The sequence below is a fragment of the Jaculus jaculus genome, chromosome 9 (genome assembly GCF_020740685.1).
Source record: "Jaculus jaculus isolate mJacJac1 chromosome 9, mJacJac1.mat.Y.cur, whole genome shotgun sequence".
Classification (NCBI taxonomy): domain Eukaryota; kingdom Metazoa; phylum Chordata; class Mammalia; order Rodentia; family Dipodidae; genus Jaculus; species Jaculus jaculus.
The window spans coordinates 53,870,871-53,942,959 of record NC_059110.1 but is presented as its reverse complement, the minus strand read 5'-3'; the positions used below and the strand labels follow the sequence as shown (position 1 = coordinate 53,942,959).

The following is a 72,089-nucleotide window of genomic DNA, read 5'->3' as shown; positions in this document are numbered from 1 at the left end:
GGTTATAAAACTGGCCTTAAGACTTTCTCATATAGTAAATTAGGTTCCTCTTTTCATCAAGGTTTTAAGTATTCTAAAGATAAAGGCTCACATAGAAATGGTTAATTTCCAAAAGTGAAATACTCATACCTAAAGACATTGTGACTTTACAGATAGCTTTTGTCTTATTTATGCTAATTTTATTGAATTGCCATAACTAAGTTTAATCACTTAGGTTTATGTGATTTAATTTCAATAATAATAACTTTCATCTTCCTGGGATATGTTGGATTAGCTTACTTAAGTTTTATCAAACTTAAGTCATGGGTAAAACATAAAATTGTTTTATGTTTATAAAAAATTTCTATAGTACATAAAATAAATACCTATCAAGTTTAAGCCAAAATCAATGGTTGTCAAATAATATTTCAAAATCTTTATCAAGGGTTATATTAATATTTACTTAGCTGTTTTGGCTCAAAAAAGACCAAATTCTACTCTATTGTATGTAAAGTAACTGTCTCAATTTTGGCATCATGATAACTTTTTGTTAGATTTGGTTAACTTACATTAAAAAATTCTAACTATACAAAACAGTCATCTTTATTTTGATGCTACTAAGGCTATTAGTGATTTATTTACTACAATTAAGTCTGTGTTGCCTGGTTGGGACTCTCTAAGTTCCTGGATAGGCAGCTTTACAGCTGTGGGAGTTTGCCTTCTGCTTCTCTTATGCCTATTGCCTACTTTCTTCAAGAATTTAATGAATTCTATTGTAAATGTTCACACAGAGGTCCGAGCTATACACTATAGGACATGTCCCTGGCTCTCTCATACTTTATCCTAGTTCTCCCTGAATTTTGTCCACTGATGGCCAGAGACGGATAAGAAAGAAGAAGGAGAATCTGAAACAGAGAAACCTGCTGGGTCAAAAAACACTGAGGATAAGGTAATCTCCATTGTGATGGGCTGAGCCAACAATGGTACTTTAAAACTTTTAAAATGACAGGTTTATCTTAACAGGTGGTCGGAGGACAGAGGCCCCTGCAGTGGTGTTTCTGAATTGCCCTTAAAATGGAGATTGCTCCAGGACCTTAGAAAAATTAATAAGGCCATGGTACCTATGGGAGCCCTGCAACCAGGCCTCCCCACTCCAGTAGCAATTCCTGCAGGATATTGTAAAATCATTATTGACCTAAAAGATTACATTTTCCCTTATACCCTGAGAATTGTCAGCATTTTACATTTAGTTTACCTGTGGTAAATTTTAGAGGCCCTAAAGATAGTGGAGGCTACAATTCTGAGCCAAAGGGTCACTTTTATCTCTTATGAAATGCCTCTTCTCCTGATCATTTGTGCCACTGACTTTACACCCACTGGGATGTTCTGGCAGGAGGAGCCCCTCTTCTGGGTCCATTTACCCTCCAAAAGTTAAAAACAGGGGATTTATATCCCATAAAAGGCTCTCCAAGAAATATTCTTCATCATACACTGTTTGTCCTAAACTTTTTAACCCTTGACACTCAAGGAAAGTCAGCAGCTGATTGCTTTTGGCACACAAATACAAAAAATACCTTTGCTAAAGCCATGTTGAAAGATCCTTTAACTTTAAAATGGAATGGCCCAGACCCAGTATTCATTTGGGGCCAAGGATCAGTATGCATGTCTGAAACCAAAGAAAATGCTACGAGATGGCTACCAAAGAGACTTGTAAAACAAGCTGATGATCCTCCAGTGACATCTCACATATCTAGGGAAGAAACACTTCCCTGAGAGAATCTCCCTTTTTTCCCTAACAGGACAAAGCTAGAAGGACCTCTACTTATCTTAATCCTCTCACTCACAGTCGGACCCATTATTATAATTAAAATCATGTCTTTTATATGTCAACAGATTAAAGCCTTTAAGGTGCAGCTTTTACAGGTCCATTATCACAGACTGGAGCTGGCGGATCCAGGTGTTGCCACTGAAGACCTACCACCTGCAGCTGCCACTCTCACTTTATCTTACATTTTGTACTTATTTACTATACTACTGTCTTCTACACCTCTGCTATCACTGCGGTCTTCCTGTCTTGGCCAAATAGCTAGCCCTCTTTTAGGAGCTGCATAGGATCCAGTCGTATACATATCAGCTCACAATGAAGTGAGTGTGTTATGGGCACCAACCTGGGTGCGAGGCAAAGCACTGCAGGGGAAGGTCCTTATCTGACCACTTCTGGATTCCCTGAGAGGTATATCTGGCTTGCATGGAGGTTGGTACCATAACTGTTATCACTAAGGCCATGCCTCGCTCTCAGGCCACATAAGGCCCTGCCTCCCCTCCCCAAAAGGTACCAAGGGCCAAAGATTGTGGGAAAAAGATATCCCACGGGAGGAGTCAGTCCCTACTCCCCCAGTTGGTTAATGCCCACCACTGCTAAGTGGGCCTTCCCTCTTTTTGAATAAAAGAAGGGAGGAGATGTTGGGAGCCATGAACCAAACCTCGGCCATGTTAACAGAGACTGCCATATAACAAGTTAAAGTTTCTACTTCCTCACCTAATACTCAACTACCAGAAACAAAGACTGCCATATAGCAAGTTCAGTTTCTACTTCCTCACCTAATATTCAACTACCAGAAACAAAGGGATCGTATACCTGGCCAAACATTCCCCCATCCTGCCAGTAGCTAATGAAGAAACAAAGGCATTGTGGTTTAACCAGTAACTCTGTGATCTTTGCCCTAACTATGTCCCCTTCTCCCTACAACTCCTTGCCCTGACCATGTCCCCTTCCCCCTACAACCCTATATAAACCTACATGCAAAAATAAACTCTCGAGGCCGTGACAAATGTCTAGCATGGTCTCCTTCTTGTGTCTGTTTGTCTTTCACCCAGGTTAGCTTCTTGAGTCCTTGTTCAACTCCCCACTGGCTGTGGCAATAGGGATTGTGGAAGTTACAAATGCGGCTGCATCTCTGGGCTTGTGGCTCACAGGAGAGCTATGGTTGGACATCTGCTGTCTCTTTAGCCAACAATCATAGCTGTACCTTGCCTATGGGGCCTTAGCTCTTGTCTATGCTCCCTTACTGTATGCAGCTGAGTAGTTCATGGAGGATTCACTGGTAATCCCTGTCAGGTGGCTGCTAGGTATTCCTGTGCTCCCTGTCTGAGACAGGACAGCTGTAATCAAGGGGGCAATGGTAAGCAGACATCAATAGTGTGGAGGGAATTTAGGGGCAGGGAAAGGTATGGGACACCAGCCTCCTGTGACCCTAGGCATGCCCCACATACTCAGAAATCCTGACCACACAGGCCCTAACACAAGGAGCACCTCCCTGGCTTGAACCACAGAAGCCCCAGACATGAGGAGCCCCTCATTTTCTGGGACCACACAGGTCCCAAACATGCCACACCCTCATTTGAAAGTACCATAAAGGCCATGGGCATGCCAAACCCCTCACTAGCCAGTGCCGCACCAAATGTTGATGTTTTCTGATGATGATAAAATACTTTTAATTTTACCAAATTTATGTCATTTGTCATAAACTTTCTAGAAAGAAAAATAAATCTATCCTTTAAAAATGTAGCCTGCTACTCATAATTTATGGCTAACTCCACAAAGCATGACCCATAGTCCACAACAAGGAGGGTACCAGGGGTGGGAGGGAGCAGACAGGGAGGAGGCTAACAATGGTACCAACTTTACTGTATACACTGAGTACAAACCTAATAATAAATAAACAAATATCTTTAAAAAAATAAAAATGTAGCTGGAAAATAACATGACTCCAAAAGAGTAAGTACTAGAGATATAGAAAGTGAAGGGGAAAAGGATATAGAGATTAGAAAGAGTTATAGAGGGAGGGGTGGATATAATCAAAATACATGATATGCATGTATGAAAGTGTCTTAATAAAATCTCTTGCTCTATAAAATTAATATATACTATTAGAAAAGGTTTTATAAAAGATGTAGTTGATGAATATTAGTTGAGTGCACATGGTCCCAGGGAGCTGATGGGCAGAGTGATGAGGTACAGAATTTGCTCTGTAGGAGTTCAAATTCCTAGAGAGAAGTCAGATAGTTAAACCACTAAGCAAAACTCTGTAAGTGAAATACTTTGATGATACACAGATAAGTGCAGAAATAGACCAAAGAAGGAAGTGATATATTGGGGAAAGAAGGAGAGACCAGGAAGGCTATTTTTAAACTGTTACTCATTTTATAATTGAGCAATGTATATTGAGCAGTTAACGTATAATAAGACTTGTATCAGTGCTAGGATTCTTAGAATGAGAAAAGCATATTAAGATTCTTGTGCTCAAAGACCTTAAACTCCTAAACTCCAGTGGGGAAGATGACAATAAATAAAACATAAATTGATACATAATTGAAAAAACCCACAATATTACTGTAATGAAAAAGTAATGCAACAGAAAAGCAAGGAAGTTCAGGAATATGGGCAGAGCATGGAAGGGAGCTTTGAGTAGCTAAATTGCAATCCAAATAGGGAAAGCAGAGAAAGGACCATGGGGAATGAGAGAAAATAGGAACAAAAATTTGGAGACAGTGAGAAAAATAGCAGTGCAAATGCCTGCAATAAAGTTACTCAAGAAACAAAAAACAAGTCAATCCAAATATCTGCAAATAAGGTCATACCTTCTATATGGAATATAGGGACAGGTTAGCAATCAAAGATAATTGTGGAGTTAAAGAATATTGTTCAAAGTTATTGCATGAGTCAATAGGAAGGTTTCATAAAAGTAAAAAGCTTTGGGCTGGGGAAATGGATTAGAGATTAAAGACAATTGCTTACAGAATTTGCTGGCCTGGGTTCAATTCCCAAGCACCCATGTAAGCCAGATGCACAAAGTGACATGTGTCTGGAGAGTATGTTTGTAGCAGCAGAAGCTCTGGCTCAACCATAATGCAAGCATTTCTTTCTGTGTCACTCTAGACAGAAACTAAGCTGCCCTAGTGTCCATCAGGATTCAGGCATAGTTAGCATCCAAATGGCTTAGTTATAGTAGCAGAATAGTAAGCTTCAGTACAGGGTGTCACCATTTCCAGGGGAGATAAGGCAGCTTAACTGGTCAAGTACATGGACCTGTGGCATCAGGCAAAAAAAAAATGCTTCATTTTTTTTGGCAAAGACATCCTGAATATGGATATTTCAAACTTCTGGCAAAGCAATATAGAGAATCATTGTACATGTTTATGTATAGAATCACTCCATTGCTTTAAACTTGTAATGTATATTATATATCATTTTTAGGAGTTTGAAATTACCAGATAGCCAGGCATGGTGGCACACGCTTTTAATTACAGCACTTGGGAGGCCAAGGTAGGAGGATTGTTGTGAGTTTGAGGCCAGCCTGAGATTACTTTGTGAAATTACCAGATAGTTGCATGATGTTACTTTCCTACATAGGAAGTGAAACATTCAGGAGCATTTAAAATGAAATGTGATTTGAGTGATTTCTAAGATTATACAATACTGCCTGGGAAATCAGAAACAAAGTCCATAGTTATCATTTCTCCTGGGTAGCACAGCATAAATCCTGGTTGAAGTAGACTTTGAAGAAGTGTTGAGCATGTATGGAGAGTCTCGAGAGTGAAATAATCTTTGGAGTTTAGGTTTTATCCTGTGAGAAATAGGGAATGTTGATTCCTTGTGAGCAAAGAACTAACTAGATCAAAGAAGAATATTAGTGCATATTCTTTAAAGAATAGTAGGTAGAAGAAATTATTTTCAAGCATAGATGCTAAATACTCTGCTAGTATGTTTATTTGTAATGCAGTGATCTGTGGGTCCAGGGTCTTCAGGCTGGCTGCAGTCCCCCAAGGAGTCCAGCAAGGTTGTAAAATAGGGCTAGATGGTGCAGCTGATTAGTAGAAACCTTAGCAATATTAGTTACTTGTTGTCTGAGAAATTTGTTGAGGCAGGGGGCTAAAAGTAATAGGATTCCTCTAGCAAGGAGGGGATAAGAAGGGAGAGAAGCCAAGTAACTAAAGGGTTAGAAAACCAGGTGATGGGGTCCTTAGGCTTGTAGCGGTCACAAAGCAACTTGTGGGGTTTTTTGAGAGTTTTAACATCTTGTTCAACAACATTTGATTCATTAACAAAACAACAGCATTCTTCTCCCACAACCACACATGTCCCCCATATTTAGCAGTAATGAGGTCTAATGCTCTATGTTTTTGAAGTCCCACACCCATGAGAGACTTTAATTGTTTCTGAAGAGATTCGAGGCTATCAGTGGTGGATAGCATGGCCTAGTCAAGCTTGTCTCGGAAGTCTCCCGCAAGGTGGTTGGTCTGTGCAAGAGTGGCTCCTGCGCCACTGGAGGCACGAAGGGAAAGTGTCAAGCAGAGGCCTACCAGCAGCCAGATGAAAATTTCTCCTGGTTGGTGCCAATGGAGCTGATAAGCCACATCTTCTTCCTTATAGAGATACACCTGTGGAACAGTCAAGACTGGGGAACAATAAGTGTGAGAGGAAATATTTATGCATGGGGTAGTTAGCCCTTCATACCATAGGAGAGCAGGTGCCTTGACACAAGTGGTCTTGATTATGGAAATATTGAGGAGGCATTCAGCTCTGATAGGCTTAGAGCTGGTCAGGCAGAGAGACAAAACTTGACCAGAATCAAAGAGGGGAATATCAGTAAGGCAGGGTTGGTAATAGCTTATTATAGATGTAGGGTATTCTAGGGGGGCAATAATGAGAACTGTGGTTAGCAGGGGGCAGGTAGGAGATGCACAAAAGAAGAAGTTAGAAGCACTAGGACAGTTAGTAAAGGGAAGAAAGTTGGCCATATATTGGATATATTGTGTCCATGTTATAGTGGCTTGGATTTTCTCTGTGACTTGTTTTTCCTGTGAGAGAATATGATGGCTAGTTTGCACCGGGCAGGAAGCAGGGATATACTGTCTAGAAATATGAAGAGTACCAGAAGGAGATGATGAATAGTAGATACTAGCATGGAGTTATCCTCCAGCTTTCATTCCAGGGATCTTGTATGGAAAGTGTACATTCTCTCCTTTTCCAGGAGGCTTTGAAGATAGCGTCTGGATTCCAAAAGCTGTCAATGACACAGTAATTATATCAGCATCCTCCATAATAGTCCCAGTCTTTAAGTCACTCTTTGTTTGTATGGCCATAGGCCAAGCATGCCATGCTATTTATGCAAACCATAGACTTCAGATAGGTAAAGAAGGTAACACTGTCTTGGCAGCACTTAGGAGGCCAATATCCTATGCTAGTGATTGATAGGTCTCCTGGGCTTTAAAGCACCATCCTCCAAGTGGGAGAGGGGTGATGAGAGAGGTGGCAAGAGAGAAAATAGCATTGGAATGTAAGATTGTTAAAGCTACCAACAAAATGGATGAGAGGGGGGCTGAAGAGATGGCTTAGCGGTTAAGCGCTTGCCTGTGAAGCCTAAGGACCCTGGTTCGAGGCTTGGTTCCCCAGGTCCCACGTTAGCCAGATGCACAAGGGGGCGCACACGTCTGGAGTTCGTTTGCAGAGGCTGGAAGCCCTGGCGCGCCCATTCTCTCTCTCTCCCTCTATCTGTCTTTCTCTCTGTGTCTGTCGCTCTCAAATAAATAAATAAATAATTAAAAAAAAAATGGATGAGAGGAAGGCCTCTGGTGGCCATATGGCTTTGGCTTCATCCACAAGGTCATAGACATCCCCCCGAGGGGACTCCCTTTTTCAACCAGTGGGGGCAGTACTTTCTCCATTTCTCCCATCTCTGATTTGTCAGCATCTGATCAGCCATCTCTTTGGTCAGTGAGGTGGAATTGGACATTTTGAGCCATAACCCAAATGGGCCTGGATTGGTCCTGTGAGAAGACACAAGCAAATCCCCAGGTCCCTACCATATTCCATCTAAGGGATCTCGCCATCACACCATGCAATCAGTGTATGCCAGTGGAGGGTGATAGGAGGGTATTGGGAGTTTTATATATATTGAAAAGGTTTAAAGTAGTCAGAGACATGGCTAACTGAAGGTTGGATGGGTAGGTGTTGGGCTGTTCTTTTAATGTTGGGCTTTTAAGGTTTGGTGTGTTCTTTCTACCTTGGCCTTGTGGGCTATGTGGAATTCCTTGGTGAGGGAGCCAGGTAAGGGGCTGTGAGAACTTGTGGGTTGCACAAAGGTGTGGGGGGGACTTCTTTTGCCAATGAGGTTGGAGACTTTTATCAGCAGAAGTGAAAGACGGTTTTCATCTAACCGGATATGTGAGCAAGCAAGCCAGGGAGTAAGTTAACAGCATAGATGCTATCTGAAAAGAGATTAAGGAGGCCTTCTTCCTCAAGGAGTGCCAAATGGATGGCATATAGTTCCTTATATTGTGGGGAATCTGTCAGGAACTTCTTTAAAAATGATGGTGGGAGGTTGATTCCCTGGGTGGTAAAGAACTACTGCTACTCCTTTGTTTCCCCTGCCTCTAAAAATGGTGGTGGGGGGGCCCTCTGGGGATTTTTTTTTTTTTTTTTTTGGAAAAGAGGTGGGGAGGGAGCCATTTTAGAAGGGGTATTGCAGGAATCCAATTTTCATTAGGGTAGTGGTGGTCAATTTGACCAGCAAAGACTATTAGGCTGATGGCAAATTGGGAGTGGTTCCTAAATAGCCATTGTATATCAGGGAGGGTGAAGGGAGTTATGCTAGTGACAGGTTCTTTGCCCAAGGTTTGGAGAATCAGGTCTTGCCTAGTTTTGATCATGTCCGCAAGGGTGTCAAGCTATGTTAATATACATGGGGGGTCACCAATGGAAGTGTGGAGCTAATCCAGGACTCCTTGGGTTTGGAATAGCACTACTTTCACAGTTTGGGAGTAGTTAAATATCATAAAGCTGAATTGGCTTGTCTGGTGAGTACTGGGCACACGCCATATCAGAAAATATGCTATTGATTTAGGTTAATGCTTGCCCCAGCCAGCGGGGAGTTGAACAAGGACTCAAGGAGAAGCTAACCTGGGTGAAAGACAAACAGACACAAGAAGGAGACCATGCTAGGCATTTGTCATGGCCTCGAGAGTTTATTCTTACATGTATGTTTATATAGGGTTGTAGGGGGAAGAGGACATGGTCAGGGCAAGGAGTTATAGGGGAAAGGGGACACAGTTAAGGCAATGATCACAGAGTTACTGCAATGCCTTTGTTTCTCCATCAGCTACCGGCAGGATGGGGGAGTGTTTGGCCAGGTGTACGATCCCATTGTTTCTGGTAGTTGAACATTAGGTGAGGAAGTAGAAATTTAACTTGTTATATGGCATTCTTTGTTTGTGGTAGTTGAGTATTAGGTGAGGAAGTAAAAACTTAACTTGCTATATGGCAGTCTCTGTTAACATGGCCGAGGTTTGGTTCATAGCTCCCAACATCTCCTCCCTTCTTTTATACAAATAGAGGGGAAGGCCTGCTTTGCAGCGGTGGGCATTAACCAACTGGGACCATACTCCTCCCATGGGATGTCTTTTTCCCACAATCTTTGGCCCTTGGTACCTTTTGGGGAGGGGAGGAAGGGCCTATGTGGCCTGAGAGTGAGGCAAAGCCTTAGTGATAACAGTTATGGTACCAACCTCCATGCAAGCCAGGTATACCTCTCAGGGAATTCAGAAGCGGTCAGATAGGGACCTTCCCTTGAGGTGCTTTGCTTTGCACCCACGTTGGTGTCCATATCACACTCACTTTATTGTGAGTTGATATGCATAGGTCTGAATCCTATGCATCTCCTAAAGGAGGGGTAGCTATTTGGCCAAGACAGGTAGACCACAGCGATAGCAGGGGTGTAGAGGACAGCAGTATAGTAAATATGTACAGAATGTAAGATAAAGGGAGAGTGACAGCTGCAAGGAGCAGGTCTTCAGTGGCAACACCTGGATCCGCCAACTCCAGTCTGTGATAATGGACCTGTAAAGGCTGCATCTTAATGGCTTTAATCTGTTGACATATAAAAGACATGATTTTAATTATAATAACGGGTCCCATTGCAAGTGAGAGGATTAAGATAAGTAGAGGTCCTGGTACTGATGGCAACCAGGAGAGGAAGGGGAGTCACCTGGCTCATCAAGGCCCTGATCAATCAGGTCCAATCAATGATAATGGATTTGGATGGGCTTGGAAATGATACTGTCAATCTGTCGTCAGATGAAGTGAATGAACTTGTTAATAAAAGATGGTCCTAGCGTGAATATGAGAATGAGGCTAATTAGGGGTCCAACTAGGGGCATGAGAAGGGTGAATAGGGAGGACTTCCACCAATCATTGGCAGCTGATGAAAATTTTTGTCTTTGGAGATCTAGGCTGATCTCATGTAATTTTTTTACTTGGGTTTCTATTAGGCCCGTCTCATTAACATAATAGCAACATTCCTCTCCCAGAAAGAGGCAAGTGCCTCCCTATTCTGTGGTGAGCAGATCTAGTGCTCTCTGATTTTGTAAAGCTGACTGACATTATCTGTCTTTGCAAGGAGGAGAGGGACTCAACAGACGCTTCTATGGCTAATTGGAATTGTTGGGACAATTGTGCTGTACAGACAAGGTCTCCTCCAGCAAGGCCGGCAGTCACTACGGAGGTTGCCAGGGAGATGCCCGCCACAAGGGGGAGGAAGACAGCTCTCTTCTGATGATTGGCAGGATGGAAGGCTGGTTCCAGAAGTGTAGCAGGAGTCCGAAGTGTCAATTGTGGCACCAAGGTTACTGGAAGGCAACGCTGGTCAGAGAGGGATCTGGAGATATTTTTGTAGAGGGTTTTGTTACACCAGAAAAAGAAGCCTTGAGGGGCATAGAGTGTGGAGGAATTAAGGGAGAGAGTCTTATTGCAGAGGGGAGAGTTGCCTCCATAGCAAAAGGGGAATTTGTCTCGAAGAAAGTCAGAAAATAATGGAACTTCTGGGATGGAGTTAGTGGGATGCCTTGGAGTAGAGGAAAGATTAAGGGGAGCAAGATAAGGAACAGCCGTAAGAGGGGGGCGCCCGAGGCGGGGCATAGAAAACAAGCAGAGAGGTTACCAATTTTTGTCATTTCAGCAACCATTAGGCCTTCTCTGAGCAGGGCTAGCCAAGAGAAGGGGTTGGAGGCAGAGGATAGGCGTGAGGAAAGTTCCTTTTCAGCTTGTAGTATGTTAGACTATACCGTGGACTGAACTTGTGACATAGCTGCACTAAATATAGATCTTGCTAGAGGGCCACTTTTGAATTTTGTTCATATACATGGCCCCTTGGACCATGGAGGTCCAGTGCGAGTCCCAGGGGTCCCAGATAATGAGGGAATACCCACTGTCATTGCTCCAGAATTTATGGCCAGACCATCTGGAGCCCAGGATTTGACCCTCGGCAGGGACAGAGGCACTCCAAGTGGTACGCCAGTGCCAAGGGCATCCAACGCTCTCCTCAATATAATGAGTTTTGCATTTGTCCTGCTTCTGATCGAAAAGGAAGCACAGAACGGGAGCAACTTTATTTGGGTGATGTTTAAAGTCTGTAAAATTTAATAAAATAGGCTTGGCACAGCCTGTAGGTGAACAGTCAGCAGTAGCCAAAAGTTGTCCACATTGTTGTGTCTGATCATAGGTGGTCCAGTTTTCTGTAAGATAGAATCGCCAGGCAAATGGGGATGTGGAGGGCCAAGCAGCTGGAAGATGTATCAGTAGCAGCAGGCACCAGGTGAAGGTTGTCATTATGTTATATATGTCTAGAAAGAAGCCTTTGCAGAGTTAAAGCAAGAGCAACACACGAGCACAACACAGACACAGAAGGCCCAATAGAGAGCTGTGTGTCCTTGATGGCCAGATGAGCCTGTATCCTCCAGGGACAGTTCAATGATGCCAAACAGAGTGTGAATGAGAGTAGGCCCCTCCAGCAGGCCAGCTGTGTCCTCCAGGGCAGGGTTGTCTTGAGGTCCTTCCAGCGTTGCCCTGTTAGGAAAAAAAGGAAGATTCTCTCAGGGAAGTGTTTCTTCCCTGGATATGTGAGATGTCACTGGAGGATCATCAGCTTGTTTTACAAGTGTCTCTGGCAACCATCTCGCAGCATTTTCTTTGGTGTCAAACAAGCATACTGATCCTTGGCCCCAAATGAGTACTGGGTCTGGGCCATTCCATTTTAAAGTTAAAGGATCTTTGCACATGGCTTTAGCAAAGGTATTTTTTTGTATTTGTGTGCCAAATGTGATCAGCAGCTGAATTTCCCTGAGTATCAAGGGTTAAAAAGTTTAGGACAAACAAGGCATGATGAAGGATATTTCTTGCAGAGCCTTTTATGGGATATAAATTCCCCTTTTTTAACTTTTGGAGGGTATGTTTAATAGCTTGATGGGCTCGCTCAACAGTTCCTTGGCCCTGGGGATTGTATGGTATGCCTGTAATATGTTTAATTTGTAACTGATAACAGAAATTTTGGAATTTTTTCCCAGTATATCCAGGACCATTATCAGTTTTAATAATTTGAGGCTTTCCCATGACACCAAGACAATTGAGTACATGAGCAATGACATTTTTTGAAGCTTCTCCAGCATGGAGGCTGGCAAAAATGAATCCACTAAAGGTATCCACACTAACATGGAGGTACTTAAGATTACCAACTGAGGGAACATGTGTTACATCCATTTGCCAGATCTCTTTGGGAATTAAACCTCTAGGATCCATGCCTAAGTGGGGAATGGGTAGGAGGGTGACACAGTTTGTGCATTGTTTGACTATCTGGCAAGATTGTTCCCTAGTGATTTTAAAAAGAAGATGCAAGGTTTGAGCATTAAGGTGATGTACAGAGTGAGCTGCTTTGGCCTGGGCCACAGGATCGAGCTCAACAAGGAAGGCAAGCTGGGTGGCTTTATCAGTCATAGTATTGCCTGTGGCTAGAGGCCCAGGGAGCCCAGAATAAGCATGAATATGGCCTATATAAAAAGGATGTTGCCTAAAATGTATGCATTGCTGGATGGAGAAAAACAGGGGTAGCATTTGTGGTGGGTTTTATGTATGGCACAGTTTCTAATAGGGGGATAAACTGAGAAATATAAGCACTATCAGTATACAGATTGAAGGAAGTATTTGGAAGTTGTTGAAAAACCTGTAAAACAGCAAAAAGTTCCACCAGTTGAGCAGAGTGGAAAGGGGATTGTAGGGAAGTGGTTTGACTATCTATAGTGAAGGATGCCATTCCATTAGAGGAGCCATCACTGAAAACTAGGGGGACATGAGGAAGAAGTCAGGGAGAAGTTAATGTAGGAAAAACAAATGGCTGAATTCTCAGAAAGTGTAGAAGTTTGTTAGCAGGGTAGTGGTTATCAAGGGAACCCTGAAAAGAGGTGCAAGACATTACCCAGTCATCATCATTCTGTATTAACCACTTTATTTGGGTAGTACGCTTTTATCAGGGTCCTTACCAAATATTTTTCTGCTTTTGTCACATCCAATTTTTATTAACTCTGCCACCCATGAGGTGTAAGGGGTAAGGACTTTGGGAGGTAAAGCGGGTAAATGGACCCAGAAGAGGGGACCCTCCTGCCAGAACACCCTGGTGGGTATAAAGTCAGTGGCACAAATGACCAGGAAAAGAGGCTTTAATAAGAGATAAAAGTGACCCTTTGGCTCAGAATTGCAGCCTCCACTATCTTTATGGATTCTAGGGCGGGGGCTGTTAATGAGTGGCCTGAAGCAGGATCTGGGTCTTCTTTTAGGATGTCAAACAAGGGTTTAAGCTCTCTAGTAGTTAGCTTAAGATAAGGCCTGAGCCAATTGATATCTCCTATGAGTTTTTGAAAATCATTTAAAGTTTTTAGATGGTTAGTCCTAAGTTGAATCTTTTGTGAAAGAATTTTGTTATGAAAAAGTTCAAAGCCTAAGAATAAGCAAGGAGGTTTTAATTGAATTTTATCAGGAACTATCTGAAGACCAGCCCTGGTAAGGGCCTCAGAAAGCTCTTGAGAGCAAATAAGGAGTTCAGTGGGATCAGGACCGGCCAAGAGGATGTCATCAATATAATGAATGATATACAAAGAAGGCCATGTATGTCTAAATGGATCTATATTTTGGGCCATAAATTTTTTGACATAGCGTAGGGCTGTTAGCCATCCCTTGGGGCAACACTTTCCATTGGAATCTCTGCATGGGGCCTCTAAAGTTTACCACAGGTAAACTAAATGCAAAATGCTGTCTATCTTCAGGGTGCAGGGGAATTGTAAAAAAGCAATCCTTTAGGTCAATAATGATTTTACAATATCCTGCAGGAATTGCTACTGGAGTGGGGAGGCCTGGTTGTAGGGCCCCCATAGGTACCATGGCCTTATTAATTTCTCTGAGGTCCTGGAGCAATCTCCATTTTCCAGACGTTTTCTTTATAACGAAGATAGGAGTATTCCAAGGAGAGGTAGTAGGTACAATATGGCCTGCAGCAAGTTGTTCCTGCACTAACATCGTGGCTGCAGTTAATTTTTCAGAGGCCAAAGGCCATTGAGCAACCCAGACAGGTTCTGTTGTTTTCCAAGATATTTTATCTGCATGGGGTACAGGCATGTCAACAGCCATTAGGATAAATTTTTATAGCCTATTCCAGCACAATCAGTCTTTATAGTAACTGGTATTAGCTCTTTTGTTTCCTGTGAATGTTTTCCCAGTCCCTGTCCCAGGCAGAAGCCTTGGTTAAACATTTGGTGAGCTACCAACTCATTAGGGCTGCACATAATAAATTTCATTTGAGAGAGGATGTCTCGGCCCCAGAGATTAATGGGCAGGCCTGTGACCACATAAGGCTGAACAGTGCCTTGGTTTCCTTCCTCATCCTCCCATTGAGTGACTTCAGAGCTTTGTAAGGGTTTAGAGGCCTGTCTGATTCCTTTGAGATGAGTCATGGAAGCAGTGAGAAGCCAAGATGCAGGACAATTTTTACTGGAATTAATTGTGGCATCTGCTCCGGTGTTTATAAGACCTTCAAAGGTTTTTCCTTTTAACTTTAAATTAAGAAGGGGCCTTGCTTGAGTGACCTCTTGTGCCAAGTAAATGTCTGATGACCCAAACCCATAGGTACCTCTCTTTTGTTTCTGGCAGGGTGCTTTATTATTGAGGGGCAATAGTATTAACTGAGCAATTTGTTGTCCAGGAAGAATGGTAATAGGCCCTTGAAGGGCAGTGGCCATGAGTTTAATTTCCCCAGTATAATCATTATCAACGACCCCTGGAGAAATGGCAATGCCCTGAATGGTTGAACTGGCATGTCCCAAGATAAGGCCAAAAGTGTTTTTTGGCAAGGGACCAAAAACTCCTGTGGCCAGGACCTGAGTCCCCCCCCCCCCCGCATTAGTATTGTTCTGGAGGCAGAACAGAGGTCCAGTCCTGCATTTCCAGGGGTTGCCCAGGAGAGGGCAGAGATGTCACACTTTGGGTAGACTGGGGAAAGAACCTGATAACCCCAGTGTTCTGGCCGGGGATCATCCTGGGGCCCTGGGGTAGGTGCCCTGTTAAGTTTCCCTGCTTTTGTGGTAAGGGGTTTCCCTGGATATTTGTTTTAGAATGACACTCAGAGGCCCAGTGTTTGCCACACTTACAATGTGGACAGAGGGAGGAAGGAGGCGGGCATGTAGCCCTAGGGGTGGTACATTCTCTGGAAAAATGACCTGGCATTTTACATTTAAAGCAAGTTTTATTGTTGTTTCCCTGTGTGAAACCTTTCAGGGTGGCTCCTATCACTAACCCAATGCTGCGAGAAGTAGGGTCCACATCTACACATAATTGGATGAAGTCAGAGATACTTTTACCACAGAGGAAGGGGCGCGTGGCTGCCTGGCAGGCTGAATTGGCATTCTCAAAGGCAAGATGTCTTATGAATTCATTATCTGTTTTTCCCCGTTCCCATAAGCCATTCTGCAGCCTCAGTGAGCCTCCCGACAAAGTCGCTATATGGCTCATTAGCTCCTTGTTTTACTCTGGTCAAGGAAGTCATAGTTCCTTTAGATGGGAGATTTTGCCACGCCTTAAGGGCAGCATGTTGGATTTGTGAGAGTAACCCAGGGGAGAATTTTGCCTGGTCCTGATTAGTATCATAAGGAGCATTGCACAAAGGTTTATCTAGCATCCAGGACTTAGAAGAGGATCCAGCAGACGCCTTGTGGCAGGCGGTATCCCGACATCTCTCAGTATAATCAGTCTGCCACAGGAGGAAATCTCCTTGTGTCAGGACGGCCTTGGCAAGCATTTTCCAATCATTTACCAAAAGCCAATCATCACTAAGGGCCTCTAGTAAGGACATGGTAAAGGGAGCAGTAGGTCCATAAGAGGAAACAGCATTTTTTAGTTCCTTGATATGTTTAAAATTTAAAGAGTGATACTGTTGGGGCTTAATAACAATATTTTTGCCAGTAGGCAGCTCACTGTCCTCATCTGAACAAGAAGATTGTTCAGAGGGTTCCTCTTTTTCAGATTCTTTTTCCTCGGATCCAGATTTAGCCCCGCTTGATTCAGGTGGTAGGCTGGCTAAGGAATCAGTTTTAGTTTTAGCTTGAGCATGCGTTATAGGAAATGCATGAAGGGTCTTAGGAGGTTTGATTTTAGTCTTTGTATGTCGGACGGGGACGGGAGCAGGGGAGTGGATTTCTAAGTCTAAGCCATGGAGTTGTTTAAGTAAGGTGGCCTTTTCTTTTTTAACTGCAAGGAGGGTTTTAGTGATTGGGCTTCCCGGGAGAGTTGGTGGAACGCCTGTCGAGTTATTGCTTCTAAATCACAGTCAAGGGTTACAGGGGCACAAGGCTGATGTGGCTCAGGTATGCAAAGATGAGGTGGGGGGTCTGCTATGGGTGCTGTAGGAGGTGACCAGTTAGAGTTTTGCCATGGCATTAGGAGGCTGCAGGGAGGATGGGCTTTTGTTACCTTTTAACATATCAAATAAGGGTTGTAAATCACGGATGGGGATAGGAAGCCAAGGCCACAGCCAATTGAAGTTCCCCAGAATGCTCTGAAGTGAGGGCAATGTAAGCTTCTGGGGAAAGGAGAGTGTGGATTTAAGAGGTTGGGAAGAGGTAAGGGAGAGTTCTACCCCCAGAGAAGTTATGAGTGGACTTTATTTGGGGTGATTTTGAAGCCTACTTCAGCGAGGAAAGGTATTAATTGATCCCTGACCTTGGCTGGTGAGGTGGAGGTGACTTTCCATAGTAGGATGTCATCCATGTAATGATTCATATTAAGGCCTTGATCTAAATGTGGCCTTAATGCCTTAGCAACTGCTTCTTGGCATATAGTAGGACTATTAGCCATACCTTGGGGCAGAACCATCCACTCAAACTTTTGGCAGGTTCTGCATTATTGATAGAGGTGACAAAGAACACAAACCATTGTTGGTCTCAGTTGTGCAGGAGGATAGAAAAGAAACAATCCTTAATATCAATAGCAAGTGTGGGTGTTGGCTGATATGGGCAACACAAGGGGCAGTTCTCCTTGAGGGGCTTCCCAAATGAGCATGGCTTTATTGATGGCCCTAAGATCTTGTAGCAATCTTGATCCTTCTGAGCCCTTTTGGATTACCAACACAGGAGTGTTTCATGGACTCGAGGAGGGGCAGATGTGATTAAGTTACTAACTGTTACTAACTGATTTAAGATATCAAATCCTTGGCAGAAGCCACTATTCAAACCAGATTGGCTCATTCTAGGCAGGTAGTTTTGTTCTTAACAGTGGCCTTTAGGATTGGGGGTGACATCAGAGAAGGTATCTCTCATAGTCTTCTATCTGAATGCATTCTCCCTCTATATTACTGGTGATAACTACATGTAGGGCCTCAATAATGTCTCTCCCTAGCAGGTTAGTTGTTACATCTGTCACTAGGGGTCAGATGAGACCTGTAGTTTCATCTGGGTCCTTCCACTTAAAGGCTTCTTTGGTAACATATGCTTGTGAAGGACCATCTACCCCAATTAATTGGGGCCCGGGAATTAATTCCCAGTGTTGGGGAATTTCAGATTGCTTTAGGACTTTTTTTAATATTCCCCAGTATGAGTTAGACATTTGAAAATGTTTCCTACAATCTCTATGGCCACCTAGGGTGGGCCCCCTCTAGGGTGTTTCTTTCCCATTGTATATTAAAGGTTTTTCCTCTTATTGGCAGGGCTGAGGATTGCCACTTTGGGATTTTAAAGGCTCTAGAGGTTTTCCATCTTTGTCATAAATAGAGTGGCAGTCTTTTTTCCAATAATACCCCTTGCAACATCTAGGACAAACTGTTATTTTTTTGGGGGGGGGCATCTTTAGCGGCCTGATGTTCAGGGCATTCCCTTCTCTAATGATCTTCTTCTCTGCAATTGAAGCATTTGCCTCTGGGTTTTAAGGCCACTGTGAAAGTCTGTGCCAGAGAGGTGGCCTTATATGAGACAGTCCTGATATCCTGAATGGCAACTATCCATTTATCATAATGCTCATCCTTGATGCTTTGTAAAACTAGTCTATATTCTCAAGTCATGCCTTCCCAAATACTGCTTTTCAGAAGGAGTTCCCTGGCCATTGGGTTGGGGATTTTTCTATCTAAATTGGTTCTTGCCCTTAATATAAATTTAGAGAGGGTCTCCTCCAGTTTCTGACAAAGAAACAGTAAGGAAGAGGTATTATCCTGGGTGCTGAGGGCTGGGGGGTTATTCTATCCTATGCTTGGAGGTTGCAGAGGTGAACTTGGTCATAGAACCCTGGGGGCTATTGGGTCTGTTGAAGGCCTGTGGAGAAATTGCCCTGTTTGAATAATTCAGCAAATACCCAGGGGATGGTCTCTTGATTTGGGTTTCTGTTTATTTTTTGGAAGCATTCATCTCTATAGAGGGCTTCCCATTGAAGGAACAGGGGACTAAGCAGTGAGGTCCAGCAGATATCACACCAGTCCTGGGGGTTATTAATGGAGCCCTGCAGGCTCAGGAGGAGGGACTTAGTCTATGGTGTATGGATCCCATCCTCGCTAATGGCCTGTCTGAGTTTGTTAAGATCACCAGTTTGATAGGGATTCCAATCTAGGGGCCAATCCCAAGTCAGTTGAACACTAATGGGAAAGGCTGCTACTTCCTCATTGAATGTCTTTTTATTGTTGTCTCAGGCCTTGCATAGTTGTTGGGTAATTATAAGTGGGGTAGTGATGGAGGAGGGTACTGGTCAGAGGAATTTATCATGTTAGGATTCTTTTTTGCTGCATGAGTCCAGAGGGGGCAGCCTGTATGGGGGCATCTCGGATAGAGAAGCAGCTATGGCACAAGGGTGGATAAAGGGGAGTGGGTGTAGGGGAGTTTGGGATTGATGTTTCTTTAATTTCTTCTGTTGATTTTTCAAGGGAACTGAGCTCCACCACTGGCTTGTCCTCAGGACTCCTCTCATGAGACTCATCATGTGGTTTTTGAGTTGAGGTGGTTTTAGGCAGGCTAATGCATTACATAACAGCTGCTATGATTGGGAGAAACAAGAGAGAGACAGAGTTCCTGTACATCTCATCTCCTGGCTAAATAAGCTATATGGGTCAAAATGTCTGGGTCATATAGATCCCCAGAAATCATCCAGCGGGCAGCCTGGAGGACTTCTTTCCAAAAAGAAGCAGCCTCTCTCTGGAAGAGCTTAATTCCCCTAACGTTCAGGAGAGCCCTTAATCCATGAATCTGTGATTGCTTTTGGCAGGATACAATGTTACCCATGATAGAAAAAGAGTGGACATGCCAAGACCAGTGGGCAACATTACGGAGGGCTGATTAGCAACATGGAGGATTCCCTCCAACAATCTGACATGAGCCTTTCCACAAGTTTAAGAGGCCAGCGACCTGCCCTCCAGGCTTTTAACAGGTCCATGTATTACTGTTTTTGTTTGCTGGTTGGTTGGTTTTTTTTTTGTGTGTGTGTGTGTGTGTGTGTGTGTGTGTGTGTGTGTGTGTGCGTGCGTGTGTGTGCGTGTGTGTGTGTGTGTGTTGGGGAGAAATATATAGAGGGTGGTATATCTACACAATGGAATTCTATATGGCAGTAAGAAAAAAATGACACAATGAAATTTGAGAAAAAATGGTTGAACCTGGACAGATCATTCTCAGTGAACTTACCCAATCACAGAAAAAAAAAATTGCCACCTAGTCTCACTCATCTACAGCACCTAACCTGAATCTATCCAAGATTCCTTAAATGCCCAGCAAGCATCTTGTAGACTAGACAATAGGATGGATGGGGAGGGAGTCAAGGGCTACGTAGGGGGTAGGAAACACAAATCTAGACCCAAACGGCAATGGTACCATAAAATTCTACTTCCAAAAAGGTAGACCAATTGGCTGAACCTTCACCAGGCCCTTAGAGGGAAAACCTGAGCCACAAGACACTGGAGAGGGTATGATGAAGATGGACCTTAATCTTCTACAGCTTCTCTCTCTCTCTCTCTCTCTCTCTCTCTCTCTCTCTCTCTCTCTCTCTCTCGTTTCTAAGTCTTTTATATTAGTTATCTTTTTCTCCCTGTTCTTAGTGGGCACTGACAAGTAACTCCCAGTACCAGCATGTGGCTATCATCCACAATGAACTTTTGAACAGAGAGACCTACAGCGTTTCATAAAAGAAAGACAGATTTCTGTCACAGTACTTGATGACCTACCAAAGGTTAGTGGTAAGACCCTATTGCTGAAGGCACCCTATGTGTTTGATACATAAAATGGAATGGCATGGCTGGAAGCTGGAAGAGAGTCAGTCCCCAGACAATCAGCACGTCTAGTGGCAGAAGGTGCTACATGAGTGACTGGGGGAAAATTACCAATATCTATCCAAGAAACTCATGGTCTAACCTACTTAGCAGCAAATAATCTGCCATGATGCTCACACAAGTGCAATAATGGCACACAGCCATGGTGGGGAACCAACTGCTCTTGATTTGGCTAACTGATCCCCTCAGTGGTATGGTACCCATAGCTGGAGCTGGGAAACAAGCCAGAAACATATCAAAACATAAGCCCACTCTCCATTAACAAGCTACTACCAATCATGAGCTACAAGATGGCCTACACCTATTAAATTCTCCATTAAAAAGTAAGAGGTATCTCATTTGTCTGGTGCTAACATACACTCCATTGGAGAATCTGCTTCTCTTTTTCAGATACATGTAGATCCTAAGGAGAGAGCCACCCCATCATACCTCAAAAGGTCCCTAGCTGAAACTAAGAAAAATTGGCAAAACAAGCAAGGGTGCTGTTTTTGTGGTGAACCAGGTACAAGCACAAGGGTGAAGGAGATCAACACAGAAAAAAATCAACTCCTACCAAATCAGAGATCCAGAGACCCAGAGTCCCCCAACACCTCATCATTAAAGCAGACCAAAAATGAACCCAACATGGCTCAGGGAAATTTTGCAGAAGAGGGGGCGGAAAGAATGTCAGAGCCACATGTTGGGTCATGATATGCAGAGACATTTATCCTACCCATAACTGTGGGCTAACTCCACAATGCATGACCCATATACCTTAACAAAGAGGGGCCAGGGGGAGGGATTAGGGCATGGATGAGCCTAACAATGGTACCAAATTGACTGTATTCGCTGAGTACAAAACTAATTATATATATATCTCAAAGACTGAAAAAAAGAGGTCAATGTGTTTGTTTGTTTGTGTGTGTGTGTGTGTGTGTGTGTGTGTGTGTGTGTGTGTGTGTGTGTTTTGGAGGGAAATATGTAGAGGTTCTTTGCCAATGCCCAATGGGCTGTTGGGGTCCAGGCAGAGGACAGCAGCCCTTCAGTCAATACCAAAGAGTGGACTTGTCAGTTCATACTGTCTAGTCTCTCCTGATGGTGTGAACTGAAAATAAAGGAGGAAAAAGAGAAACCTTCCAGCCCTCAAATCATGGAGGCAAAGGCCTGATGTCCCCCAAATGACAATCGCCCATCTGAGAGAGCTCCCCCTTACCTCAGTGCATCTTACAGTGTCCCTGTTCTGGCACCAGCTGTGGGTCCCTGGGTTCTCGGGCTGGCTGTGATCTCCTAAGCAGTCCTGGCACTATGGAGAGCAAGGTTGTGCATGCAATGAAAGAAAGAATCACTTTCAGGAGACAGTCACAGTGAACAGCTTGGTTTAATGGTTAGGGAAATGGGCTTATAAATAGTGGAGGGTCCTCAGAGGATTGGATATATAAGGTTGCTTGCTGATGCCTAATTAGCATACATTACAGCACATAGGCAATGGCAAAGGGCTGATACCACATAAGGTGTTTCCTAGGCAACTGGCCAAAGGTCACAGGTCTATGGGCAAAGCCTAAGTCTTATCTGAATGTCCAGGTATCTCAGGCTTAAAGAGGGAGTGACCTTACTTACTGCCTATCTCAGGGTCTGAGATTTTGTCTAGGGATTCAGGCTCACTGCAACCCCTGAAAATGGGGGAGGGGCTCCCCTGTCATTCTGGTCCCTGAGATATGACAGGAGGTTCAGTTTGCTATGAACTCTCCATAGCCTGGGTATCAAGCAGCTTAGGTTTGCTTTAACCCAGTGCCCTGCCTATGTCCAACAGTGATCCTTGCTGTGCCCGTGAAAGTGCAAGATAGAATTACAGGGATAGGGTTGTACAGAATTCAAATGAGGAACTTGAGAAACTTTGTACTAGATTTCCTGGCTCTTTTTGTGTGTTCAGGGGTTATGTGTGTATAGCCAAGCGTGTAGGGTATGAATAATTATGTTAATTTTGTATAATGGCTGTGAGTTATACATAAGGCTCAGAAGATAAAAGAAAAAGCACAGATGGGCTGGAGAGATGGCTTAGCGGTTAAGCGCCTGCCTGTGAAGCGTAAGGACCCCGGTTAGAGGCTCGGTTCCCCAGGTCCCACATTAGCCAGATGCACAAGGGGGCGCACGCGTCTGGAGTTCTTTGCAGAGGCTGGAGGCCCTGGCACGCCCATTCTCTCTCTCTCCCTCTATCTGTCTTTCTCTCTGTGTCTGTTGCTCTCAAATAAATAAATTAAAAATTAAAAAAAAAAAAGAAAAAGCACAGAAAAGAGAAAGTAAAGCTGAGAATGATTTTCATGTTGCATAACTGATTAAAGATAGCATTGCCAATAACAGAATTGATGGGGAGCAAAATTATGTCTAATTTTAAGTTCATACACAACATTCACTGAACAAGACACTGTTTTAAATACATCCCTGTTTTGTAGGTTGTACATAAATCTGAAGGTACATATTCTTCCTGTTTTTTTTAAATGAAACTTTAAAATCTGAGTCACAAAGAAGATGTATGCAGTGAAGTAAATGAAAGCATTTGCATAGAATAGCATTTATAGTTCTCCATGGCAAGAGAGATAGAAAAGACATATGTGCTGAAGTAAAAGGAGGTAGGATTTAACTCAGAGGTAGAGAGTTTTCATAGCAAGAACATATCCCTGAATTTAGTCCCCAGCATTTGGTATCAAACTTATTTAAAAAAAAAAAAAGAAAGAAAGAAAGAATGATAGTCTGACTCGATGACTAGAAGCCCACTGAGTAAAAATCAAATGACTGTAACAATCTAGATTTAGACAGTCCTGTCTAGTCCAAGACAATGACATAGTCTTACTATATTTGGCATTCTTTTTTTATGCGTTATGATTTTTTTTAAATTTCTTATGTATATAGCCATGTTGGTACCATCATTAGCCTACTCCCTGTCTTCCCCTATGTGAAGGGACCCTAATCAATGGGGGATGTGGTTCTTGCATTGTGGGGTTAACCATCAGTTATGGGGAAGAGGCAAGGTCTCTGTGCATAATGTCCCAACTTGTGGCTCCAACAATCTTCCTGCACCCCTCCCTCCCCGCCTTCCATGAATTTCCCTGAGCAATGTTGGATTTGTTTTAGGTATACTTCAGTGATGAGGTCTTGAGAGCCTCTGTGTCTCTGTATATCTGATTTGACAGGAGGTGAGTATTCTCTGTGTCTAGTTTCTTCACCCTTGTGCTGGTAACAAGTTCATCAAGAAAGCAACACTCTTGCTCATTTTGCCAATTACTCTATGGTTTCCACTGGGGCCCTGGTGAGGTGTGATGGGCTGATTTTCCCCTCAGCTTCTGTGTCCAACTGAAAAAGAGTAGCAAATTCTCCAACAGAGAGTGATGTCAGTACCAGATAAAAGAGGTAGCCATTATTATTTTAGAGAGAAGTTAGTAGGCATAGGCCCTCTTGTAGCCACAATTAGTGGGGGATTGATATTGGAGAGCAGACTCATTTTTTGGATATAGTTCTGAATTTTTTCAAATGTTCCACCTATGGGTTCCATTCCACTGAGCAGATCCATTAGTAAAATCGAGAACAGCTGATTACCCACCATGGCTGTTTGCCACTATTGCATTTATGTGAGCATCACATCAGGTTGTTTGCTGCTGAGTAGCTTAGACCACAAGTTGCTTGAAAAAATGGTCATTTTCACAGAGTTGCTCATGTAGCATCTTCTGGCACTAGACAAGCTAACTGTCTGGGGATTGACTCTTCCAGATTCTGCCAGGTCACTCTACATTCAGTACCAACAGCATATGGTGTCTTTAGAAATAGGGTGTTACCATTACTCTTTGGTGGTCATCAAGTACTCTGACAGAAATCTGTGTACTTTTGGGAAACTTTGTATATTTCTCTGATCAACAGCTCATTGTGGATGCTAACTGCATGCTGGGACTGGGAGTTACAGGCCAGTGCCAAGGGAAAATTAGGAAGAAAAAGATAGGTAATATAAAAATGAAAGAAGGAAAAGAGAGTAAAACAGGAGAAGTTTAAGGTTAGACTTCATCATACCCTCTCCAGGGCCCTGTGATCCAGATGTTCCCACTAAGAACCTAATGAAGGGTCAACCTTTAGTCTGTCTTTAAGGATATGGAATTTTATGGCACTATTTCTGTTTGGGTCCAGTTTGTGCCACTCCCCTTCTTACCCTTCCCTCATGCCCCACCATCAGTATTGTCTAGTCCTTAGGATAATTGTTAGGTATGACAACAACTTGGGCATATTCAGGTTAGGAGTAACAGATGAGTGAGACCATGCAGCAATTGTCTTTCTGTGATGGGGTGAGTTCACTGATAATGATCTGTTCCAATTTCAACTATTTTTCCTTGTTGCTGTGTAGAGTTCCATACATCATGTAGATATACCACATTTTGTTTATCCATTTGTCTAAGGATGGACATCTGGGTTGATTGAAGCTGCCACCTGGTCTTCTAGCTTGGATATTCTGTCCTCTCCTTCATCCATTCTACTGGTGAGATTTTCTACAGGTGGCAGATCTAATACAGACACCTACTATGCCTTTTGAGTGAAATTCTTCTCCTTCTACTATGTCCTGAATTATAATATTTGATCTTTTCATAGTGTCCCGAATATCTTGAAATTCCCACTCATACTTTTCTATAAGTTTGTCTTGAGTAATCTTCTGTAATCCTGATAAGCTTGCCTTTGTAGGTAACTTGATTTTTCTCTCTGACAACTTTCAATATTTTTTCTTTGGTTTTTATTTTGGTAGTTTGATTATAATATGACGAGGAGAGGTTCTTTCCATGTTTTGTCTGGCTGGTGTTCTAAAGGATTCCTGTATCTGCATTGGCACCTCTTTCTTTATTATTTCTATTTCCCTATTTATGTCTTGTATTGCCTTCTTTATTTCATGAAATTGGTGTCCTGCATCTTCTTTGATTCCTTTGATTTCCTCTTTAAGCTCCTCTTTGACTCCTTTGATTTGTACTCTGACTTCTTTAAACATATTTACAATCATTCTTTTGAAATCTTTTTCAGGCATTTCCTCTAACTCATTCTCACTGGAGGCCATTTCTGATGCATTAATATTTTTAGGTGGATTTATATTGTCTTGCTTTTTAGTGTTTCTTGTGTTATAATGTATATATTTTTGCATCTTGGATTAAGTTAATGCTTGGACTTTGTAGCTAGCTGGGTATTCTTAGCTATATCAATTGATTTGATGTTATATATTTTCAGGGTAGGAGCTTAAGGTGTTAGATGTGGCTCTTAAGACTCTGAGAGTATCTACAAAGGTGCTCCTACGGGTTGAGTTTGCCTTCTATGGGAGTATGCAAGTTGGCTGAGTGGAATAAAATACCGGTAGATTCTAAAAGTTAACTAAACACTGTACCCATTCAGTCAAAAACAGCCCCAAGTATGTATGCCAGAGTAGTTATTATAATAACCAGATCCTCTATCAACACAGAGGTTAAGATTTCTGGTCTGTTGAGGGATCCCAGTCAGCTTGTGACCAAGTGAGACCCTTCCCTGCTGCAAACCCAGTTACCTTGGATGATTTTGGTCTCAGTCAAGTTGCTGCCTGGGTCGTTGGGCTGCTGTTCTGATTTCTGGAGCTGGGCACTAGCTTTTCCTGTGGGGCAAACCAAGCCTGGCAAGTGTGGCCCTGCAGATCAGCACCCCTGCTGCTGGAACTGCTGCTGCTTCTGGGTCTGCTGTTGTTGCCACTCCTGGGTCTGCCGCTGCTGACGCTCCTGGGGCTGCTGCTGGGGCTGCTGGTACCGGTTCCGGAGCTGCCGATGTTGCTGCCGAACTCTGCTCCTGCTTGGGTCCCGCTGTCGGCTCAAGTTGGCGTGGCCGGGTCCCGGGAAGCTGCTCTGTTCGCTGGAGCTGGGCTCAAGCGGTGGGGGAGGGGAGAGAGCCGCAGCTGCTCTGGTTCTCTCGCTGCTCCAGGTGTTCTTCTACCTCGTGGTCTGCTCCTCCGTTGCTCACTGCCGCTCTCCCTTCACGTTTCCTGAGTTGTGGAGAGCGCAGTGTGAGGGGAAGCTCCTGCACCTGGCTTTTCCTATGGCTGGAACCGAGTCTGCCGGCTTTCTGGTGTGCCCCGCTGCTGTGGCAGTTGGCAGAGCTGGCAGGACCACTTTTGCCGGCCTGTGTGGGCTCTGGATGCTCTGGATCTCTCCTACTTCTCTGCTGCCACTTCAGTTTCCTATACACCTCACTTTTTAGTAAAAGTGTGTATTTTGCTGAGGTTTTTTGGTCTTTTTCCCCCCAGGCTGCTTTGGCGTGGTACCTACGCCGCCATCTTAACCGGAAGTCTCGAGATCATTTTTTTCTATATCTATGAATAAAAAAATGTTGGGATTTTTATTGGTATTGCATTAAATCTGTATATAGCTTTAGGTAAGATTATCATTTTTACAATCCTAATTCTACCTATGCAGGAGCATGGGATGTCTTACCACTTTCTCAAGTACTCCTCAATTTCTTTCTGGAGTGGTTTTTGTTTTCATTGGTTAGGTCTTTCATATCCGTGTTAAATATCCAAGGTATTTTATTCTATTTGTTTCTTTTGAAAATGGGACTATGTCACTAATTTCTTTCTCTGTATCTTTGTCTTTTGTGTATAGAAAGGCTACTGGCTTTTGTGCATTGATTTTGTATCCTGCTACTTTGCTGAATGAGTTAATCACCTTTAAATGTTTTGAAATGGAGGTTCTTGGGTGATTTATGTTTACAACCATGTCATCTGCAAATATGGCTAACTTACAGTCTTCCTTTACAATTTCTATCCCTTTTATTTATTACTCATGTCTTATTGTTTGAGCTAGGACTTCAACTACTTTGTTGAAGAACAGAGGTGAGAGTGGACAACCTTGTCTTGTTCCTGATATCAATGGGAATTCCTTCAGTCTCTCCCCATTAAGTATTATTTGGCCTACCCATGTCTATTCTCTCCAATGTTTTGATCATGAAATTATGCTGTATTTTGTCAATGGCCTTTTCTGCATCTATTGAAATGATCATGTGGTTTTTGTGCTTAAGCTTATTTATGTGGTGTATTACATTGACAGATTTCCAGATGTTCAACCACCCCTGTGTTCCTGGGATGAAGCCTACTTGATCAAGGTTGGTAATGCTTTTGATGTGTTGCTTTTGATGTGTTGTTGATTTCAGTTTTGGAGGATATTGTTCAGGATCTTTGAGTCTAAGTTCATCAGGGAAATAATCCTATACTTTTATTTTCTTGATGTATTTCTGCCTAGCCTTGGTACTGGGTGATAGTAGGTTTGTAGAAGGAATTGGGGAGCTTTCCCTGTTCTCAGAATTGTGTGGCACAGTTTAAGGAATATTGATTTCAGTTCTTCCAAGAAGGTTTGTGTCCCTTAAGTTTTGGTTCATTGTGTTCTCATTGTCATTCATTTCTAGAAATTTAGAAATTTCTTTATTTTTTTCATTTTGTCCACTACCCATTTATTGTTTAAAAGTGTGTCACTCAGTTTTCAGGAGCTGATGGGATTCCTGGCACATTTTTTTGTTGTTAATTACTAGCAATGTAGCATTGTGATCTTATATCATGCAAGAAATTATGTTGATCTTCCTAAATATATGGTGGCAGGCTTTATGGTCCTGTATATGATCTATTTTAGACAATGTTCCATGGGCTGCTGAGAAGAATGTGTAATCTGTGGATTTGGGGTAGAATGTTATGTAGATGTCCATTAGGTCTAATTGATATAAGGTTTTGTTGAGCTCTCTTACTTTCCTGTTAATTTTCTGCATGGATGATCTATCTATTGCTGATAGTGCAGTATTGAATCCCTAACTATGATAGTGTTGGTGGTTATTTCTGTTTCATTGTCAATTAGACTTTTTATGAGTTGTGGTGCTTCTGTGTCTGCTGCATAAAGATTTCTGATTATGGACTTCCTGTTAAGATGGTGGCATAGGTACCATGCCAAAGAAGCCTGGGGGGGAAAACGACCAAAACAACTCATCAAAATACACACTTTTAATAAAAAGTGAGGTGTATAGGAAATTGAAGCAGCAGCAGAGAAGTAGAAGAGATCCAGAGCATCCAGAGCCTGCACAGGCTGGCAAAAGTGGCCCAGGCAGCTCTGCCAACCGCCGCAGCGGCGGTGCACCAGAAAGGGGCCAGGCTTAGCTCCAGCTGTAGGAAAAGCCAGGTGCAGGAGCTTCCCCTCACACCGGCACTCTCTGCAACTCAAGAAACGTGAAGGGAGAGTGGCAGTAAGCAATGGAGGAGCAGACCACAAGGTAGAAGAACAAGTGGAACAGTGAGAGAACCAGAGCAGCTGTGGCTCCCTCCCCTCCTGCACCGCCTGAGCCCAGCTCCAGCGAACAGACCAGTAGTCCCAGGACCCATCCACGCCAACTTGAGCCAACAGCGGGACCCAAGCAGGAGCAGAGTTCGGCAGCAACATCAGTGGCTCTGGCACCGGTAACAGCAGCCCCAATAGCAGCAGATCCAGTAGCGGCAGCAGTGGCAGACCCAGCAGCAGCAGACCCAGTAGCGGCAGCAGCGGCAGAACCAGCAGCAGCGTCAGTGGCAGCAACAGAAGTGGACCCAGCAGCAACAGCTACAGCAGCAGCAGTGGCTCCAGAAGTGGCAGCTACAGCAGCAGCAGCAGCAGCAGAGGCAGCAGCAGTTGTGGGCCCAGCAGCAGCAACTTCAGCTGCTGAAAGACCCAGCAGAGGCAGCTTTAGCAGCAGCAGTTCCAGAAGTGGGGGTGCTGAGCTGCACGGCCATGGTTGCCAGGCTTGGTTTGCCCCACAGGAAAAGCCAGTGCCCAGCTCCAGAATTCAGAACAGCAGCCTGACGACCAGGCAGCAACTTGACTGAGACCAAAATCATCCATAAATGAGATTACACCAGGGAATGGACTCACTTGGTCACAAGCTGACTTGGATCCCTCAACAGACCGGAAATCTTAACCTCTATGTTGGTAGAGGATCTGGTTGCTATAATAAATACTCTGGCATACATACTTGGGACTGTTTTTGATTGAATGGGTACAGTCTTTAGTTAGCTTTTAGAATCTACATGTATTTTATTCCACTCAGCCTACTTGAATACTCCCATAGAAGGCAAACTCAACCCCTAGGAGCACCTTTGTAGATACTCTGAGAGTCTTAAGAGCCACGTCTAACACGTTAAGCTCCTACCCTGAAAATATATAACATCAAATCAATTGATACAGCTAAGAATACCCAGCTAGCTACAAAATCCAAGCATTAACTTAATCCAAGATGCAAATATATACATTTATAATAACACAAGAAACACTAAAAGCCAAGATGATATAAATCCACCCAAACATATTAATGCATCTGAAATGACCTCCAGTGAGAATGAGTTAGAGGAAATGCCTGAAAAAGATTTCAAAAGAATGATTGTAAATATGTTCAAAGAAGTCAGAGAACAAATCAAAGGAGTCATAGGAAATCAAAAGAATCAAAGAAGACGCAGGACACCAAATTCATGAAATAAAGAAGGTAATACAAGACATACATAAGGAAATAGAAATAATAAAGAAAAACCAGTCAGAATTACTAGCAGTGAAGAACACAGTTAATGAAATAAAAAAACTATGTAGAAAATCTCACCAGTAGAATTGATGAAGGAGAGGACAGAATATCTAAGCTAGAAGACCAGGTGGCAGATCTAATACAGTCCAACAAAGAGAAAGACAAACTTATAGAAAAGTATGAGTGGGAATTTCAAGATATTCAGTATGAAAAGATCAAATATAAGAACTCAGGGCATAGTAGAAGGAGAAGAATTCCACTCCAAAGGCATAGTAGGCATCTTCAACAAAATCATAGAGGAAAATTTCCCCATATTGGGAAAGAAGTGCCAATGCAGATACAGAAAGCCTTTAGAACGCCAGCCAGAAAAAAACCTGGAAAGAACCTCTCTTCATCGTATTATAATCAAACTTCCAAACACACATACCAAAGAAAAAATATTGAAAGCAGTTAGAGAGAAAAATCAAGTTACCTACAAAAGCAAGCCCATCAGGATTATACCAGATTATTCAACAGAAACTTTTAAAGCCAGAAGGGCTAGGAGTGGTATATTCCAAGTTCTGAAAGATAACATCTGTCAACCAAGGTTACTTTATCCTGCAAAGTTATCCATTCAAATAGATGGAGAAATAAGGACATTCCATGACAAAAGCAGGTTAAAGAGTAGTTGAAGACAAAAGCAGCTCTACAGAAAATACTTGATAGAATCCTCCATGCTGAAGAAAAGGAAAAGCACACATATAAGGAACCTAGAAAAAACAAGCAATACTAAAATACTAGTTAACACAAGAGAGCACAGGTAGAACCGGAACCACAAAAAAAAAAAAAAAAAAAAGTCACACCTAAATACACACCTTTCAATAATATCTCTTAATATCAACGGCCTCAATGCCTCAACGAAAAGACATACGTTTTCAGAGTGGGTTAAACAGCAGGATCCTACAATTTGTTGTCTCCAAGAAATTCACCTTTCTACAAAGGATAGACATTATCTTAGGGTGAAAGGTTGGAAGATGGTCTTTCAAGAAAATGGGCCTAGAAAACAAACAGGGGTTGCTATCCTAATATCTGACAAGGTAGACTTTAGTCCAACCAGGAAGGTGAAGCCAGGGGCCTGGTTCTGCAAGAAGCTCTCAGAGTCCAGGCAGCCCATGCCAGCAGCAGGGCAATAGACCTAGAGCAGGAAGCTGGGAGGATGAGGGGAAACAGGGAGATCTGGCCTACTTACTTTGTGTGTGCACCCTCTGGAGCAGGGGATCCATGAGTTTGGGACCCAGGGACCCTTCCTTATTTAACATTTGATGACCACCATTTGTAAAGTTGACCCTCAAACAAATGGGACTATAAATTTTTACAATTTTTATTTTGTATTTGAAAATGTGTACCAACTGTCTTTAAAAAATGTGCTGTTTGTCTTTGAAATTTTATTTGTTGGGATATTTAAATTTTAACAAACTCAAAAAAAAGATATATTACAAGTACATTTATAAAAAGGAAAATTTTAGAAATAAACTAAGTACCCAACTATAGGAAATGATTAAATTATACTTCCATACATTGTAATTATATATACTCATTAAAGAAACATGTTAATAAAGATATTGTATTATATTTAGAATTGTTTCTAATATAATTCTGAAAAAGAATTTCAAACCGTAATACTCATATTTTCTGAGTTATCACTTTTCATCACTCCCTCCATTTATATACTTTCTGGGGCCCAGAGCAGAAGTGAATAGAAGGCAGAGGAACAAATGAATAAAATTAAGCACATAGACTGATGGATCCCCCACATTTTAAATAATAAACATCAATGAAGCTATCTTAGTTCATGTGTTTCATGAGAGTAGGAACCAGGCCTGTATGTCATAATCATTGACCATTGCAAAATTCAAGTGCAGAGGACTTCAAGAGAGTGGCAGTATACCATTAAACTGAGTGTGTGACTCTTATAAGTTTCCAACTTTTGGACCTAGTTACTGCACTGGGCACTTACCATTGAAGTTATATTGGTTGGGACCATGTTATATCCTCCCTTCTGAACAATACAAGGTACTTTGTAGGTTCAGTTCTACCCACCTAGCTTTCTTTTTGTTACTAAGGACTATTATTAAAATGTTTACTAGCAGACCTGTCTGATTAAATATTTTGCCTATAAGCATTTCCACAAACATATCTGATAAATTTAGTTATATTATTTTGTGCCCATTGCCAGTCCACTAAATTTCTTTTACTATTTAGCTTGCCATCTAAGATTTTGCTTCATAACTGCCCCAAAGCACTATTACAGATAATACAGTCAGAAAAAAAGTTATAGAACTGCCATAGACTTTGATACTTAAGAACCCTAGTTAAGTCACTAAAGCATATCAACACCCTCTTCTTTTTTCTTTTTAATTTTTATTAACATTTTCCATGATTATAAAATATATCCCATGGTAATTCCCTCCCTCCCCACCCCCACACTTTCCCATTTGAAATTCCATTCTCCGTCATATTACCTCCCCATTACAATCATTGTAATTACATATATACAATATCAACCTATTAAGTATCCTCCTCCCTTCCTTTCTCTACCCTTTATGTCTCCTTTTTAACTTACTGGCCTCTGCTACTAAGTATTTTCATTCTCACGCAGAAGCCCAGTCATCTGTAGCTAGGATTCACATATGAGAGAGAACATGTGGCACTTGGCTTTCTGGGTCTGGGTTACCTCACTTAGTATAATACTTTCCAGGTCCATCCATTTTTCTGTAAATTTAATAACTTCATTTTGTTTTACCGCTGAGTAGAACTCCATTGTATAAATGTGCCACATCTTCATTATCCACTCATCTGTTGAGGACATCTAGGCTGGTTCCATTTCCCAGCTACTATAAATTGAGCAGCAATAAACATGGTTGAGCACATACTTCTAAGGAAATGAGATGAGTCCTTTGGATATATGCCTAGGAGTGCTATAGCTGGGTCATATGGTACATCAATCTCTAGCTGGTTTAGAAACTTCCACACTGTTTTAAACAATGGCTTGACCAGATTGCATTCCCACCAGCAGTGCAGAAGGGTTCCTTTTTTTCCACATCCCTGCCAACATTTATGATCATTTGTTTTCATGATGGTGGCCAATCTGACAGGAGTGAGATGGAAGCTCAACATAGTTTTAATCTGCATTTCCCTGATGACTAGTGATGTAGAACATTTTTTTTAGATGCTTATATGCCATTCGTATTTCTTCCTTTGAGAACTCTCTATTTAGTTCCATAGCTCATTTTTTGATTGGCTTGTTTGATTACTTATTATTTAACTTTTCGAGTTCTTTGTATATCCTAGATATTAATCCTTTATCAGAAATATAGCTGGCAAAGATTTTTTCCCATTCTGTAAGTTGTCTCTTTGCTTTTTGCACTGTGTCCTTTGCGGTGCAAAATCTTTGTAATTTCATTAGGTCCCAGTGGTTAATCTGTGGTTTTATTGCCTGAGCAATTGGGGTTGTATTCAGAAAGTCTTTGCCAAGACCAATATGTTGAAGGATTTCCCCTACTTTTTCCTCTAGCACTTTTAGAGTTTTTGGTCTGATGTTAAGGTCTTTAATCCATTTGGACTTAATTCTTGAGCATGGCAAAAGAGAAGAATCTATTTTCATCCTTCTGCAGATATATATCCAGTTTTCAAAAAACCATTTGCTGAAGAGGCTGTCTCTTCTCCAATTAGTATTTTTGGCATTTTTATCGAATATCAGGTGGCTATAGCTACTTGGGCTTAAATCTGGGTCCTCTGTTCTGTTCCACTGATCTACATGTCTGTTTTTGTGCCAGTACCATGCTGTTTTTGTTACTATGGCTCTGTAGTATAGGTTAAAATCAGGTATGGTGATACCACCAGCCTCTTTTTTGTTGCTCAGTATTATTTTAGATATTCAAGGTTTTTTGTGATTACAAATGAAGTTTTGGATTGTTTTTTCTATTTCCATGAAGAAAGCCTTTGGAATTTTGATAGGGATTGCATTAAATGTGTAGATTGCTTTAGGTAAGATTGCCATTTTCACGATATTGATTCTTCCAATCCAGGAACAAGGGATGTTTCTCCACTTTCTAGTGTCTTCTGCAATTTCTCGCTTGAGTGTTTTAAAGTTCTCATTGTAGAGATTCTTTACTTCCTTGGTTAGGTTTATTCCAAGGTATTTTATTTTTTTTTTATGCAATTGTGAATGGGAGTGATTCTCTGATTTCATCCTCTGTGTGTTTGTTGTTAGCATATATGAAGGCTACTGATTTCTGTGTATTTATTTTGTATCCTGCTACATTGCTGTAGGTTTTGATCAGCTCTAACAGCTTGCTAGTAGAGTCTTTAGGGTCCTTTATGTATAGAATCATGTCATCTGCAAAAAATGATAACTTGATCTCTTCCTTTCCAAATTGTATCCCTTTTATGTGTGTCTCTTTCCTTATTGCTATGGCTAAGACTTCCAGAACTATATTAAATAAAAGTGGGGACAGTGGACATCCTTGTCTTGTTCCTGATTTTAGTGGAAAAGCTTCCAGTTTTTCCCCATTTAGTAATATGTTGGCTGTAAGCTTGTCATAAATAGCCTTTATTATATTGAGATATGTTCCTTCTTTTCCCAGTCTCTGTAGGACTTTTATCATGAAGGGATGTTGGATTTTGTCAAATGCTTTCTCTGCATCTAATGAGATGATCATGTGATTTTTGTCCTTCAACCCGTTTATGTAATGTATTACATTTATAGATTTGCGTATGTTGAACCATCCCTGCATCTCTGGGATAAAGCCTACTTGGTCAGGGAAAATGATCTTTTTGATATACTCTTGTATTCTGTTTGCCAATATTTTGTTGAGAATTTTTGCATCTATGTTCATGAGGGAGATTGGTCTGTAAATTTCTTTTTTTGTTCTATCTTTGCCTGGTTTTGGTATCAGGGTGATGCTGGCCTCATAGAAGGAGTTTGGTAGAATTCCTTCTTTTTCTATTTCCTGGAAAAGCTTAAGAAGCAATGGTGTTAGCTCTTCCTTAAAAGTCTGGTAAAATTCAGCCGTGAATCCGTCCGGGCCTGGGCTTTTTTTAGTTGGGAGATTATTGATAACTGTTCGGATCTCCATGTTTGTTATAGGTCTATTTAAGTGATTAATCTCATTTTGATTTAATTTAGGTAGGTCATATAAATCAAGGAAATCATCCATTTCTTTCAGATTTTCATACTTTGTGGAGTATATGCTTTCATAGTATGTCCCTATGATTTTTTGAATTTCTCTGGAATCTGTTGGGATGTTACCTTGTTCATCTCTGATTTTATTAATTTGTGTCTCTTCTCTCTTTCTTTTCATCAGATTTACTAAGGGTTTATCAATCTTGTTTATCCTTTCAAAGAACCAACTCTTTGTTTCATTGATTCTTTGGATTGTTCTTTTTGTTTCTATTTCATTAACTTCTGCCCTAATCTTTATTATTTCTTCCCGTCTACTGATTTTTGGTTTGCCTTGTTCTTCTTTTTCCAAGGCTTTAAGGCGAAGCATTAGTTCGTTTACTTGCACCTTTCTAATTTCTTAATGTAGGCACTCAAGGCTATAAATTTACCTCTTAGAACTACCTTCATTGTGTCCCAGAGATTTTGTTATGTTGTGATCTCATTATCATTTGACTCTATAAATTCTTTGATTTCCTTTTTGATTTCTTCTTTGACCCATTCATCATTTAGTAGTGTATTGTTTAGTTTCCATGATTTTGTGTATGCTCTATAGCCTTTCTTGCTACTGATTTGTAGTTTAATTCCATTGTGGTCAGATTGAATGCAAGGAATTATTTCAATTTTCCTGAATTTGTTAAGATTTGCTTTGTGTCCTAATATATGGTCTATTTTAGAGAATGTTCCATGTGTTGCTGAAAAGAATGTATATTCTGCAGCCTCTGGATCAAATGTCCTATATATATCTGTTAAGTCCTTTCCTTCTATGATCTCATTTAGTCTAGATGCCTCTCTGTTTATTCTTTCCCGGTATGACCTGTCAATTGATGAGAGTGGGGTGTTAAAGTCACCCACCACCACTGTGTTTCATGTTATCTGTGACCTTAGTTCTAATAGAGTTTGTTTGACGAATTTGGGAGTCCCCATGTTAGGTGCATATATGTTTAGGATTGTAATGTCCTCCTGTTGGAGTGTGCCCTTAATCAATATAAAGTGACCTTCCTTATCTTTCTTGACTAATGTCAGACTAAAGTCTACCCTGTCTGATATTAGGATAGCAACCCCTGCTTGTTTTCTAGGCCCATTTGCTTGAAACACCGTCTTCCAACCTTTCACCCTAAGATAATGTCTATCCTTTGTAGAAAGGTGAGTATCTTGGAGACAACAAATTGTAGGATCCTGCTTTTTAACCCAGTCGGCAAATCTATGTCTTTTCATTGGGGCATTGAGGCCATTGATATTAAGAGATATTATTGAAAGGTGTGTATTTTTGTTTGCCATGTGTGTGTGTGTGTGTGTGTGTGTGTGTGTGTGTGTGTGTGTGTGTGTGTGTTTCTGGTTCTACCTGCACTCTCCTCTGTTAACTAGTATTTGAGTATTGCTTGTTTTTTCTAGGTTCCTTATATGTGTGCTTTTCCTTTTCTTCAGCATGGAGGATTCTATCAAGTATTTTCTGTAGAGCTGCTTTTGTCTTCAAATACTCCTTTAACCTGCTTTTGTCATGGAATGTCTTTATTTCTCCATCTATTTGAATGGATAATTTTGCAGGATAAAGTAACCTTGGTTGACTGTTGTTACCTTTCAGAACTTGGAATATATCACTCCAAGCACTTCTGGCCTTAAAAGTTTGTGTTGAATAATCTGCTGCAATCCTTATGGGCTTGCTTTTGTAGGTAACTTGATTTTTCTCTCTAACTGCTTTCAATATCTTTTCTTTGGTGTGTGTGTTTGGAAGTTTGATTATAATATGGCGAGGAGAGTTTTTCTGGGTTTTGTCTGGCTGGGGTTCTAAAGGCTTCCTGTATCTGCATTGGCACCTCTTTCCCAATTTGGGGGAAATTTTCTTCTATGATTTTGTTGAAGATGCCTACTATGCATCTGGAGTAGGGTTCTTCTCCTTCTACTATGCCCTGAATTCTTATATTGGATCTTTTCATAGTGTCCCGAATATCTTGAAATTCCCACTCATACTTTTCTATAAGTTTGTCTTTCTCTTTGTTAGACTGCGTTAGGTCTGCCACCTGGTCTTCTAGCTTAGATATTCTGTCCTCTCCCTCATCCATCGTAGGGGTGAGATTTTCTACAGATTTTTTCATTTCATTAACTGTGTTCTTCATTGCTAGTAATTCTGACTGGTTTTTCTTTATTATTTCTATTTCCTTATTTATGTCTTGTATTGCCTTCTTTATTTCATGAAATTGGTGTCCTGCCTCTTCTTTGATTCCTTTGATTTCCCCTTTGATTTCCTCTTTGATTGTTTTGATGTGTTCTTTGACCTCTTTGAACATGTTTATAATCATTCTTTTGAACTCTTTCTCAGGCATTTCCTCTAACTCTTTCTCACTGGAGGACATTTCTGATGCATTAATACTTTTAGGTGGATTTATATCGTCTTGCTTTTTAGTGTTTCTTGTGTTATAATGTATATATTTTTGCATCTTGGATTAAGTTAATGCTTGGATTTTCTAGCTAGCTGTGTATTCTTAGCTGTATCAATTGATTTGGTGTAATATATTTTCAGGGTAGTACCTTACGTTGTTAGGTGTGGCTCTTAAGACTCTCAGAGTATCTACAAAGATGTTCTTAGGGGTTGAGTTTCCCTGCTATAGGAGTTTTCAAGCAGGCTGAGTGGAATAAAATACAGGTAGATTCTAAAATTTAACTAAACACTGTACCCATTCAATCAAAAACAGCCCCGAGTATGTATGCAAGAGTAGTTATTATAACAACCAGATCCTCTATCAACAAAGAGGTTAAGATTTCTGGTCTGTTGTGGGATCCAAGTCAGCTTGCGACCAAGTGTGACCCTTCCCTGGTGCAATCCCAGTTACCTTGGATGATTTTGGTCTCAGTCAAGTTGCTGCCTGTGCCGTCGGGCTGCTGTTCTGATTTCTGGAGCTGGGCACTTGCTTTTCCTGTGGGGCAAACCCAGCCTGGCAAGTGTGGCGCTGCAGATCTGCACCCCTGCTGCTGGAACTGCTGCTGCTCAAGCTACCCCTGCTGGGTCTGTAGCCACTGGTGCTGAAGGTGTTGCTGCTGGACCCACCGCTGCTGCTGCCTCTGCTGCTGCTGTAGCTGCCACTGCTGGAGCCACCACTGCTGCTGAAGCTGCTGCTGTTGTGTCCACTGCCGCTGCTCTCCCTGAAGCTGCTGCTGCCGAGTCTGCTGCTGCTGCCACTCCTGGGTCTACTGCTGCTGGGGCCACTGTTACTGGTGCTGGAGCTCCTGATGTTGCTGCTGAACTCTGCTCCTGCTTGGGTCCCACTGTCAGCCCAGGTTGGCGTGGCCGGGTCCCGGGCTCAGGCGGTGCCGGAGGGGAGGGAGCCGTAGGTACTCTGCTTCTCTCGCTGCTCCAAGCGTTCTTCTACCTCGCAGTCTGCTTCTCCGTTGCTCGCTGCCGCTCTCCCCTCACATTTCCCGAGTTGCAGAGAGCACCGGTGTGAGGGAAAGCTCCGGCACCTGGCTTTTCCTGCGGCTGGAGCCCAGCCTGGTGGCTTTCTGGTGCGCTGCCGCTGCCGGAGCTGCTTTTCCCGCCTGTGCAGACTCTGGATGCTCTGGAACTCTTCTACTTCTCCGCTGCCACTTCAATTTCCTATACACCTCACTTTTTAGTAAACGTGTGTATTTTGCTGAGTTTTTTTGATCTTTTTCCCCCCACGCTTTGGCGTGGTACCTACGCTGCCATCTTAACCAGAAGTCCAACACCCTCTTCTTACCATTTAATATGTCTAGAGGCATTAAGAAATGCTCCAGCAGAGATGGCTTAGCAGGGCACACTCTCCTGTTGCTATTTTCCATCTTATGTTGGCCAGGGGGTGATGTCCACCAGGACCAGTCTGGAGGGGTGGAATTGGAACTCCAGAGACTTGCTGTTGTTAGAATTATTGGACTTGGAGATTTGTCACTGGCTAGAGTTGTTGGACTTGAAGCTACAGAGTTTGATGTTCACCTTGTTTTAAATCTTATATTGGCTGAATATTTCTTTGCTATGCCCAATGCCACCTTTTGCAGCCTGAATGTTTATTCTGTGCCATAATGTTTTTTTTTTTGTTTTGTTTTTGTTTTTTGTATTATGGCTCAGTTAAAAGATCGTGGACTATGGGGATGTATGAACATCATTGGAATTGATTAAAATTATGGGGACTATTAAAGTTGTACCAAATGCATTGTATTTTACATAATGTATAGTTATCAGTTTATTGGAGCCAGGGGTGGAATGTGGTGGTTTGATTCAGGTGTCCCCCATAAACTTAGGTGTTCTGAATGCTAGGTTCCAAGTTGATAGAGATTTGGAATTAATGCCTCCTGGAGGGAGTGTATTGTTGGGGGTGGGCTTAAGGTTATTGTTGCCACTTTCCCCATGTCACTGTTTGGCATGTTCTTCTGTTGCTATTGTCCATCTTATGTTGGCCAGGGGGTGATGTCCACCCTCTGCTCATGCCATTTTTTTCCCCTGCTATCGTGGAGCTTCCCCTTGAGCCTGTAAGCCAAAATAAACCTCCTGTACCCACAAAAAAGAGATGGCTTAGCAGTTAAGGCGCTTGCCTGCAAAGCCAAAGGACCTAGGTTTGACTCCCCAGGACCTACGTAAGCCAGATGCACAAGGGAACACATGTATCTGGAGTTTGTTTGCAGTGGCTGGAGGCCCTGGTGCACCCATTCTCTCTCTCCCTACCTGCCTATTTCTCTATCTTTCTCTCTCAAATAAATAAGTAAAAATAAAATATTTTTAAAAGAGACATGCTCCAGCGTTTTTTCAACTTGGTGAGGGTTCACTTGAAAGTTGATTACTCTGGAATTTCTTGGTGCTTAAAGTCCTGAAGTGAATGTATATGGAGTTATAAAAGAATATTGTCACTGGGAAATTTAAAATATGAAGTGCTATAGATAGAATATTCAAATGCAGCCCTAGTTTATGGTCTCAGATTCAATTACTTTCTGATATAATGAATGGGAAATGGTTTAGTTACATCAAATTGTAAGGTAGAGGATTCAGTGGTGGGGTTTAGAAGCAATGGAATAGTATTTTGTTTCCTTTGAGGTGGCTATGTGGGCCAGCCATCATTCTAGACAGTGCAGCAGTCTGACAGCTGTTATGGGCTATGTGGAGTCACCTTGCTTTTTCCTTTATGTTATAAAACATAAAATTAAGAAAAAAGGAACAAACATATATTTTAGACCAGCTTCATTTAGAAATGAGGAAACTGTGACCCAGGAGACAATTTAAAGATCATATGATTTTCATGTCATGGAATGTTATTCTCCTTTTGATTTTTTTCACATTATTTGAAAATTTAAAAATCACTGTCAGCTAAGGCATAAAAATCACTGAGTGTCTAGATTAAGTTTTTGAACTATAGAATTGGATGATTTTGCCATGAAACATTTTTCAAAAATAGTCAAATGAAAGAATAAATGAGAAATTTTCAAAGTAATAAACATGTGAATGAACTGAATGCAATTAATTAGTACATGATTTGGATAATAAATATAACATTATCCAGAAATTATAATTTAACCTAGTTAGGTTGTGCCTAATGTCCTAATTCTTAAAGTTTTAAGGGTACAGATAGTACAGTTAAGTTCATTTTGCATTATAAAACAGATGCATACTTATGGAAAAATTGGAAGTTTAAAGTCATAGATAGACTAAAACTCTAGTCCTCAGGATTAAGAGTAAACATTAACCTTCAAATATGCTGTTGAACAAGCCTCTTTGATGTTTCAAGGCAACAGGGATTCTTGAGTTTTCCTTAAATAAGCAGTACTCACAGTGCAAGATTACCACAACCAAAAGGTCAGCACAAGAGTAGAAGGTCCTTCTGGAGCATGATCCATGATGTGTCTAGCTGTGCCTGCCCAAGCACAAGCTTCCTCAAGCTGCCTAGAAAATGGGGCAGCCCTGAACTCTAGCAGCTGTGGGTACTTTACTAAAGCACTGGCTGGGAAGTAATACTCAGCATGAGGCTCTGCTCTGCTTCAGATGTCCTGACCCAAGGGCAGGATTATCTGTTCTGTTAGGAATCCACCTGTGCAAAGAGGCCTTTGAAATGTCTTTGTCTTTTATCCTGTCTGCCTACCCTGCATGGTAAGACAGGGAAGCATAACAGAATACATAGTTGAAGAATCTTTATTCCTGCATGCTGCCCCTTTGAGTCCATGTCTCCCTCTAAGCTGGGTGTGCCTGCACTGGAATAATTCTGGTACAGTTCTGTTTCTTCAGGACAGAGAACCTCCCATAAGGCTGCCTAAGTAATCACATCTCTGCTGAGGCCAGCTTCCCATGTTAACTACACTGATGCTTCATCTCTAGAGATTGTACAATCCCATCTAAGGTTCAGAGTTGCTCTTCCTGGAAACCACCAGCAATGCTCTTTCAATTTGGTTTCCCTTTTTTTCTTTCCTTTCCCCTTGTCCAGAAAATCTCTGTTTTGGTGAGTGGATGTAGAAAGATTATAGCCAATGTTCTCACTACCTATACTTGCCTAACTCATTTGTCTCTGCTTTCAGAACTGTCTTTTTTCCTCAGGGCTTAGACTTTTGCAAACCTCTTGTAGTAATGTAGTTTTTCATGGCTACTCTATGTAAGGTTTGGGAGTGACCAAGAACACCCAGACCACTCTGAGGCAAAGATGAAAACTTTTATTTGGGAAAAGCATGAGCTGCCAGGGCTGGCTCACAAGAGAGGAGCACAGCCAACCTGCGTTTTCAGGTAGTGGGCTGTATAGAGCTTTTATCAGTTGGGGATGGTGAAGAAAGAAAAAGAACTCTTGTTAAGTTGGATAGAAAAGTTCCTTTAGGGGACATCATTACATTAATCATTTAAAATAACTAGGGTGTGGCAGAGCGAGCGGGACTTGCAGGCTGCACTGGTGGTCGTGGGCAGCGTTCCCATGCCATAGGTTGTCCTCAGTATGCGTCACAGAGTGGGGAACCTCCCTAGACAGCCAAGACAAACAAGCCCAGTAACAGAGATATGTGACAGAATCCAGAAGGATGTCTGGGGACTTGCCACTCAACATTAACATCAAGGAACCGCGATGGGGTCAAAGCACTTTTGTTGGCCGAGCCAATCATTTCTTCACTGTAACTGACCCCAGGAATATCCTCTTAACAAATGAACAACTAGAGAATGCAAGAAAAGTAGTGCGCAATTATAGACATGGGGGTCATCCCTCTGGGCCTTAGAGAGAATGAGCTGTGGAAAGCAAAGTACATCTAGGACTGGGCTTTCCACCCTGACACGGGTGATAGGAAGAATATCAGCTCAGGTTCCGATCAACATGACGATCACAGGCTGTATGATGACATTCTATAGGACCATGCCGGCTGTGGTGCTCTGGCAGTGGATCAACCAGTCGTTCAGCGCCGTCGTCAATTATACCAACAGAAGCAGAGATGCTCCCCTCACTGTGAAGGAATTGGGAACAGCTTATGTTTCTGCAACAACTGGTGCAGTGGCGACAGCCCTAGGACTTAATGCACTAACCAAGCATGTCTCACCACTGATAGGCCATTTTGCTCCCTTTGCTGCTGTGGCTGCTGCTAATTGCATTAATATTCCATTAATGAGGCAAAGAGAACTCAAGGTTGGCATTCCTGTCACGGATGAAAATGGCGTCCGTTTGGGCAACTGGACCAATGCAGCAAAACAAGCCATCACACAGGTGGTCATTTCCAGGATCCTCATGGCAGCGCCCGGCATGGCCATTCCTCCATTCATTATGAACACATTGGAAAAGAAAGCCTTTTGGAAGAGGTTCCCCTGGATGAATGCACCCATTCAAGTCACATTACTTGGTTTCTGTTTGGTGTTTGCCACACCTTTGTGCTGTGCTCTGTTTCCTCAGAAAAGTTCCATGTCTGTGTCAAGCTTGGAGACCGAGTTGCAGGCCAGCCTCCAAGAGAACCATCCTGAACTACGGCGCATGTACTTTATTTAACAAGGGCCTGTGAAGTAGGGAAGGAACCCTGGCCAGCTCTTCCTGTCATCTGTCCAGCTCCAGCAGCCTCCGAGGGAATCCTGTTTGCCTGGGGCTGTCCCAGTTACCAAAATTCCTTCAAGATCCCCTGGGGGAGGAGCCAAGCTGTTCCTGAAGACACAGTGCCTGGTACAGGTCAGATGTCTGACACACATCTGACCACATGGGCCTCCCTTACGTTGGAATCACAGTCATTTACAAAACAATACCTTTCTGGTAGATTTTAATGCAACTTCAAAGACAACATCCCAGCTCTCATCTGGAGCTTTCAAGAGCACTGGTAGGCATAGAGTAGGTGCTGTGTGTGTGTATGTATGTGTGTGTGTGTGTGTGTGTGTGTATGTTCAGTAAATATTTATTATTAGTGGAAAAGTTATACATTCAAAGGATTGAATTTCATTACTACTTTGGTTTCAAATCAAGGAGGTCCCAGCAGTTGGGAACAAAAGTTCTCAGGCTGAATGTAAAAAGTTAATTTAAATGCTAAGGAGACTTGGTTTCCAGTTTGACAGTAGACACTCCCAAAGTAGATGAATGATGAAGGTTACATATTATTGGTAGGTTTTCTTGATTGACTTAAAGTCGTTTTATGTTCTTACAAAGATAGTCATCTTCTTGCAATTATTGACCAGCAAATAGTCAAGTAACTTACATATACGAATGTCAGGTATTAGAACTATAATTAATACCAGTGCTATATGACTAGGGTGAAACTGGTGTATTGGATTTTTATACATGAAACCCCAGTTCCCACTCCCTCCCCACTTATCTTCTTTTGGTATCCTTATAGAATTCTTTGGTTTTCACGAAGATACAAAGATAATACGTTAATGAATCATTAACAGTGAATTTTACTTGAATGTCATATATTACATTCCACCCTGTTTAAAATCACGAAGCTGTGTGTGGTGGTTTGATTCAGGTGTCCCCCATAAACTTAGGTGTTCTGAATGCTAGGTTCCCAGCTGATGGATATTTGGGAATTAACGCCTCCTGGAGGGAGTGTATTGTTGGGGGCGGGCTTATGGGCTTTATAGCCAGTTTCCCCATGCCAGTGTTTGGCACACCCTCCTGTTGCTGTGGTCCATCTTCTGTTGGCCAGGGGGTGATGTCCACCCTCTGCTCATGCCATCGTTTTTCCCTGCCATCGTGGAGCTTCCCCTCGAGCCTGTAAGCCAAAATAAATCTCTTTTTCCCAGAAGCAGCTCTTGGTTGGGTGACTTCTACCAGCAATGCGAACCGGACCGCAACACTGTGTGCCACTGTTTACATCACTGTAGTGACTTCACGTGTATTTAATAGAGCAGAAGTTATGTTTGAAGACTATAGACGCTCAGTGTCACATACAAGACAGTTTGTTCATTGAGTTGAGTGTAGATCATTGTATGTCAGAGATCTTGAAGTGAAAAAAATGAAAAACTATTTAGTTTTGATAGATCGTTTTTTTTTCCTGCCAATGTGTCCAGACTGAATTTCCTCATAAAGACAAAAAATGGTGTGCCTTGTGTCTTGTTTCTCTCTCCTCTGAAAGAGTCAACGAAGCTAAAGCTCTCCGAGCTTCCCTTGTGCCATGATAAGCTTTCCCATAACATATTTATTGCCATCAATACTTCTCTTTAAAAAGGGATTTTTTATTGTAAAAAAAGCTTGAAATTTCATGAGGTGCATTGTTAAAAAGAAGTGAAAGTCCTTGAGGCCTACCTCCCACCCCCAGCTGACCTCAGAGTCCTTACCCCAGTTAATATACAGCTCTATCTAAGAAGATTTACCTTTGGTAAAAAATTAGTGACTGGTTGGAAGAATGTTGCACATTCTGGAAAGATGCAGCTAAGATGTAGTTATGCAATTCATCATGAAAGTAGACATGCGTCTTTTTAAACTTACTTTCTTGAAGCTTCAGACTCTTAATGCTTTTATATAGGAATGAATATTCAGTGTCTTGTTTAATCGTGATTTATTTTTTTAAAAAAGGAAAAGAACAAACGAACTAAAATTGGCAATCCTTGCTGATCTTTTTCTGGAGGTTAAAAAATAATCCACTTGAAGTTCAATAAACTTGTAAATGTAGATAGTTGTTAATATTTCTATTAACATGAAATAAAGAATTATGATTGTAAGTAAAAAAAAAAAAAATAGCTAGGGTGTAACACCAGAACAGTGACCATGTGACTTTCTAGATAAGGAGGCAGGAATCCATGACCTAGGGCATTGTTAGGCTAGGAGGGAGATAATGACAAATGGTTTCTTGAAGAATGTGGATAATCTACTTCATTATGCATTTATCACCATTCTGCTGACCATGGTGACTGCATCTTGGGAGTTCATCCTGATTTAACACTCCAGAGCAGAAGCCAAGCACAGGACTCCAGTCTGCTGGGGTGATGGATATTGCTGGGGAAGTTGCAGTTAAACCCCATAGGATGTAGCCAGTTATTTTGGATGAGGAGGAGCAGGTTACCCACATTCTATTTTGGCCATTGTGCCACTAACTGGTGTGAATCTTCTATCTCATTATTTAAATCTGGATCCACTATATCATGTTATCAGTATTGTTATCTTGTAAATTGTAGCTAATAAAACCATAGCAGATTTGAAATAGCCTTCATTACTATTGGAAAATGTTGTACAGAGAGGCTGCATGTGGGGCAATGAATGGTCTACAATAGAAGAAAACCCAGAATATGGCCTAGTCCAAGCAAAGACATACAGATGTTGATTGTACTGAGTAGGCAAAGGATACTTTGGGCTGGTACTCTGTTTTCTGGCTTTGTTTTAATTTTTTATTTTTTATTTGTTGTAATCTTTTTGACATGAGTTGAAGAAAATGACCTCAACACCATAGCAGCCATGAAAGCTGTTTTATATAAATAACAGTACCCACCCCATGGATTATGTAACAGCTAGGAGCACATGAAAGACTTCTTGTTCAAGCAGTCTCCATGATGGTTTGACCTCATGAGTGAAGGACCCATCAGTAGTCCTCTAGATCAACTAACAAGTCACTTTGTTATTGCTTTCTCTCTTGTACCTACAATTGCTTTGGATGATCAGAGTTCTGATTTGCTGTGATAATGGTCATAACAGGACTGCACTCCTCCCTATCTCCAGTGAGTTGGTGGCTCTTCTCCTTTGGAGTTATCTTGCACTTGTTTTTTTGTTTTTGTTTTTGTTTTTTTTCCTCTTACATCCTACCTATGAGAAGCTAAATTTAGCCATGGGTAGGCAGATATTAGGCCATACCCTTGGCCTGAGTATCTCAGCTTGCCCAGCCTGCTTCGGTGCCAGGACTCAATTCACCCAATCAGACATCTCTCTAGCAAGCACCCTACCCAAGTGGGTGGATTCCTTCTTTAAGCCAAGGCCAATGGGCTGGGATACCTGTTGCAGGTATACCTACCTTTTCCTGAGTGCAGACTCTAAAATATTTGTTCCCACAGAGAAGGGTTCTTCTCCCTGGTCCCTGAGCTGCACACAACCGGGTTTTCACACTGGTAATATTATCTAAGGGAATTCATATTGTTAGTGTTTTTACTTTTTAATTTCTTTGGAAGTGCACACTTATTTTAAACCCCTTCTCACAGATTTTTGGATCCAAGGTCCATGTTTGTTCTCAGACAATGTGGTGTGCTTTCCCTGATCTCTCCAGTTACTTTCCTTTCCTCTTTCTCTCTTAAACCCTCCACCTATTTTCTTCCCTCACATCCCTTATGTCTGAATATAGTGTGTTGGCATAGAAATCATTTGTGGACCATCCTTATTATCAACCTGTTATGTTTGTTAATTAGTAATTCAAAACTATTATGCTGCCTTGTATTCCAAATAAGAGGTGAAAATGGAACATAAAGTAGATATAACTCATAAATTGTTGTCTATAAATTCCAGGGTAATATCAGGTTTATATTATAAGCTGGGGCATATTTATAATGTTTAGTACAATGTTTGTAATATGCTGTGCTTTACTTTGTGCACAAAAATTACAATGTGGGGGGATCAAAATGTTGTGGGGTCCAGTGTTGTACAAGTAAGACCACTGACTCAGAGAGTGCTGAGTGAGAACCTATGCATCAGGACTGCACATCAGAGGCTGGGATCTCTGACAGCAGCCCCAAACTTCTCTGGAGTGTCAGCTTTTATTGGAGAAAATCACAAGATGGTTTTGGCAAAACAAGATGACACAACTCACATGTTACAATTACAGCCATAAAGTAAGTTTAAACATAAAGGGGGTTTCGGTGCATCACAATAGGGACTTTCCATTCTTAGAAGATTACAGGGAAATTTAAAAAAATAAAAAGAACTTGTGAAACCGGTCTGTTTTTCAGCTACAGGATGCACCTGGGGCTGGGGGGGAGGTAAGCCTGTGATTAGGATTCTCAGTAATGTCCTGCTTATCTATCCTTATGGATATTGCTTAATAATGTAGGCCTGTGGTAATGTTACCCACCATCCCTATCTGCTTCATATAAAGAAATGTAAAGAAATCTAACATTTTGCTCTCTTTACAAAATATTTATTTTTGGGATTGAGGAAAGAAAACATGCTACATATTCCAGCATGCTGCTTAGTAAACACAGAGTATATATGCAATGTATCCATGTTAATATTTTGGGACAAGAGAGATGATAATAAAGGATAAGGCTGAGATTAGTGCCAGATTTTAAAATTAAAAAAAAAAACAACAAAAACTTGTAACCAATGCCAAAGGTCTCCACCTCATTTTTGTCCTCCTGGGGTTCTCTGTGGGCCTCATGTTTGTGCAGAAACTAAGTATGTTCCTTAGAATACCTATGGGGATAATTTTTCTCTGGCTTCTTTGACATTGGAGAAATTGGTCAGCAAGAGACTTCTCTTGATGTGTTTCTAAGAATTTGATGTATTTGGATGACTCTGAGTCTCAGGTATTGTCTGAACATCTTCCAGAACGATATTAATTTTATGCTAGTGGGCCTGGCCTCCAGTTCTAGAAGTACAAGAAGTGTTACCTAAGTTAAGGACACTTATAAGTCCATATATGTTCTGACTTCCCCAGATTACTCCATTATATGGGGTTGGTATTCAGAAATGATTATGGCTATATCCTCATGTAAAGGTTTTGATGGGAGCTGACAGAAAGCTAGAGGAAGCCATTCTACATGTAGTTCAATGGGAGAAAGAGATACCACCAGAGAAGATACTCAACAGTGGACACTGCAAGCCTGATAATTGGACATCCAGGCCAAATGGTGGAAACCAACTGCCCTCCAATTGGACTGGAGGCCCGCTCCATGGGAGGGAATACATCCCTGATACTGAAAACTTAAAACAGGGGTATTCATGAGCCCTAGGGGTGTAACATCTGCTGATGTCTGGATAAATGTATATGCTGTGTTTATCAAACTGCCCAGTGAGGACTTCTCTTGATATTAATATTCTTATATTAATGCTACTCTCACTTTGGGTAGTGAATCTTCTCTTTTCAGATGGCAGTGACCTTAGGATGACTCAGAAGGTATCATGGTGCTGGAAAGAAGTGACTGGAGTACTGAGTAACATCTCAATCACACTTTCCAAGGCTCATGGGCTAATGCAGAAGAGGTGGTAGAAAGAATGTAAGAGCCAAAGGAAGGGTAGGACTCCTTACAACGTGCTCCCTCCAGACATAAAATAGCCTGGATATCCATGACCTCATAGTGCCTGACACTACCTAAACAAGACCATCATAAGACTAGGAAAAGATCATGATATCAAAATAAAAGAGAGACTGATTGAGATGGGGAGGGGATATGATGGAATTTCAAAGGGGAAAGTGGGGGGAGGGAGGGTATTACCATGGGATACTTTTTATAATCATGGAATGTTAATAAAAATTGAAATAAATAAATAATTTTTTTAAAAAAGGCTTTAATGGGAGATTTAAAAAGAAAAACTGGAAAATAGATCTAAGGAAACAAAAGGGTGAAAAAGAGGAAAACTGAGTATTTTCAAAGTTTATCATACACATGTAAAAATATCACAGTAAATCATTTTATACAATTAATACATACTAATTAATAATGTACCAATTTAAATGAAGACTTCCTCAGACATTCTTTTAATTCAGTGAAGACATTAGGATGAAACTCCATCCACTTCTGTGTGAGAATTGAAGTAAATCAATTAATTATTGATTTCATGCAAGTCTTGGAGATTCCCAGGGCAGCCTCTGAATGCCAGGGTGTTTTAAGTGGTAAAAGAAAATACGAGATATAAAGGCAAGCAGGTTGCTTCAATGGCAAAGCACTGCATTTGGATTTAAAGTAGAGTTAGGTTACCTTGATTTCTTTTGGAATCCCTGTCTAGTTATTGGTGGTGAAACTCCTGTAAGAGATCAATGTGGAAATTTTGGGAGGACTTTTGAGATTATGGTAAAGATAAGGATGAGTATGAGGAATACTTCCCAGAAAGTCCAGAACTACATACAGGAATATGAATAAAAGAGTATATATTGATTTCACATGGCAGAATTATTTGGCATAAAATGCCATGCCATCCATATGAGCACTGATATCAGCATGTGGGGATAAGTACACTGTTTATATACAAATAGGTCTGTGCTGTTCAAGACAGTCTCATGACTTGAAATGTATTTGAACCACACACCTAAATTCAAATTTATCTTCTCTTCCAGTCTAAGGATAAATGTTGCCTATGACAGGGAAGTAAAGGCTTGAATTTGCATATGATACATCATATGACTTAAACATTAGCCCATGGATGAAATGCCTATTCCATATCTTATTTTCTATATTTGTAAGGATTTCTCTATTTAAACTTCTTGGTTGGAAATTAAGAATTGGGAAAATAGATCAACCAGGGCCCAAATTAACAAACTCAATTTATTTTTTACATTGCAGATTCAGTAGCAAAAGGAAAAAGCCATATTATGTAGCAAGCTACATGTGACATATGATTTTTTAACTTGTAATTCAATTTAATGGGTTAATGAAAAAGCTTCAGAAGTTAGAAAAGAGTTAATTATGCATTAGAGAGAAGAAAAAATTTTAATATAGAAAGTTGCTTATTGCATAATTTAATGGTTATTTTTTTTAATGTAGAACATTGCTTATTAGATAATTGTATTGGTTATCTTTTGTTTAAATCCAATAACAGATTTTCCTAGAGAAGGTAGAGCTATGGCTTTGGGCCAGAACATACCACTTAAGAGATTTTTGATTAATCATCGTAACTTAAAGGCAGACTCAGAACAACTGGCCTAAAAAGGTTAAAGAAGTGCCCCACCATGTGGACAAAAAGCCTTTAAAGGTTTAAATGTGCTGGAGGGGAATCTGCACAAAGTTACCCAAAGCATAGCTTTAATCTGATTTTTATTTTTTTGGCTAATAAAATAAAATTCTTTGCTGTGCTCCAAGGCACAGATTAAATCCCAAGGATTAAGATTTAAATATGACAATGATCAAAATAGACATCTGATAAAAGTTTAGAATGGTAAAGGAACTAATCATATCAGTATGGAGTAAAGACTGAAAATATGCTTTCAAAAATGTTAGTATAGGGCTGGAGAGATGGATTAGCGGTTAAGCACTTGCCTGTGAAGCCTAAGGACCCCAGTTCGAGGCTCGGTTCCCCAGGTCCCACGTTAGCTAGATGCACAAGGGGGTGCACGCGTCTGGAGTTCGTTTGCAGAGGGTGGAAGCCCTGGCGTGCCCATTCTCTCTCTCCCCCTCTATCTGTCTTTCTCTGTGTGTCTGTCTCTCTCAAATAAATAAATAAATAAATTTTTTTAAAAAATATGTTAGTATATGAGGTGCTGGAGAGATGGCTTAAGATGGTTAAGGTGCTTACTTGAGAAACCAAAGGACCCAGGTTCAATTCCCCAGTACCCATGTAAGTCAGATGCACAAGGGGGGTACATGTATCTAGAGTTCATTTACATTGGCTAGAGGCCCTGGCACACCCATTCGCTCTCTCTCTCTGTCTGTCTGTCAGAGACCATGACCTCACTGCCCTGAGGACAAAAGAGAACTAGCAGTCCTCATGCAGCCCCTCCCCCGAGAATAAACAGCTGCTCTGGGAGACTTCACAAGAGAGATTCCAAGAAGATGCTCCAGAAGATTACGGCCAGGTGGCTCTACTTCCTCCTTCCTTGTACCCCCTCCCCTTTTTTCCCCCCTTATTGCCCTACCTGCTGGTTGATTATAAAAGAGCTAAAAAATCCAATGAGACCTTGACAAAACCTCCACTTGGTCTCCTTCTTTCCCACCCATTCTTTCAGGTTGCAGCCCTCCTCGACCACCCTGTGTAACATTGGCCCCGCAGGTCGGGGGCAAGTGGCGCCCAACGTAGGGGCTCAAGGCATGGGTCTCGACCGGACGACTAACCGTGCTGGAGATCTCCTTGGGATGCCGAGAGACATTTTGAAGAGAGCCCCACCATTTTGTCGCTCGCAATTTCAGCTACGGACACAGTAAGTCAGGACTCTTATTTTTCATTCTCGTCCGATTTTCAGAACGGGCCAAAAGCTTAGTAAAGAGGCTCTTTTTCTTAAGGATTTAAAGAGCTCACTCAGGGAAAGAGGAATTAGAGTTAAGAAAAAGGACCTCATTAATTTTTTTGTTTTCATTGACAAAGTGTGTCCCTGGTTCATTATTTCTGGTCCTGATAATCATCCTGAAAAATGACAAAAGGTCGGTAAAGACCTAAATTGCCGTATTCTAGAGGAGGGACCTGATTCTGTTCCCTCCACGATTTTCTCCTACTGGGGACTCATAAGAGACATAGTGGAGGAAGCGCATTCAGATCCAGATAAACAACAACTCCTTTCTGTCGCTGAGTACTGCCTCCGCCCTCTCTCCTGCAGCGTTTCTTTAGTTTCACTTTCTTCTCCTCCTGAGAAATCCCCTTGCCCGTCAGTCATTATTGATATGGGTTGTAGCTCCAATAACTCTGGTGCCCCCCGAAAAATAGAAAAATTATATCCGCCCTTACCAGAGCCTATTCCCCACAAAACTGCTTCTCGATGTACGCCCCTCATTAACCCAGTTTTTTCAAAAAACTGTGATCCCGAGCCACTCGATCTGGGTGATGCTGCTTCTCTTGAGGAGGAGGATGCTAAATACCATAATCCTGACTGGCCTCCCGCTGCATCGGCCCCCCCTTTCAGACCGCCCCCTTACCCCTCCCAGCTTTGTGCACCCACTCTATTACCCACTCTGCAACCTCCAGGGTTTCACCCCTCTACACTTACTGGTGCCAAAGAACATCTCACTAAACAGATAACTGAATTACGGGATGTGCTTAAGCTTCAAAAAGAGTTTGCTCAATTATCTACAGATTTAAGCTGTTTACAAGCTTCAATTAACGAGACAATACTTAAACCCCCCAAAAAAGTCTTATACTGTCTCTGATCCAAAACCACTAAATTTGGAATGAGGACATGATTCTTCTAGAAAAGGGTGGTGTAATCCACTCAATATCAGCTTCACGCCAGAAGGCAAAAGACAGGATTGGACCAACAGAGGCTTTGAGTGGGGCCTTAGGTTATATGCCTATGGGACAGACCCCGGCCTCACTTTTAAAATTAAACTTCTTAAAAAAAACCCTCAATTCTCTAAAAATCCCATTCTTCATCAGCCCCCTCCCAGCCAGGCTAAAAACATACACCCCCCCCCCTCTCTCAACACCACAAGCTGTTACTGATGTCACTCTATTTCGACCTACCCTACCGTTAGGATTGCCTTCATCGGCAGACCTTATTCTGACCATGGTTAACACCTCTATAGAGGCCATACATCAGACCAATATATCTGAATTTCAGGAATGCTGGGTATGTTATTCACCTCGACCCCCTTTTTATGAAGGGATAGCCTTATATGCAGAATTAACAGTGACCAATGACACCATGGCTTTACAGTGGCAATGGCAAGATGGGGTTGGCCTCACGGTCACCCAGGTATCTGGGTGTGGGGTGTGCCTCCTGGGTCCGTCCATGCTTCCCCCTATAGAGCTTCAAACAATCTGCAATCTCACTCATGTTGTTAACTCTAGCTTTCTCTATATTGTTGCCCCTGCTGGCACTTACTTTGCATGCTCTACTGGTCTCATTCCTTACGTTGTAACTTCCACCTTCTTAGCTCACAAAGATTATTGTGTCCTTGTACAACTCTTCCCCAAGCTAACAATACATTCCAAAGATGAGTTCCTCCATTTTTGGGAGGGAGCCTATCACTGCCATCACTCTTGCTGTTATCCTAGGGTTGGGTGCCGCAGGAGCAGGCACAGGCATCGCTTCATTAGTCACATCCCAACAACAATTTAATCAACTCTCTTTGTCAGTAGATAAGGACTTGCATGAATTACAAAAGGGTCTTCAAGACTTAAAGGACTCTATGGTATCCTTGTCTGAAGTAGTCCTCCAAAACAGACCTGGGCTAGACCTAGTCTTTCTACAAGAGGGGGGACTCTGTGCTGCACTTAAGGAAGAATGTTGTTTTTATACAGACAAAACTGGCCTAGTTCAAATAGTATTGACAAGGTCCGTTCCAGTTTGGAGGAACAAAAGTGTAACTGGGAAAAGCAGGAGTCATGGTACCAAAACTGGTTCTCCTCTTCTCTTCTGTTTTCCACATTACTCCCCTCTATTCTTGGTCCCTTCGTAGGACTCCTCCTTCTTCTTTCTTTTGGACCTTGGGCATTTAAATGACTAACTTCTTTTGTCAAAGAACAGGTTGATTCTGCCACCAGAAATTCGGTGTCTGTCCATTACCACAGATTGCAGCTACAAGAAGAAGAGGGCCAAACTCATGAGGCACCCCTTGGCTCTCCTTTGGCCCGACTTGATTTTTCTCCCTTGGCTAACAATAGGTCATGGTTTCAATTCCCTAAATGGCTGTGAGGCTCCCAATGACGGGATTATTATGGTACCAAGCCCAGAGGCACACCACTAAGCTATGGCCGCAGCCAGAGACGAGAATATTGTAGGGCCCATTCCCTGGAGGCCATCCACATAGCCTAAGACAGGCGGATCACCTTCCATGAGCTGTGATTGCGGCCAATGACAGGATTATTGTGGATCCAGGGGTGGAGGCAGCCCTCATAGCTTAAACAGGCGGGCCATCTTCAGTAACTGGTGCTGGGACTGGAAGCATACCATATAGCCTAAGACAGGGTACCTCGCCCATTTCAATTATACAAAGAGGGAGGAAATTTCAGAGACCATGACCTCACTGCCCTGAGGACAAAAGAGAACTAGCAGCCCTCATGCAGTCCCTCCCCCGAGAACAAACAGCTGCTCTGGGAGACGTCACAAGAGAGATTCTGAGAAGATGCTCCAGAAGATTACGGCCAGGTAGCCCTACTTCCTCCTTCCTTGTACCCCTCCCCCCTTTTCCCCCCTTATTGCCCTACCTGCTGGTTGATTATAAAAGAGCTAAAAAATCCAACATGAAACGAGTCCTTGACAAAACCTCTGCTTGGTCTCCTTCTTCTTTCCCGCCCATTCTTTCAGGTTGCAGCCCTCCTTGACCACCCCGCGTAACATTGGCCCCGCAGGTCGGGGGCATCTGTCTACTTTATCTCTCTTTCTCTCTGCTTGCAAATAAATAAAATAAAAATTTTAAATGTTAATATATGATTTATCTTCAAAAAATAATAATAGACCTGAACAAACATTTCTGTGTTTCACCAGGCCTCCTGACTCACACATTTTAATCACAGTGAGAAAACACAGAAATCTGTCTGTATTGTGGTTTACCTCCACACATTCTTGCAAGCAAGATTTTCAGGATACAGTAAACATGCTACAAATTGGCACAGAGAAGGCACTGTTACTACTTAATTAAATTTCATTGCTAAGTTTGAAATGAGTGAATAAGGTGTGTGATTTTACTTGTTACAAGGTATGCTGCTAATTAAAAAAAAAAAAAAGTTACTTCCTAACCTTACTGGAAGGCTGGAAGGATTTGACAATCTGTTGCTGATGGTAATATTAAAAGCTAATAATTCTTTGATAACCTTGAATAGAGTCACAGGGCAGCAACTTAACTCTGTGTCATCAGAAGTATAATTTGGAGTAAAGGAACCAGAGAACACTGACCATTTTCTGTTTATCTAGGCATTTCCCTAGGAATCTTTTGTTAACCAAATTTCTTACATTAATTTATTTTCTTTGTTTTGGTACTAGAAAAGTTTAATAATCGAAAGTTCTAGATGCTGCATTTCCAATTAGCTTAAGGTCTACTATATAATATAAAATATATAAACATACAGTATAATCAGTTGCATAAATAATAAAGAAAAAATATTCATCAGAAGTTATTTTCTCTTGGGCTGGAGAGATGGCTTAGCAGTTAAGGTACTTGCCTGCAAGCCTAAGGACCCAGTTTCAATTCCCCAATACCCACATAAGCCAGATACACAAGGTGGCACATACATCTGGAATTTATTTGGAGTGACTAAAGTCCCTGGTACACCCATTCTAAGCCTCGCCATCTGTCTTCTTCTCTTGTTCAAATAAATAAATATATTAAAAAAGAAGTTATGATCTCTCAAATACTCTAACACTGACATTATTTACATCCTCTCTCTTATTAGGCATGAATTTGGTTACATGTAAAGTGGAATCTGAAAGTTTTATTCCATTATTACTAAGTTTTATGAAATGAGAAGGGATATGGATAAAAGCCAAATATCTGGTATCTTCTATCTTGACAAATTATCTACATATTATGAAAGAAGTTGTAGTAAAAAGGAGATTTTGTGTTTGTGACATTGCAGTCCTAGAATATATGTCAATAGAGATCTAAAGAATAATTTTGTGTTGTCAGTTGTGTCAAATTTAAGAAGAGAAGATGAGAAGGCAGAGGCCACATGCCTTGAGAGAAGACACAAAACATGAATACATGTTCCGGTTAGGCAAAAGAGTCTGAGGGTTTGGGAACACTCCACCTAGAATGGTCATCTTTCATCTCATAATTTTCATCTGATTCAGTAGTCATTCTCTGGATTTATGTAAGGAAAACCACTTTCTCTTTTGAAGTCCTTGTGAGGCTATCTTTGTCCCCAGCCTGCAGAGAAGAAGCTGTGACAGTTACTGCATCATGCAGTGAATGCCTCCATTGAAGGGTATCTCTGCATTAGAATTTAGGATTACTGGAAGGATTTTCAGATTTTTCAGGTTACTTCTCCTTAACTTTTGTTAATGTTGTTGAGTGATGGACATTGATACAAAAACCTCACATATTCTGCCTCTTTCTGCCACTGAATTATGCCTCATTGTCTCCATTAACTTTTGCAGAGATGGCATTTATTATACCTTGTGCTCATCCATATAATGTGTATAGTCTTCTTCACATTGCTGCTCAGAAAGAAGTCTTCAGCCAAGAATCCTGCAATGCGAATGGCATGTGTTTCCTAATGCTTTGAGTATGTGAACTAAAGTTCCCAGAAAAGTGCTGCATCTTCTACACCTACTTCCAGCAAGGCTGAATAGACTGATAAAATTCCTGTGATCACAGAGATGGAATGATTCAAGTCAGAGTCAAATTACCTTAGGTTATCTTTAGGTCCTCAATAGCTATTAATTGTCCACCTCTGTTTTTGACTATCAGTTGACTAGTTGTGATCCTTTTTGGAACATAAAAACAGACTACAAGATTCCACCAGCTGAAGAGCTAAGAATGACATCAGATCACATCTGAAGTCTATGGTGGAGATTCCCCCCTCCCTCATCCCTTACTTTGCTATAATCCACTTACCTGATGGGCAGCCAATGTACTTAAAAAGAACCTTGATTAATGATTTTCTTTTGATCTATAGATATAAAATCTTCATGTAATTGGTAACATGTTGCAAAATGGAATTTGGGATAATCTAAGTCTATGTTCTTGGGCCATGGTCACTCATATTTGGCTCCAGAATAAGCTATTTCTCATCTTTTTTGCAGTGAGAGCCAGGCAGTCTTGGAAGCTTGATATGCAGCCACTGGGACTTTGCACATTTAGCCCAAAATTGAGGTGGTTAAGCAAGTAGCCAATGAGCAAAAACCACTCTTGAAAGAAATGTATGATATCTTTTTATCAAGAAAAGTGAAATGGTGCTCATAATCAGGGCTTCTGTTTAGCATGGTAGTAGAAGTATTCATCAATGCAGCATGACAAGGAAATAATTGAAAGGCATTTTTTTTTTTCCTTTGTAAAGGAAGAAATAACTTTAATATGCCTTGGGCCACAATTCATCTGAAACAGGGTGTTAGGGGTTCAGGAAAGTACTTAAATCTCAAATGCTGAGTTTGCATTTGCCTTTAGCCAAAAAATTTGGGAAAGCAAACTGAGAATAATAATTATTAAATTATTATATGTATTTAGGGAAGTACAGAGCCAAGGGAAGGAAAATGAATACACTCACATGACTTGAGAACCCATGTGGTGGGCTGAAGAAAACCTGTGAAAAGGACTGAAAAGCTCCTGTAAAGTTTGGGAGTGACCAAGACCACAGAGACCACTCTGAGGCAAAGATGGAAGTGTTTATTCTGGGAGAACACAGCTGCCAGAACTGACTTTCAAGAGCAGAGCACAGCCAACTTTGAAATTACAGACAGTGGGCTATATAGAGCTCTTCAGTTGGGGGAAGGTGAGGAAGGGAAAAGAACTCCTTTGTTCTTTACATTAGCCATTTCAAATAGCTAGGGTGTGAGACTAGAAGTGGCCAGGTAACCAGGGAGATTAAGGCACAGGAAATTTAGACCTGGGGCATTGTTAGGCAAGGAAGGGATAATGGGTGGGCTGTGTCTTGAGGAATGTGGATGACCCACTTCCTGTGTCTGTCACCATCCTGCTATCTTTGGTGACTCTATTTTGTCCTGCTCTAACAGCTCCTACCATGTGGAGAGGAGGAAGAGGTAAAGAGCCCATGTGGAGAAACTCACCAGAAGCTGCACAGTCAGGAGTGATCAGTCAGCCCATAGAGCTTGCTCTACACCCCCCCTCCCCCCCCCCACAAACACATTTGTAATGTTATTTTTGTGGGCCTTACCTTCTGGCTCAGGTGAGCCAGAGTGAGGGCTTATTGGTCCAGGCTAGGGGCTGTCTCTAGAAGAGGTTAGCCATGACACGAAGTTCTGCAGGAAATGCTTGACTAACTACAATGTTAGAATTAAATCCTAGGAAAGAAGACTTTCCAGGAGGGTCCCAAATTGATAGGGAAGAGATAAGAGGTCAGCTCATACTTTGACCTCTAGCAAAGTAAAGTCTACAAGGATCCTTCCAGGGATCCAGATACCCTAAATGCCTCATAAAGCTACCTGACTCTCTCTCAGGTCTACATAGGAAATTCAAAAACACAAATTGCCAATCAGAATTATGAAAAGTCCCATAGCTCAGGAAATTAAACAGTCACTCAACCATTGTAATCTCATGAAGCTGAAAAGTTTCTTCATAGGCAAACATACAATAAGCAGAGCCAATAGATAACCCACAGAATGGGAGAAAATTTTTGCTGGCTGTAAAACTGACAGAGGCCTAATTTCAGGAATATACAAAGAACTAAAAAAAATAAAAATAAAAAAATAACCAAAACAAACATTGAATCATCAAACAACCTACTCACAAAATAGGGTAGAGAACTGATCAGGGAATTCTCAGAGGAAGAAATACAAATGGCAAATACACACTTATAAAAACGTTCAAGATCCATAACCATCAGGGAAATGCAAATTACAACAACTATGAGATTCCACCTTGTCCCACTAAGGATAATAAACAGAAAATCAAGTGAAACAAATTATGGAGAGGATGTAAAGAAATAGGAACCATCATTCATTATTGGTAGGAATGTAAGATGGTACAACCACTACAGAAAGAATATGGAGGCTCCAAGAAAGATTGACTATAAAGTTACCAACAGATCATGTTTACAGCTGCTCAATTCATAATAGCTAAGAACTGTAATCAACCCAGATGTTCATCATTAGATGAATGGATAACCAAAATGTGGTATATCTACATGAAGGAATTCTACACATTAGTAAGGAAAAAATGACACAATAAAATCTGAAGAAAAATGGTTGAATTTAGAGCAGATCATTCTCAGCAAACTCAATCACAGAAAGATAGTCTTTGCATGGTCTCCCTCATCTGTGGCTCTTAACATGGATCTTCCTGAGATGCTGACATATCTAAGAGGCATCTCAAGGACCAGACAATAGGGAGGGTGGGGCAGGGATTCAAAACTGGACCCAATGAATGAAACTGGCACCATAAAATCCTATGTCCTGAAAGACATACTAAAAGGTTGAATCTTTATCAAGTCCTTAGAGGGAATACCTGAATCAAAGGGCCCTGGAGAGGGTATGATAAAGACTAACCTTAATCTTGTCCTTTTTCTCTCTCTCTCCTCTCTCTTTCTCTTTTCTTTTATATTAACTATCTTTTTCTTCCTTCTTTTTACTTGGGTCTGGCTTGTAACTCCCCGTACCAGGACACGATTAACATCCACAATGAGCTGTTGATCAGAGACATACAAAGTTTCCCAAAAGAAAAAAGACTTCTGTCAGAGAACTTTATTACCCACCAAAAGTTAATAGTAATACCCTACTGCTGAAGACACCATATGCTGTTGGTACAGAACATGGAGAGACCTAGCAGGAATCTGGAAGAGAGTAAGTCCCCAAACAGTTAGCTTGACTAGTGCCAGAAGGTGTTACATGAGCAACTGGAGGAAATGGTCAACATCTGTCCAAGCAACTCATGGACTAAGCTAGTCAGCAGCAAACAAACTCATGTGATGCTCACTCAAGTGCAATAGTGGCACAAAGCTATGGAGGGTAACCAACTGCTCTTGAATTAGCTAATGAATACATTCAGTGGAATGGAACACATAGCTGGACCTGGAAAACAAGTCAGAATCATATACAAAAAGTGATTTCACTTTCCAATATTAAGCTCACATTAATCTTGGACTACAGAGGGCCAAAGCCTGTTAAATTCTTTCTAAAATAATAATGGTTATTCCATTTATCCAGTGCTGACTTCACTCTCCAATGGAGATTCTACTTCTCCTTTTCAGATGGACATAGAACCTGAGTAGAGGCCATCACACTTCACCAAGGCCCCAGAAGAAACCATAGAGGAACTGGAGAAATGAGTAAGAGTGCTGCTTTCTTGGTGAACCTGGTACCAGCACAAGGGAGAAGGAGATAGACACAGAGAACACTCAACTCATACCAAACCAGATATCCAGAGACACAGAAACTCCCAAGACCTTTTTACTGAAGGAGACCTAAAAGAAACACAACATGGCTCAGGGAAATTCATGGAACAGGAGGCGGAAAGATTGTTAGAGTCACAAGTTGGGACATTATGCACAGAGACATTGTGTCTTCCCCATAAGTGATGCTTAACCCCACAATGCATGACTCACAATTCCCAATGAAGAGAGTACCTTCAGAGGGGAGAGGACAGGTAAAAGGCTAACAATGGCACTAACATGTGCTGTACACACACAGTATGTACATAACTAATAAAAAATATCAAAAAAGTTAGATCACAAAACAAATTCAAAGAAACAGCAACATTTGAAGTGTAATGTTAAAACACTACTTTTAGTAGAAGCAGAGACTATAAAATAACTATTATATAACCAAAGATATGTATGAACTTTGAAATTTATCTATATCTATATCTAATCTGTATCTATCTACATATCCTCTTGGTATCGATATTGGTGGTGAATTGGATCTAGAAAGCCCTAAGGTTATCTAAGGATTGCCAAGTCCATCCGATAAACTAGGATAATATGTGCATATAACTTGTATTCATCCTTTTGTGTAATTTAAATAATTTGTACATTACTTATGTCTGGTAGGACAAGAATCCCAGGATGAAGTCAAAATGAAGGAAGAGAATAACATCAGCCTGATTGATGCAACTTTAGAGACTTTTTTAAAAATATATTTTTATTGACAATTTCTATACTTACAAAAAATACACCATGATAATTCCCTCCCCTCCCTCACTTTCCTTTTCACAACTCCAGTCTCCATCACATCCCTTCCCTATCTCCCTTAGTCTCTCTTTTATTTGGATGTCATTATCTTTTTCTCCTATTATGAGGGTCTTGCTAGGGACTGTGAGGTCATGGATATCAAGGCCAATTTCTGTCTGGGCAGTTGCATTATAAGGAGTGGTACCCTGCCTTTGGTTCTTCTATTCCTTCTGCTACCCCTTCTGCAATGGATCCTGAGCATTGGAGGGGATGATAAAGATATTTTAGAGCTATACACTCCTCTGTCACTTCTTCTCAGCACTATATTGCCTTTTGTGTCATCCTAGTGATCATCACCATCTTAAAAGACAAGCATCTCTAACCAAAAGTTAAATATATGAATATGAACATTAAGAGTAGTCATTGAGGGCAGTTTGGTGACCATAACATATGCATTTGGCCAGATAAGAGCAGGCTTTATACCCCTAAGGCTCATGACCCCTCCTGCCATAGGCTTTTGATTAGGTTTTCTGTACTAGGCATGTATTCCCTCCCATAGAGTGTGCCTCCAGTCCAATTAGAGAGCAGTTGGTCTCCCCCAGAGCAAACATGCCACTATTGTACCTGTTTGGTCACTTGGCCTGTCTGGCCAAACTTGAGGCTTCCAGTGTACTCTGTTTTCACTGATGTCAACTTCCATCTCCCATAGGGCTGCATGCAGTGCAGGTTTTCTCCAGCTTTCAGTTAGCTGGTCTATAGGGAAAAGGTTTTCAGCTCAGCACCAGCTTGACTTATCAGTGACTTTGCTACTCAAGCATGTGGAGTCTTCTGCAGTAGGGTCTTACCATGTTTCTCAAGGGAAACCAAGGGGCTTGACAATAGCCTGTAATATGTTGGAGGCCAATAGGGACCTCCCTGGCCAACAACTCACTGGAATGTATCAAATGCCTGGAAATGAAAATTTTCTAGTAGCAATCGATGGCTTCTGGATGTGCCATTATTTAAAAACATAGATTTTCATATGTCTTATTCAGAATATCTTAAATTGATTGACCCTTCCCCCCTGCCCTTATTTTACACAATCTCTTCCCCTGATCTCACTTAGGCCTTCTCCCCACTCTTCTACTTACATATATACAATACCATCCCCTTAAGTCCTTCTCTCTCCTCCCTCCATTACATCCTTTTTCTAGCTTACTGGCCTCTGCTACTGATTTGTGGTTCCAGCTCACACACAAGTCTATACATTTGTAGCTAGGATCCACATATGAGAGAGAACATGTGATGTTTGGCTTTCTGGGCCTGAGTTACCTCACTAGTATGAACCTTTCCAGATCCATCCATTTCCCTGCAAATTTCATTTCAATGGCTGTACCAGATTACAATCCCACCAACAGTGTAGAAGGGTTCCCCTTTTTCGACCTTCTTGCCAAAATTTATTGTCATTTTTTTTTTTTTTTCTGATGGTAGCCATTCTAACAGGAGTGAGATGGAATCTCAAAGTAGTTTTGATTTGCATTGCTCTGATGGCTAATGACATAGAGCACTTTTTAGATATTTGTATGCCATCTGTATTACTTCTGGTGAGAACTCTCTCTTTACTTTCATAGCCCTTTTTTTAAATTTTTATTTATTTATTTATTTGAGAGCGACAGACACAGAGAGAAAGACAGACAGAGGGAGAAAGAGAATGGGCGTGCCAGGGCTTCCAGCCTCTGCAAACGAACTCCAGACGTATGCGCCCCCTTGTGCATCTGGCTAACGTGGGACCTGGGGAACCGAGCCTCGAACTGGGGTCCTTAGGCTTCACAGGCAAGCGCTTAACCGCTAAGCCATCTCTCCAGCCCCCATAGCCCATTTTTTAATTGGGTTTTTGATTTCTTACTATTCTGTGTTTTGAGTTCTTTGTATATTCTATCAGGTGTGTAGCTGACAAAGATTTTCTCCCATTCTGTAGGTTGTCTTTTTGCTCTATTTACAGTGTCCTTTTCTGTTCAAAAACTTTGTAATTTCATGAGACCCAGTGGTTGATTAGTGGATTAACATCTGAGTCCTCTATTCTTTTCCATTGAACTACCTGTCTCTCTTTGTGCCAATGCCATGCTGTTTTTGTTACTATGGTTTTGTAGTATAGCTTAAAATCTGATATGGTGATACCACCAGCCTTATTTTTGTTGCTCAAAATTGTTTTGGCTATTTGAGGTTTCTTGTGCTTTCAAATGAATTTTCAGATTTTTTTCTATTTCTGTAAGGAATGACATTGGAATTTTAATGGGGATTCGTTAAATATGCAGACTGCTTTTGGTAAGATTGACATTTTCACAATATTGATTCTTCTAATTGAAGAACATGGGATGTCTCTCCATTTCCTTGTGTCTTCTGCAATTTCTTGTTTGAGTGTTTTAAAATTCTTATTGTAGAGATCCTTCACTTCCTTGGTTAAGTTTATTCCATGGTACTTTTTTTTTCCTAAGGCAAATATGAATGGGAGAGATTCCCTGATTTCATCCTCTGCATGTTTGTTGTTAGTACATAGAAAGCTACTGATTTCTGTGCAATTGGTTTGTATGCTGCTACATTGCTAAAATGTTTATCAGTGCTAACAGTTTGCTGACAGAATCTTTAGGGTCCTTTGTGTATAAAATTACATCATCTGCAAATAATAACAATTTGATTTCCTCCTTTCTAATTTGTATCCCTTTTATGAGTGTCTCTTGCCTTATTGTTATAGCTAAGACTTTCAGTATTATATTAAATAAAAAAGGTCAATGGACATTCTTGTGTTGTTCCTGAATATAGTGGGAAAGCTTCAAGTTTTTCCCCATTTAGTATTATATTGGCTGTAGGATTGTTATAAATAGCTTTTATTTTGTTAAGATATATTCCTTCTGTTCCAAAGTTCTGTAACACTTTTACCGTGAAAGGATGTTAGATTTTGTCACATGCGTTTTCTGTATCTATTGAGATGATCATGTGATTTTTGTCCTTCAGACCATTGATATGATGTATTACATTTATTGATTTGTGTATGTTGAACCATCCCTGCATCCCTGGAATAAAGCCAACTTGGTCCAGTTAATAATCTTTCTGATATATTCTTGTATTCTGCTTGCCAATATTTTGCTCAGAATTTTTTCGTCTATGTTCATGAGGCAGAGTGTTTTTTTTTTTTTTTTTTTTTGTGGTTGTTGCTGTTGTTCTGTCTTTTCCTGGGTTTGGTATAAGGGTGCTGGCTTCATAGAAGGAGTTTGGTAGACTTACTTCCTTTTCTATTTTATGGAAAAGTTTGAGAAACATGGGTGTTAGTTCTTCCATGAAGGTCTGGTAAAATTCACCAGTGAATCTATCACCTTCCTCCTCCCTCCCCACCCAGGAATGTCTCTCAGGACTTAGGTTGGCCTGCTCTAGCTCTTGAAGGTCTCCCTCCCTTGCTTTTGTGGAAACTATACTGATACATCAGGCCAAACCCCTCTCCAGTTTCTGGGCTCCCCAAGTCTTGACAAAGAAGTGCTTTCAACACCTTGGGACTCTCTCTGTCACACTCACTGAGCCCTGAAGGGTGACTTTCAACTCAGTTTGCTGGCTTGCTCCTTCTTCACCACCCCAAACTCTCTGTGCTGGGAGAGGAGAAGGAAGTTCCTTGCACCTCCTCACACTGCCATTGGCCATGCTCAAAGAGGGACCAACTTGCTCCTCCCCTCCTTTCCCCCCCCTCTGTCCTCCTCTCTGCTGGATTCCCTCAGCCATTCTCAGCACTTAGGTAACCTGCTTCAGCTTCTCTGTCTTCTGCTATTGTGCCTGGAGGACTGCATCAAGCATAAGGCACTGAACCACTGTAATTTACATACTCCTGCCTCCCTTACAGCCTAATATCCCATCCACTCTTGTCTGTGCCACCCCCTCACAGCAGCCACCACCACATGCACTCACCCTCTCTTCCCCACCCCTTTCTTTCCCCACCTCCTAAGTACTCATTCTTCACAACTAATAATTACTCCTTAAGGAATTTCTCCTTCTCTCTTCTTTACAAGAGTCTCCTCTATACACTTTCTTCTCCCTCTCATCCAAGATGGGAAATAAGACTTCAAAAACCGTCCCTATCACTGGGTGTGGTGATACACGCCTTTAATTCCAGCACTCAGGAAGCAGAGGTAGGAGGATCACCATGAGTTTGAGGCCATCCTGAGAATACAGTGAATTCCAGGTCAACCTGGGCTAGAGTGACACCCTACCTTAAAAAAACAACCAACCAAACAAGCAAAAACAAAACAAACAAACAAAAATTGTCCCTATCACCCCTCTGGCTTGTCTACTTCAAAACTTTAAGAAATTAGGCATCCAAGATGATATCAAACCTCCCCATTTAATCTTTTCTTGCAACACAGTCTGTCCTCAATATAAATTAGACACTGGAGCCAGATGGCCTAAAAATGGCAGTTTTGATTTCCAAATTCTTTCTGAATTACAAAAATTCTGCCAATGCACTAGGAAATAGTCCCAATTTCTTTATATTCAATCATTTTTTGATTTATGTGCTTCTTCTTCTTTCTGCTGTATTTGCCCCACTCACCAGATTCTTCTAGCCAAAAGCTTAGGGGCCAAATCAAATTCAACACCCCCTCCTTACTCTTCTCCACCTTCAGCTCTTGGTCCAGGCACCATACATGACCTGACCCCTACTTCTCCTATTACCCACAGAGAACTGACAAGTGAAAACTTAACCCCCTAGCTCATCTCCATTCAATCCATTCTCACCATCACCACACTCTGTCCCCTCCCTTCTCTCCTCCTGCTCAATGGACCTGCTCATGCACAGATAATAGTCTTTCGCCTATGAGAGGTGGTAGGCACTGAGGGAATGGTAAGTGTCCATGTCCATGTGTGAAACTTTCTCAAATTGAAGCATTACAAAGATACTTTTTTTTTCTGACCCTGCCCACTATATTAAGGAATTCTGCTATCATACTCAGGCCTGTGACTTAACCTGGCATAATCTCTATGTTGTTCTCCATTCAATTCTCACCCCAGAAGAATGTGAGCATTACTGGATGGCTGCCCAGGCCCCCACTGATGATATCCATCTAATTGATCCAGCCTATCCAGTTGGCACTGTGGCACTTCCCAGGAAAAAGCCACACTGGGGCTACCAGGTCCTTGCTCCTACCACTCAGGACCCACATCCCCCTTCCAGGAAGGATGCATGGAACTGGACAGATGCCTGCCTCTTGGTAGGCCTCCAGAAAGCCTCCCAAGGTTGTTAACTTTAATATGCTTTCTTCTCTATACCTATCCACCCCAAATCCTAATGATCTCTTCACTTTCACCTGAGAAGACCCTGACATCCACAATGCAACTCAACTAACCTGGACTGGACTCCCTCAAGGGTTTAGAGACAGAACTCACTTGTTTGGCCAAGCTCTGTCCACTGATCTCGTTTCCTTCAACCTGTCACCTAGCACTTTTACAATACGTCAATGACCTCTGCTCAGCTCACCCTCTCTTCTAGACTCCAGGTGACACACATCAAGCTTCTCAACTTAATAAGCTTTAGGGGCTACAGAGTTTCCCCCCACTAAGGCTCAACTCTCTCTAACCAAAGTTAAGTACTAGATACCTTCTAACTATGGTAGACACTTTCTCAGGATATATTGAATCCTTCCCAAGAACTGGGAAAACATAGTTGCCTCCCACCTCCTCGAGTCCATTCTACTTCACTTTGGCCTTCCTCTTGCTATCCAATCTGACAATGTACCATCTTTTATCTCTCAGGTAACACAATGTGATAGTTAAGGTGTTGTCAACTTGATCTGTTTAGTAATCCACAGGCTGCTTCTAGGAAGGATCAACTAAAGGAGGAGGTCTTTCTCCCAGGGTGAGCCCTTCCCCCAGAGTGGGCGGCCCCACTCAGAGAGGGACTTGATATAAGGAAGCTCTGGGTAGAAGAGTTCCCTTTTTTCCTTCCTTCCTTCCACTTGGCTGCAGGAGCTGCTCCCTACCTTCTAGCGTGGACAGAAGACCAGTACAGACTAAAGACCAACATCAACTGAAGATCCACGTGGACCGAAACCCAGTGGCTCCTCAGGAAGCCTCCAGGCTTTCTGGCACCATCTGCAGTGCCAGGTTGGGACTGCTGAGGCATCTGGCCACGTGGACTGAGCAGCTACCAGGTTCAGTGATTCTCGGGCCTGCAACTGCTATTGGACTACTGTAAGCTAATCCAATAAATTCCCTTTATAAAATATTTCATTCTAGTAATTCTAGTAATTCATTCTAGAGAACCCTGACTAATACAGATTTTGGTACCAGGAGTGGTTCTAGAGAAACAGAATTGTAAGGATGGATTTCTCTAATGGGCTTAGTGCTATCTGGGGTTGGTTCTCCAATTTCAGTGCTACCAAAGGCCCTACTGGTGATAAGGAGAGTGCCTGTACTGGAAATAAAGAGGGCCTAATAATCCATGGTGTGCACTATTTAAAGAACTCCATGAGATAGATGTATTTGGTGACCCTGACTCATGTCTTGTGAAGAGCAAGGAATTTAGTGACTCTGTATTTAAAACATTTGAATATTTGTGGAAAAGTAAGACCAATGATGAGGCTGGTTGGTTGCTTTTAGCATCTCTAGACAAACTACTGAGGGAACAGCAGAAGCTCAAAAAGGAAAATTCCAAGCTTAAGACCCACATACATGATCTCAAGGTTTCTAAAGGTACTCTGGAGGAGAGTCTTCTCTCTAGCCAGAACAGGGCTCAAATTGCAGAAAACCAAACCCAAGCTCTCATTGTGAGATTAGCTAACTTGCAACGTAAGCTTAAATCCCAGCCTCACCAACTATCAGAAGTTAAAGTGAGGGCACTGATTGGAAAAGAGTGGGATCCTGTGACTTGGGATGGTGATGTGTGGGAAGACCCTGAAGAACCTGGGGACATTGAAGTGTTAGATTCTGAAGAAGATGTTTTGGATGAAAATATGACCTGCCCTCCCTTAGCACCAGTTGTATCCCCACCCCCACATCCTGAAGGATTATCCTCCCCACCCTTGCCTGGGGGAATTCATCCCTCTTTGTCTGAGGAATCAGCAGAAAATGCTGGTGATTCTCAGTTCCCACCCATCTTTGCCTCTAGGCCTATAACCAGAGGAAAGGCTAGGCAGGCTCCTTAAGGTGAGATAGAAAGTGTGACACAGGAGGAGGTGAGGTACACTCCTAAAGAACTTCAGGAGTTTTCTAACTTGTACAGGCAGAAGCATGGGGAATATGTGTGGGAATGGATTTTAAGGGTATGGGATGATGGAGGAAGGAACATAAGATTAGATTAGGCTGAATTTACTGAAATGGGCCCATTGAGCAGAGATTTTAGATTTAACAATGCAGCTCGTGCAGTTGGAAGGGGTGCCAAGAGTTTATTTGATTGGTTGACTGAAGTATGGCTCCAAAGATGGCCTACTGTGAATGAGCTTGAGCTGCCTGATATCCCTTGGCTTAATGTCGATGAAGGGATTAAAAAGCTCAGAGAACTTGGAATGCTGGAGTGGATTTGCCATCTAAACTCATCTTTGCTCCCACAATGGGAGCGACCAGAAAATGTGTCTTAGTGAAACTAAGACTATGAGAAACAGATTTGTGAGGGGAGCGCCAGCATACTTAAAGTCCTCTATCATTGCTCTTTTATGTAAAGAAGACCTCACAGTGGGAGCTGCAGTTGCTGCATTAGGTGATTGAGATGCAATGGGCATAACTGGATCTCGGGGTAACAAGGGCCAAGTGGCAGCGCTGAATCGCCAAAGGCGGGGTGAACGTGTTTTTCATAATAGACAGCGTAGGCAAAATTATGCACATAATGGTATGACTCGTATGGACCTTTGGCATTGGCTGATTAATCATGGTGTTCCCAGAAGTCAAATAAATAAGAATCCTACTGAGTTTCTTCTTGATCTGTATAAGCAGAAAAGTTCCACAGCAAGGGGACAAAAAGCCACTTTGAATTATAGCAACAGAGAATCCAGGCCTCTTAATCAGTTTCCAGACTTGAGCCAGTTTACAGATCCTGAGCCCCTTGATTGAAGTGTTGGCCGGTTCCCTCGGGGAAGGACCCCCCCTACCATTGCCAAAAGTTTCAATATTAAACTTACACCTATCCTTCCTCAGAGGGACCTGCGGCCTTTTGCTAGGGTAACTGTACACTGGGGGAAAGGAAATAATCAGACCTTTCAGGGCCTACTGGACACTGGCTCTGAATTGACATTGATTCCAGGAGACCCCAAAAAGCACCATGGCCCTTCAGTTAAAGTAGGTGCTTACGGAGGTCAGGTGATCAATGGAGTTTTGGCGAATGTTAGATTGACAGTGGGTCCCCTGGGTCCCCGAACGCATCCTGTGGTTATTTCCCCAGTCCCAGAATGCATAATTGGGATAGATATACTTAGCAGTTGGCAGAATGGCAGAACCCCCACATTGGTTCCCTGACTTGTGGAGTAAGGGCTATTATGGTTGGAAAGGCCAAATGGAAGCCATTGAGGCTCTCACCACCAGGGAAAATAGTGAATCAAAAACAATATCGCATCCCTGGAGGGATTTCAGAAATTAATGCCACTATAACAGACTTGAAGGATGCAGGGGTGGTGGTTCCCACCACATCTCCCTTTAACTCTCCTATTTGGCCTGTTCAGAAGACAGATGGATCCTGGAGAATGACAGTGGATTATCGGAAACTTAATCAGGTGGTGACTCCAATTGCAGCTGCTGTACCAGATGTGGTTTCTTTACTTGAGCAGATTAACACGTCTCCTAGTACCTGGTATGCAGCTATTGATCTTGCAAATGCTTTCTTCTCCATACCTGTCCATAGGGACCACCAGAAGCAATTTGCCTTCAGCTGGCAAGGTCAGCAGTACACATTTACTGTTTTACCTCAAGGTTATATTAACTCTCCTGCCCTATGTCATAGCTTAGTTCGCAGGGACCTTGATCGCCTGTCCCTTCCACACGGTGTCACGTTGGTCCATTATATTGATGACATAATGCTAATTGGATCAAATGAGCAGAAGGTGGCAACCACTCTGGAGTTGCTGGTACAGCATATGCGCATCAGGGGATGGGAAATAAATCCATCCAAAATTCAAGGACCTTCCACCTCAGTGAAATTTCTAGGAGTTCAGTGGTGTGGGGCATGCAGGGATATTCCTTCTAAGGTGAAGGACAAGTTGTTGCATTTGGCCCCTCCTACCACTAAGAAAGAAGCACAACGTCTAGTGGGCCTATTTGGATTTTGGAGACAGCACATTCCTCACTTGGGTGTCTTACTCCATCCCATATACCAAGTGACTCGGAAAGCTGCTAGTTTTCATTGGGGCCCAGAACAAGAGAAGGATCTTCAACAGGTGCAGGCTGCTGTGCAGGCTGCTCTACCCCTTGGGCCGTATGATCCAGCAGATCCGATGGTACTTGAGGTTTCAGTGGCAGACAGGGACGCTGTTTGGAGCCTTTGGCAGGCCCCCATAGGTGAATCACAGTGGAGGCCCTTGGGATTTTGGAGCAAGGCCCTGCCATCATCTGCAGACAATTATTCTTCCTTTGAGAGACAGCTCTTGGCCTGCTATTGCGCCTTAGTGGAAACTGAACGTTTGACAATGTGCCATCAAGTTACTATGCGACCCGAGCTGCCCATTATGAGCTGGGTGTTGTCTGACCCACCAGGCCATAAAGTTGGACGTGCACAGCAGCAGTCCATCATTAAGTGGAAGTGGTATATACGTGATTGGGCTCGAGCAGGCCCTGAAGGTATGAGTAAGTTACATGAGGAAGTTGCCCAAATGCCTATGGTTGCTACACCTGTTGCAATGCCTTCTGTCCCCAAGCATGCACCTATGGCATCATGGGGTGTGCCCTATGATCAACTGACTGAGGAGGAGAGATCTAGGGTATGGTTTACAGATGGCTCAGCACGTTATGCCAGCACTGCCCAGAAGTGGACAGCTGCAGCATTACAGCCCCTTTCTGGGACAACTCTGAAGGACTGTGGTGAAGGGAAGTCTTCACAATGGGCAGAACTTCGGGCAGTGCATATGGTTGTGCATTTTGCTTGGAAGAAAAAATGGCCAGATGTGCGGTTATACACTGACTCATGGGCTGTGGCCAATGGTTTGGCTGGATGGTCTGGGACTTGGAAGGAGCACAGTTGGAAAATTGGTGAAAAGGACATTTAGGGAAGGTGTATGTGGATAGACCTCTCTGAATGGGCAAAGGATATAAGGATACTTGTGTCCCATGTCAGTGCTCATCAGAAGGTGACCTCACTGGAGGATGACTTTAATAATCAAGTAGATAAGCTGACCCATTCTGTGGATAGTGGTCAACCTCCTTCCTCAGCCACCCCTGTCATTGCCCAATGGGCCCATGAACAAAGTGGCCATGGTGGCAGAGATGCAGGCTATGCATGGGCCCAACAACATGGACTTCCACTAACTAAGGCTGACCTGGCTACGGCTACTGCTGAGTGCCAAATTTGCCAACAGCAGAGGCCAACTCTGAGCCCCCGATATGGTAGTATTCCTCGGGGTGACCAGCCAGCAACCTGGTGGCAGGTTGACTACATTGGACCTCTTCCATCATGGAAAGGGCAGCGTTTTGTCCTTACTGGAATAGACACTTATTCTGGGTATGCATTTGCCTTTCCTTAACGTAGCGCTTCTGCCAAAACTACCATCCGTGGGCTTACAGAACGCCTTATCCACCGTCATGGCATTCCACACAGCATTGCTTCTGACCAAGGAA

At 41.9% G+C, this 72,089-nt stretch overlaps 1 pseudogene; it reads left to right on the top strand.

Annotated features, from left to right (window-relative positions):
- Positions 1-42,377: 42,377 nt before the first annotated feature.
- Positions 42,378-43,325, top strand: LOC101605053 (annotated as a pseudogene).
- The last annotated feature ends 28,764 nt before the right edge of the window (positions 43,326-72,089 follow it).